General features: G+C 41.1%; 1 protein-coding gene across 3 annotated transcripts; it reads left to right on the forward strand.

Moving 5' to 3' along the window:
• The first annotated feature begins 2,487 nt into the window (after positions 1 to 2,487).
• LOC116838395 (meiosis-specific coiled-coil domain-containing protein MEIOC-like) lies at positions 2,488 to 45,275 on the forward strand. 3 transcript variants are annotated; one of them, XM_032803538.2, is made up of 8 exons: positions 2,488 to 2,886; positions 9,752 to 9,883; positions 21,297 to 21,463; positions 29,854 to 29,955; positions 34,182 to 35,997; positions 37,268 to 37,402; positions 37,532 to 37,712; positions 40,409 to 45,275. In XM_032803538.2, the coding sequence occupies exons 1-8, from the start codon at positions 2,851 to 2,853 to the stop codon at positions 40,663 to 40,665; spliced, it is 2,826 nt and encodes a 941-aa protein (XP_032659429.1). In that variant the 5' UTR covers positions 2,488 to 2,850; the 3' UTR covers positions 40,666 to 45,275. The 3 variants fall into 3 exon arrangements, with proteins under 3 accessions (XP_032659429.1, XP_074918267.1, XP_032659437.1); XM_032803546.2 differs by having other exon boundaries at positions 2,786 to 2,877; XM_075062166.1 differs by lacking the exons at positions 37,268 to 37,402; positions 37,532 to 37,712; positions 40,409 to 45,275 and having other exon boundaries at positions 2,780 to 2,886; positions 34,182 to 34,249; positions 34,614 to 34,696.
• The last annotated feature ends 8,827 nt before the right edge of the window (positions 45,276 to 54,102 follow it).

Genomic DNA, 54,102 nt, shown 5'->3' on the forward strand with positions numbered 1-54,102 from the left:
TGGTCACTCAATAACAGACCTCAAAGTGGCAACTCTTCAACAAAAAAAACTTCAAAAACAGACTCCAACATGAAGCTGCAGAACTGGAATTAATTTGCAAACTAGATATCATCAGATTAGGCCTGAATAAAGACTGGGAGTGGTTCGGTCATGTATTTATACCAGCTCCTGTATTTTTTAACTTCATGCGTCTGATGAAGTGGGTTCTAGCCCACGAAAGCTTATTCCCAATTAAATTTGTTCCTCTCTAAGGTGCCACAAGGAATCTTTGTTTTTTGGGGTTTTTTTTTTTTTTTTTGCTATTACTGTTAAGTTTATCAATTTGTTGGAAAATCTCTTCCATTCATGCAACAATTTGGGATAGTATTTGGAATAGCTGATTTGTCACTCAAAACCTAGCTCTGATTAAGATATCTCCCTCATGTCCTCTGCAGTGAAAACCAATGCAAATAATTAATTTAGTTTCTCTATGATGGTCTTGTCTTCCTCAAGTACTCTTCTAGCACCTTTGTCGTCTAGTGGCCCCGTTGCTTGTTTGTCAGGCTTCATGCTTCTGTACTTGAAAAAAAAATTACTGTTAGTTTTTTACGTCTTTAGCAAGTTGCTTCTCCAATGTTTTCATGGCCTGCCTTCTTATGCTTTTATGTTTTTACTTGCCAGAATGAGTGATCCTTCCTTCCTGTTTTCCTCATTAGGATTTGACTTCCAAATTTTAAAGGATGCCTTTTTGCTTCTAATGGCCTACATTATTCTGCTGTTTAGCCCTGATGGCATTCTTTGGGTCCTCATACTGTCTTTTTTTTTAATTTGGGGTATACATTTAATCTGAGCCTCTATTATGGTTTTTTAAAGTATTCTCCGTTCTGCTTGCAGGCATTTTACCCTTCTGACCACTTTTTAAAATTTCAGTCTAGCTATCATCCTCATTCTTTTGTAGTTCCCCTTTCTAAAGTTAAATGTTACCGTGATGGGGTGTCTTTTAGTGTTTTCTCACCTACAAGGCTGCTACCTTTAATTACATTATGGTTGCTATTAATGAGTGGTTCAGTTACAGTTAACCTCTTGGACCTGATCCTGTGCTCAACTGAGGATTAAATCAAGAATTGCCTCTCCCCTTGTGGGTTCAAGGACTAAGAGCTCCAAGAAGCACTCACTCATAGTGTCTAGAAGTTTTATCACTGCATCATGCCTGAGGTGACATTTACCTCATCAGTATGAGAATAGTTGAAATCACCCATTGTGTTTTCTGTTTTTTATAGCCTCTCTAACCTCCCTTAGCATTTCACAGTCACGTCAACATCCTGGTCAGGTGGTCAGTAGTATATTCCTACTGTTACACTCTTATTATTCAAGCATGGAATTTCTATCCATAGAGATTCTATGGTACAGTTTGATTCATTTAACATTTTTACATTATTTGACTCTATACTTTAACATAGTGCCACTGTCCCACCCAGTCATTCCTATATATTTTGTCCCCTGGTATTACCGTATCCCACTGATTATTCTCATTCCACTAAGTTTCTGCATTGCCTATTATATCAATGTCCTCATTTAATGCCAGGCATCTGTTCAAGTCTTACTCAATAGTGGGCTGGCTAGGGTGACACAAACCATGACTCTCCATGTCAGAAACAGAGAGACATGCGTGAGGCAATATCTTTGACTGGACTAACTTCTTTGTGGAGGAAATAGTCTTTTTATTCTTTGTCATACTCACTGTAACAAACATGACATTTTGGTCAGTGAATCGCTTCTTTGTGGAGAATTACTCCTCCTAAGCCAGTAATATATGGGACTTTTATGATCAGAACTATTGTACTCCATTAAAGTTAAAATGAAATCCTAATTAAATTCCACAGCTAATAATACTTTCCCAATGAGTGATGTGTTCTGACTAGGGTGACAGATGTCCTGATTTTATAGGGACAATCCTGATTTTTGGGGCTTTGTATAGGCATTTATCACCCCCACCCCCTATCCCAATTTTTCACACTTGCTATGTGGTCACCCTAGTTCTGAGAACAATTTAAATCACTATTGAAAGCATGTGATCACCTTAAAATTGCTTCATCCCAAGTGGGGAATGGAGGAAGAATTAAGTTTTGCAGCACTTCTCCCTTTTCCACCGTGCCCGTATCGGTTTAGATTTTAGTTTTTTTCCCTCAGGCAGCTCCAGAAATCCTCTGTAGTAAGGAGGCTGTTGCCAGGGCTCTCACATTTGCAGTACATTACCTTGAGCCCCGTACTTTGTAGCTATTGCACAATAGGGAGAAGACTACAATTCCCATAGTACTTCCACATACTGGTACTACAGTGACATCACACATGACAGGGCTGAGAATGGTTGTATAGCAAGAGGAACGAAAATGTAAGCTCGATGTTTCTTTTACTCCTGTAGTTGGTCCTTGGCAAGCTGAAATCCTTGGTCAGAAGAGGGCTTGCTGGTGCTGCAGCAGATGCATTTAAACGGGGGGAAAGTGAATTGGCTGTAGGGTGGGTGACATCAAAGGGCAGGCAGTGTTTCTCTCACTAGGTGCAGATCAGCGCTGACTTTGTCTAGGGCAAGCCGTGAGGAGTGAGTGCTTAGTGCTAATGCTGCTAGTTTATCTTCTGAATTCATACTAGGGGCCTTTTCGCAGCGCACAGACCAAGCCCCTGCCTGCCTCTCTCCCCTGTTTGTGTATTGTGCTGCTTCAGTGGGTGGAGAAGAGACGCTGGCCATAGCCTGGCAACAGTTTCTATATGCAAGGAGTACTGAGGTGTGTAGTGTGCGTGTGTCCCATGGCAGCGGTGTTTAGGGGAGGTGGATGAGGTTCAGCAAGGTACAAGACTACGCCACTAGACTTCATGGCACAGGCATCAGCGGGTGCTGTAGTGCGTCTGGTTGGTATGTTTTAAAACCTCTGCTGCTTTTGCTTCTCCAGTGGCTTGTATCGGTGGGAGGAATGCGCTCAGGGAACGGCTGGTGGTAACGTTTGTGCAGGTTTATTTTGGTGGAAGTTGATTCTCACACCTGGAATTCAGTGATATGTGCATTGTCTAGATCAGGGGCGATGTTTGGAGACTCTATGAATATTGCTGTTGTAGTGAATGGAAAATACAGTCTAACAAAGCAATTTTTGCAGAATAATATTTTCTAAAGCAGCTAGATTGGTGGCCTGCTTAGAAGAAGCTGTGATAACTTAGTTGCCTGGCTGTGCCCACCCTTTGTAAATCACCACTGAAATTGCTATTATAAACACTTATCACAAAAGCCCAAGGCTCCAAACTGCAGTTGTATGTTATTGGTCATTCAAAAGGAGCATTGTACTAGGGAAAAAGACAAATGTATTAGTAGGGAGGACAGGTAGGGATCACCATCTATCACCCCTTCACTCTATTCAAACTCTAACTCTGAACAGTTTAGTGACTTTCCAGCCAGATAATTTTTCCTCTCATTTCTGTATTTTATGGCTTGTATTACTTGTTAAATATCATGACACACTATTTACCTCAATCTTTGATTCTTTGAGACCTTCATCTGGGTTTCTCTGCTGTAGGAATTTCAAAAATTGCTGATGGAGGGAAGCAGTTTCTGAATCTTAATCACAGTAGACTAATATAAATAAGAAATAAATCCTTATATGAATGTAATAATGAGCTACCTAGTACATTTAAATCTTGGCACAGGTGAGGGGAGAGATCTCTTACTTGATGACAAACATTGGCTTGTTGCCGTTAGCTCCTTTTGAGACATTCAGTGCCAGTCAATTTCTTAATGTGTTAGGCATATTTTTATAAGTATGTTAGTCTATTTAAACATGAGACTATATTTTGAAGGACAAGAAATGGTATTTTAACAGGTATTAAATAGTGCCCAAATCATCTTTTTTATTTTAAATAAAACTTTTAGAACAATATTTGGTAACTTCACTTTTACCTTCATTTTTTTAAATGGCAGGTTTGTTGGTTTTGTACTGTGTCCCTTTTAAGAAATATTTTTGAAAGGGTTATCTTATGATCTGTAATATGTGATTTATAAAAATATTGAAACCCACTTAAACTGACTTGGTTTTGTTGACATTTTAGTGGGTCAGAGTTGAGATCTTTTGCCAAACTTGTGTTTAATTGTCCCTCTTGTTCCCTGCTGTACCAGAAGACAATGGATTGTGAGAGAGGTATGAATTAAAAGGTGAAGGGAAGTGTAGTTAGCTAGTATCAAGCTTCATTATCTCTCAGTAGAACCTGCAATGAGTGACTGTTATTAAATGCTTTAGCAGTGGTTTGACCACTTAGGAATGTTAGGAATTTTATAGTTTGCCTATTGATAGGGCCAATAAAAGTTGTCTTACCTTGTCCCTCCCTTAAATGAAATATTCTTGAATAGACACCCACCATATTTTGAGTCAGAGCCTTCTGGAAAAGATTCTTTTAACTTGAATTTTGCAGACTATTCTAATATGTGACAACTTTATATGAATGCTTCATGAAGAGTTTTTGAAAGTAAGGAATACTTGTTATGTTTTAATAATCATAGAGCAGAGCTATAAAGTCCCAAACTGTAGAAAAATAATCTTTGTCAGCAAGACTGTTCTGCACTTTGGGTCCCTTTAATACTATTATGAAATAATTTATACAAAGACTGGTTTCCAGAACTTGAAAGCAGGGGCAAGATCCTCTGGTTTCCAGAACTTGAAAGCAGGGGCAAGATCCTCCAAACTCGGAACAGCTATTTATATAAATGGTACTTCTGTGTACAAAAGTTTTGTGGCATCAGGCGACAGATGTAATTTGTAGATTGATTCTTTTTCTTGAAGGTATTTGGGAGCATGTCTGATTCCAAAAGATTGGAAAAAATTGGTGTAGAAACAAGGCACTTATCTGTAACCTATTTTCATTTTAATTTAGTTTAATTTTACTGTATTTTAAGTAATAAGGCTGTGAATTTGACAGATGGAAATAACAAAATTAAGGTTCTTATGACCACATTTATTTGCTCACATTGCACATACATTAATGTTGCCAAGAGAGCTTTAATATTTGGATTTCTTGCTGTCTGAGTTTTGAATCTGCAACCTTAATGTTTCTGCATTTAATTTTTTTATTTTTTAATCTTTATTAGGAAAAGTACTATAGTAGTGCATACTTCAGAGGTACTGGTGTGTTGTTAGCCAGTGTGTGGATTGGAGACCTCTGTTCCCCAGTCATTTTTGAAAATTTTTTATGCTCTGTGGCTTTGCAACCCAGAATGGGCCTCCAGAGTGAAAGAGAGAGTGAAGGAAGAGAGTTCCCCAGACTTCTCAGTTCCTTTTCCACATCATCTGAATTGTAGAATTTGGCCTTCACTCCTGGACTTCAGGTAGCATGGTAAGAGGATTGGCAACCTTTCTCATGTCACCACAAAGTATTTATTTCAAATTGCCTATTCTCTGGAGGCCTAGATATATTCTGATGTGCAGAGCCCCAGAACTAGTGAAATTTTTACAGTTCTCTATAGTGGCAGCCACATAGACACTGCATCTGACTAGAAAGGCATAGTAAAGCATATATCTGTGTGCATGCTAGAACCCCTTCAAATCTTAATATAGTGACTATTTGAAAATTACATGGTTAGACAAATTCCCATTCCTCAGTGAGGATTATTTACTGGCTAAATCTGAGGTTTCAGAATTTTGGTGGGTTCTTTAAAGCATGCAAGAAATAATGGGAAATTGGTTTTTCCCTGCCTTCCCCACGCATACATATCTCAGGTAACTCAAAAATAGCCCAATGAATTTCCAAAAAAACATTCACCTCTTGACTGAGCCAAAGTGTGGATTGCTTTCATCCCAAAGAGAGTCTTTTTGTGCCTCAGATAGGGAAAACTGGTATAATGAAAATCATTTAGCAACCTTAAAAGGATACTGTCAACTTGAAAATCATTCTTCTATCTGGCAAATTTTATATCCCTTATAGTTACGGATAATGCCTTCGGTGGGGATAGAGAGTACTTGTCTGGATCCCTGCATAGAAGTTGGGAGTGACTTAAAACCTGGGGTGGTACTGATGACTTCCCTCCCTATACCCATGTACTGACTGAGGAAGCAATTGGAGTCTTGGAGTTAGTGAATATTTTTTCTATACAGGGTTCAGATGGGGATGAACAAGTGTTGGTGGGGCATCCATCACTCTCAAACCCTGTTAAGGATCTGGAGATCACCTAGTACTAACTGAGGCATACACTCCCCCATTCTTCCGTTCAGATCAGAGAAGAGGCACCTAGCTGTAGGGGAGAAGGAGGCCCCATCCTCTCCATGCGACTGGAGAACAGATGTAATTGGGCAGAGGGCAAAAGAAGGAGGTTTGTCTCTCATGACTGTAAATCCAAGATTTTTTTTTAAGTTAAGAGACTTTGCCTCAATGTTGCTGCTACTGAAGAATCAGAACCAGTAGCAGAAGTGTGATGGGGATGGGAGAAATCCTTCTAAACAATAGCAGATGAAGAAGATAAACACTTAAATTTCTTTTTAAAATTTTTTAATTAAAATAATTCAGGGGATACTATTAAAGGTGCTTTGTGAGAAACATGAATTTTTAAAAATTAGTCAAACAAAATGCAAGCTGTCATTTTTCCTGTAACTAAAGCATTTGCTTCTGTCAAAGCTATAATGGAGGCACCTTCTATACTTAAGGTATCCCAAAATGCATTTCAAACAGTGAATTATTTACTACTAGTGCAATGACTGTACATGCATATTAGCCATTAAGTGCTCAGCAACAGCTTAGAGAAATCTGTGGTCACTGAAAATCTATTCTACTGAGAGAGGCAGTGTTGGCTAGGACACAAAGGTGGTTCCATAATCTTTTCAAACAGCTGTCATAGACTTTAACTTTTACTTGGACACCTACCTACATATGTGGCGTCACGGAGTACCCCAATGATTTGAAATGCTCCCCAGTTGCCTCCTGTTCTAGGACATAAACTCTTGCCATAGAATGCTTACTCCTCCCCACTTTATAATTGCATACTTGGTCAGATGCATTATTGTTTCTTTTGTATTCCTGTGAAATATCCAGTATAATACAATGTAATAGATGTAGTGATATATTAGATGAACTGTTGGGTCTTTTTCAATGTCTATTTCTACACACAGATGAATGTGCTAATAGCTGAGCCATATTGATCCTATACACGTTATTTAACAGATCAGTAAGGTCTTTGCTTGCCCTGTGGTAGACATGCAGTGAAGATATCACAGGTTATTTAACCAGTGGTAACCTAACCATGAGAGTGCACCCACACATATTATGCTGTCACTCCTTGTGTCCACACTTGTGCTGTATCTGGCCATGACAGACAATACATTTATCTGGGAGCATATCTCAAGACTGCTAGCACTGCAACTTGCTACATGGCTCTGTGTTCCCATTTACAGGGTGTTGTGGGACAACTTGTTTGCCCACACTGGGAACTGTGGGAGGCAGTTTAATGGAGAGAATGCTTCAATAAATTATTTGTTTTGAGTATATCTGAAATACTAATCAACAGAGGAATTGAAGTGAAATAAAATTAGTCAAAAGAAAATGATTATAAAATAACTATTGTTCTCTTAATGATCTGTATGTAAGAAAAGTGTGGAGAGAAGAAACGTCTTTTGAAACCTTTCACTCTGCTATCATTTCCTGTGTCTACACTAGCACTGTGTCTGTATAACTGGCAAAATTACACTGATAGAAGCACCAGTGTGGACAGTGCTATGTTGATGGGAGATGCTCTCTCCCGTTAGGGGTGGTTTAATTATGTTGATGGGAGAGCTGTCTCCCTTCGATATAGAGTGGCTATACGGAAAATATTACGGCGGTGCAGCTGTGTCAGTACAGCTGTGCCACTGTAAGATCTATAGTGTAGACATGGCCTTAATCTAATTTTAAAAGCTTGAATGAATCAGCCTTTAGAATAGGCTAACAAACTTTTAATGGCTCTTGTGAAAACTCATCTGTTCCTGATTAACTGCCCTGAATAACTCCATGTGTAGACACTCATTCTGTTTAGCTGAACAGCTGTTGCACTGTAAATTCACACCCTACCTTAATCTAAATTAACTTTCAAATGTAGACAAGACTTTAGTTTTAGCTTAAGAGACAGTAGGCAAGGTCAACCACCATCTGAGTTATAGTGCTGACATTGCCTAGTTACATTGGCATAAACACTACAAATGACTTGTGTTCACTTAGGATTTTTCAGTGCGATAACTATTGCACATTTGTTATCCTGCTTTAAACAAAAATCTGTCAGTGAAGATTAATCCTAAATTTCACTTTTCCAAGGGATTTTTAGTGGGCATTGTTCTGCTGTATCAAACCCAAGAGTCGGTTGAAGCTAGAGAAATGGCAAGCATGCAGACTTAAATTAGGGGGCTGCATAGAGGCAAATTAATAGTCACCTTCTGTGGTTGAGCCCGTTAGGACTTACTTACTTCTATAATAAATTGAGCTATGAATTGTACTGAAACTCATTGCTGATAATTGCAGAGTTTACACTCAATCTTTTATAAATGTGCATATGGCCAATGTTAATTTTTTCGACCCATTCTTCAAGAGCCAAACTGTCACTCTGGGAAATCTTGTTTGTTGGGAATCTTCATTTGAAAGTTCAAAACTGGCTGTGAAATGGTTCAAAACTGACTTATGAGGAGAGGCTGAGGGAACTGGGATTGTTTAGTCTGCAGAAGAGAAGAATGAGGGGGGGATTTGATAGCTGCTTTCAACTACCTGAAAGGGGGTTCCAAAGAGGGGATCTAGATTGTTCTCAGTGGTACCAGTACAAGGAGTAATGGTCTCAAGTTGCAGTGGGGGAGGTTTAGGTTGGATATTAGGAAAAACTTTTTCACTAGGAGGCTGATGAAGTACTGGAATGGGTTACCTAGAGAGGTGGTGGAATCTCTTCCCTGAGAGGTTTTTAAGGTCAGGTTTGACAAAGCCCTGGCTGGGATGATTTAGCTGAGGATTGGTCCTGCTTTGAGAAGGGGGTTGGATGGTCTCCTGAGGTCCCTTCCATCCCTGAGATTCTATGATTCTATGAGTAACATATGATACAGATTTAATTTTTTTCTTGGGATATTGTTAGTGCTAAACTATTTTTTGTGGCCCTTTAGGTCCCACAAATGTTGATGCTTTGTAAAAAACTTGACTAATGTGAAGCTTTTAAATATAGCCCAAGTTATTCTTCAGTAGACTGCTGTCTTTATCTAATTACAGCACATGGAAATCTAATATCAGTAAGTTCATCCTTTTCACATTAAACTTCAGTTTATTCACTTGCTGTGTGTTGGTGAATGACACTGAAATCACTGACACCATGTCGGTGAAAACTGGCAAACCTAGTCAATTTTCATTCTTTTGCATCCTGCAGAAGCTCTGAGAAGCCAGGGAGACACTGGGAATGTCTGCCTGAAAACTTAAACCAGTGTGGTGCTGCCTTACTAACTTCTGTTTGCATTTGGAATGTATCCTTTTCTTTTTAATGAAATTGTAAATTCTGCAGGAAGTTATAGCAATTGTCAGGGAAATTTTTCAGTTTGTGCTGGACTAGTGGATTTTTCAAGGCTTGGATTGGAATATAGTACTGTCTTTTTGCCTGAACCTTATTTACTCAACTAATAACAAGTTAATCATCTTTGATGTTGTTTCAGTTTTTGGCCTTCTGAATAATACATACTATTTTTTCTTAAAATGCTGATGTTTCCGGTTAAATTGCTAAACTTTGCTTTTCATGTTTAATTATCTTTAGGGTACACCTGTGCTTAAGATTCTGAATTTATGCTTATTTGGCAATGCAACAAACGTGGGAAAAGAGAATTTGTATTCTGACAGGGAGGACATGGTCAAACAAAGTGCCACTCTCAGTCATTACGAGCCACGGGTGAGTCCAAAGTAATTGCTTGCTTAGATGAATAGAAATGGAATTCTCTGGTGGTTTTTGGTTTTTTTCCCCCAGACTGAAATGTGTACATAAACTGTATATGGCGTGTCTTTAGGTTTCTTATATGCTAGAGGTGGAAATGAGCTCTACAATCTCTCCATTTGGATCACTATACAGAAGAGTAATCGTGGATTTCTACAGCAATCAGCAATTCTGTGTCTAGTCTGGCCTCAGGTGACTCTAGTGATGATAATCTACTGAGCTTCTTTGGCAAAATATACTGAAAAATAGTTGCAAGAAGTTGTTACCACTTGATAAATGTTCAGTGGCAATGTGAAATGAATTTATTTTCAGTCCACTTCCCAGCTAACTGTTATCCACATAAAAAAGATCATAAATACAATAGACACTGTGCATCCTTGATGGCAATCAGGTTATAAAGGCTAAGGAAAGATGAGCATCCCAGAATGGTGGGTGTCCTACAAAGGTGATGTTCCTGCATCTGGTTAGGTCTATATTTTTATTTTTCTTACCTTGCTCTGGCTAGTAGATGTTTGACAAATGTAATGTCTTCCCATAAACAAGAAGTCCACAATTCTCTGGCTGCTGCAAAGGAGCATTCTTTGCTTCCTTTCACCACCATCCCAGAACCTTCAAGCTGCTTCAAGGGTGGGTGTGGGGAAAGGAAGTCTCCACTACTCTACCACTTTACCATCCTCCTGGCTGCTGTCTGTGGTGGGCAGGATCTCTTCAACTCACATACCTTGTCCCCCAGTTTAAGTTTGGGGTCCTCCTGACCAGTAAATAGCTCTATTATTTACCTCTACTTCTGGTCAGTTTTTCAAGTGCCAGTAGAGTAAAAATGTTAACAGTTCTTGTGAATTTCACTGCTGTCCCTTAGGGTAATAGCAGTAAACACTGAGGCAACTCTAACCATTTTTAGTGTGCTCCAGGCTGGGAAAGTTAGCAGTGGCCACAGAGGTATTAGAACTATTTTTCTGCAGATTTAAAAAGGCAGCACACCTTTGTTTTACATTCAGATAACATTGAAATGGTTGCCTTAGTCGTTTGAGCTAGAAACTGGAAAGGAACATAATCGACTTAAAATCACACTCCTCTGAAAAGTTTGTACCCAGTATTGTTAAAAATAGCATCCAAGATACCTGTGAATAAAAAAATTCTCTGAATACTAATCCGTTACAAGTTGGAATACCTGCTTCTTAGGATAGGTGACTCTACAGGGTTTCTATACTGAATTTAGCCAACAAAAGGTGTTTTGGCACTTTTGTGTGCTATTACAGGGCAGGTTTAATGCTGTTCGAGCGACAGAAGCCACTACTTCAAATTGTTTGAGTGAAGTGAAGAAATTTAGTAGTAATCTCTATTTTCATTTGTTACTTATATAATGCTAAAAAAAACCCTTAATTTTTGAGATTTATATCTGTTAAAATAGCCAACATACTTTTCTGCACCTTTATGTGTGAGGACACCCAACCCCCATTAACTATTTCTTTTTACTCTTCTCTCCCTTTATATAGTCCTCTTAATGTCCTCTTAATCAGGAGAGAGTAGGCAGAGTCTGGATACTCTGCATAACTGCTAACAATCCCTTTTGCCACAATATTAATGGGATTCAGAAAGAGCAGGGTTCTCTTACCCTCCCACTGTGGTTGAGAGGCCGTCTCTGTTGTGCTAGCAGCTGCTATTGTCTCAAAACCAGAAGGCTGCTGTTAGGGTACGTCCATGCTACCCCCTGGATTGGTGGGTAGTGATCAATCTATCGGGAATCGATTTATCACGTCTCTTCTAGATGCGATAAATCGATCCCTGAACACACTCCCCGTCAACTCCGGAACTCCACCAGGGTGAGAGGCAGAAGCGGAGTTGATGGGGGAGCCGTGGCTGTCGATCCTGCGCCGTGAGGATGGGAGGTAAGTCAAAATAAGATACGTCGACTTCAGCTGAAGTTGCATATCTTACATCAGCCGCCCCCCACCCCCAGTGTAGACCAGGCCTCAGTCTTTAACTGTGATTGCACATCTGAGAGTAGGATGCGGCTCTTAATGGTTAAGCAAATTGGCTCCTCAAACATGCATGGCCTGATTGTGATGCCAAGGACAGAATTCTTATTATGTCCCGGTATTTACAGCTTGTTAAAAATGAGCTGAATGTTTGTTGTGGTGTGCATTGAGAGAGAATGTATTCCACCAGAGTGCATTGTTATTAGATTTCCTTTTTCAGTTGGATAGGATAAGAGAGCTTGTTTTTTGGGGGAAGGAGAGGTTTGTTCCCCCTGCTAGCTAATAAGAGAGATTGGGTGACATCATGGCCCCACTGAAGTCAGTGGGGTTAGGGATTGCATCCATTTTCCCCTTAGTGGTATCCATAGCGCTGGCTCTAGCGCCCTCTGGAGCCCTGTGCACATACACCGGTATAAGGGGCGCTGCCGGCTCCATACTCTCTCAGTTCCTTCTTATGAACTGTGCCAATTGTCTGGAATGCCTTCTTGCTTTGCAAGGCTTTCCTAACAGTGCTTTGGACTCAGATCTAGTATATATAATTTTTGTAGTTAGTAAATTTAGTTACCAGTCTTAGTATAGATGGTGTAGTCCAGATAGTTATTCCAGTCTTAGAGGGACATTGTCCCAGGGACTGGGCATGTCCCGGTCGCCGGGCTTCAAGCCATGCTCATCCTGCACCAAGCCTATGTTAGTGAGCAACCACATATGGCCTATCTGAAGTGCCTCGGAGAAGCTCACGTTAAGGAGAAGTGTGGAATCTGCAGGGGCTTCAGACTAAGGACTTTGAAAGACAGAGACATTTGCCTGAAGGCTCTGCTAATGGAAGCAGCCCTCAGACCGGCTGAAGGCTCTGCTAATGGAAGCAGCCCTCAGACCGGCCGAATTGGTGCCATGTACTTCAGCCTGTGTGCAAAGTGCACCTCCAGCACTGGGGTCTTTTTGGCACCATTCTCCATCCCTGGTGCCAAGGAGGAAGCACAAGAAACACCATATTGAAAGAGGGTGCTCCCTGGCACCGAAGAGAAACGAGAGGGGAGCGGTGGATGTAGTGAGACCTGTGCCAGGCCACTTATCCTCCCCAGAGCTGTGTCGAACCCAGTTTGGGACCCTCCTCCCACTCCTGGGAGTGGTTGTGGTACCTTGTGCTGGCGAGCCTCCTCAACTCCAGAGGCCTTCCAGGCTGCCAAAGACTTATTGTCCCTCCTGATACTGCCCACCCCCCAAGGTCCCATACCTGTCAGGGCTATTAGGGACAGAAGGATGCAAGGGGTGGAGAGCTCCTTCTCAGCACTGACAGTAGCGGCACATTCCAGGGGGAAGCCCTGCATGCCCCCCCCACCACAACAGTCCCCAATCCGACATTGATCACTGCTTCCCTGGCATCACCTGGAGGTGGAACCGGGCATGGCCCCCCCCATGATCTTCGGAAAAAGAGTCCTCGTTGGAGTCCAAGGTGGAATCCTTCGCCCTGCCAAAAAGAAGTACCGGTACCTGTTGTACGCACCAGACTTCAGTACTGGCCTCATAGCAGCCACCTGGCCATCAGGACACTTAACCGATGCAGTGGTAGTATTGGAACCTGTGGGGGTTTCCCCTGGTACCGGGACCCCATTCCCAATGATCGTACTCAGTCGTGTAGGCAAGCCACTACTTTATCCTCTGGCACCTACCCTAGCTCTGAGGTCATGGAAGTGACCAACTGGAGGTGGTAGTAGGGTTATTTAGCCTGCTCCCGCCAGATGATTTTAGGACACATCAGGTGCTCCTGACGAGGGTCGCCACAAACTTGGAGATAGAGGAGCTGAAGGAGTCCACTCACCATGTGATAGATATCTTGGCTGCAGCGGCTATCTCCAGAGTGGCCCTTCTGGTCAGTGAGGGGGTTGTGGTACCAGTCAGGGGCAGGGCTCTATGGCAGACCCCTTCCTCTCTGCCTCTTACCTCAAAATGGGTAGAAAAGAAGTACTACATATTGGCCACCAGGTTTGAGTACTTGTATTCGCATCCCCCCACGGCCTCCCAGACATGATTCCTATAAGAAGAAAGAGAAGGGCTACAGGCGTCGTCAGGTCCTACCTTCCACCTCAGTGTCCCAGTCAGGCTCAATTAGATACCCTGATGAGTCCAGGCAAGCCTTTTGAGGGTATGCCTGAGGACAGCATACCAGACTTGAGTCAGGATCCATCCCCCACTTTTGTTTTTGGACCGCCTGTTTCCCTTCTGCACTGCAAGGTCTCACGTAACATGCTACAGTACATAACAGTAGAGGAAGTTCCTCGAGAATTGAGAGGGAAGGGGTTCTACTCCTGGTATTTTGTAATCCCAAAGGCCAAGGGGGGCCTGCGTCCCATCCTGGACCTGTGTTGCCTCAACAAATATCTCAAGAAATTGAGGTTCCGCATGGTCTTCCTGGCCTCTGTCATTCCCTCTGAATCCGGGAGAGTGGTATGCCGCCCTTGATCTCAAGGACGCTTATTTCCACATTTCCATCTTTCATGGACACAGAAGATTTCTTCAGTTTGTGGTGGGCCAATGCCACTACCAGTTCACTGCATTCCCCTTCAGCCTGTCAGCTTCCCCACAGATCTTTACAGAGTATATGGTGATGGTTGCAGCTTATGTGGGACGTCGAGGTGTACGAATCTAGCCATACTTCAATAATTGGCAGATCAAAGGCCATTTGCGAGCTCAGGTTCAGCACAGCGTTGCCATAGTATGGGCCACTGTCAGGTGTTGGACCTGTTGGTAAGCAAACAGAAATTAACACGAGTCCCAGAGCAAAGAATAGAGCTTATAGGGGCAGTGCTCGACTCTGCTCAGGCCAGGGCCTTCATAGCAGAAGCCCGGTTCCGAACTATGTCAGATCTAATCACCCGCGTCACAGTTCACTCGCTTACGAGTGCCCGGTATGCCTCAGACTGTTAGGTCACATAGCAGTGTGTACTTACATGGTGCAATATGCGAGGTTACACCTCAGACCCCTACAGATGTGGCTGGCATCGATCTACTCCCCGGGCAGACACCACTTGGACTCAGTTCTCATGATCTCATCAACTGTCTTAGCATCTCTGACTTAGTGGGTAGATCCATGTTCGGTGATGAAATGGGTGCCCTTTGCTGCCCTGTATCCATCAGAGACCTTGGTTATGGATGCATCAGAACTGGGGAGGAAGCCCGCCATGGCAAAATCTCAGAATCAAAGGGCTCTGGTCCCAGGAAGAGCTAAACTTGGAGCAATACATTTGGCCTGCCAGGTGTGTTTTCCCCAGCTGTCAGGCAGGGTAGTGCAGGTCTCAATGGACAACACAGCCTTGATTATTTTATGTCAACAGACAAGGGGGAGCTTGCTCCTCAGGCCTGTGTCAGGAGGTCCTCTGTCTGTGGGACTTCTGTGTGAACCATACCATCCGTCTCGAGGCAGCACACCTTCCCGAAGAATAGAATGCATTGACAGATCAACTCATCGGGTCCTTTTCCATTCATCCTGAGTGGTCCTTTCACCCAAAGGTAGTCAATGCTATCTTCCAGAAGTGTGGGCTCTCCAGGTGTACCTGTTTGCCACCAGACAGAACAGGAAATGCCGCAGGTTCTGCTCGGTGCATGAGCTCAGCCAGGCTCTCTGTCCGATGCCTTCCTGCTCTCATGGATGGGCAGGCTGCTGTTTGCCTTTCTGCCAATTCCCTTGGTTCACAAGGTCCTTCTAAAGATCAAGAGGGACAAGGCAAAGGTTATCTTGATAGCTCCGGCATGGCCACGCATTGGTTTGGCACACTTCTGGACCTCTCGGTAGCAACTCTGTTAGAGTTCCCATGACATGTGGACTTGATTTCGCAGGACCAAGGCCAGTTGCTTCACCCGACCTCGTCTCCCTACACCTGATGGTGTGGGTTCTGTGTGGCTAAACTCCGAGGAGTGGGCGTGCTCAGGAACAGGTCCAGCAATCTTGCTAGCTAGCGGGAAACACTCCATCAGGGCTACCTACTTGGCTGAGGGGAAGCGTTTCACTTATGGGCCTCTGAGTGGAATCTTTCTCCATCTCAGCCCTCACTGCAGTCCTTCTTGGACTGTTTGCTCCACCTGAAGCACCAGGGTCTGACTGTCTTCAGTCAAGGTTCACTTGGCAGCCATCTCAGCCTTCCATCCTCTGGTCCAGGGCAAATCAGTATTCTCCCATGAGATGATGATCAGAGTCCTCAAGGGTTTAGAAAGGTCTACCCACAAGTTTGTGCCCCGATTCCCCCATGGGACTTAAACCTGGTCCTGTCAAGGTTCACATGTCTCTCCTTTGAGCTGTTAGCTTCTTGTTCTCTCCTACTCCTCTTGTAGAAGGTTGCCTTCCTAGTGGTGATTACCTCGGCCAGAAGGGTCTCCAAAATCAAAACCTTGACATCAGAACCCCCATATACTTTACACAATGTTCTTCAAAGACAGAGTCCAACTGCGCCCCCATTTCGCCTTCCTTCCAAAGGTGGTATTGCAGTTCATAACAACCAGGACATTCTTCTGCCTGTTTTATTTCCGAAGCCTCACAGCATTGCTTTGGAACGTCAGCTACATACTTTAAATGTTACATAGGCCTTGGCCTTCTATATTGAAAGAACTAAGCCCTTCTGCAAGTCTACACAGCTTTTCGTGGCTGTGCTGAACAGGATGAAAGGTCTACCAGTGTCATCCCAAAGAATATTGTCCTGGATAACTGCCTGCATCTGGGCTTGCTATGAGCTGGCGAATGTCCCACCACCAGCTATCGTGATGGCTCATTTTACAAGATCCCAGTCTTCATCAGCAGCATTCCTCACGCAGATACCAATCCAGGATAGCTACAGGGCTGGACGTGGTCATCTGTTCAGACCTTTGCATCCCACTATGCCATCACCTAACAGGCCTGTAACAATGCTAGTTTCGGTAGAGCAGTGTTGCAATCAGAACATATGTGAACTTGGAGCCCACCTCGGGATACTGCTTGGGAGTCATCTAGCATGGAACTGACATAAGCAAGCACTTGAAGAGGAAAAAGTAGTTCTTAATTTTTCATAACAGCTGTTCTTTCAGATGTGTTGTTCATGTCCATTCCCTGACCCACTCTGCTACCCTCTTGTTGATGTTACCCGCAAGAAGGAACTGAGAGAGTGTGGAGCCAGCAGTGTCCCTTATACCGGTGCATGTTCACAGGGCTCCAGAGGGTGCTTGGGCTGGCCCTACGGATACCACTAAGGGAAAAATATCCAGTAACTGTGCATGTAGAGTGCACATACCTAGTCTGGAATGGACGTGAGCAACACTTCGTAACTGTTGCTCTTTGAGATAAGTTAGTAACCATTTTTTTTTAATTAAAGTGCCTTATAACATCAAAATGTCCAGTCCACTCAGGTTAAGTGCCTTTTCTGCCAAGCCACTTCTATCTCATTGGGTCACAGTGAGGAAGAAAGGCCTACTGAGAAAAAGGTATGGTGGTTACCACCAAATCAAACTCATGCCTAGGTGTTGCAACAAGGAGGGCTTTAGTGATCTGGATTCTTGAGTATCTAACACACACACACACACATATATACACACACACACACACACATTCAAAGCAGCTGAACAGATAGCAACACCTATGGGTTGAGGAGTGTTCTAGCAATACCTCAGAGACAGTGGAATGAAAAGATGCCTATCCAGGGCTTTAGGCACTCTGACACACAGGAACAATACAGCTGAAATCTCAGCATCATTAAAATGATTAACTGAGCAGGAGGTTAGCCAGTCAACGACAGTAATTTATTTTAGCTCCTTTCTCATATAGGAAGTATACCCCGAGCCTTCTCCAAGAACCCTATCAAAAAGTTCTTAAAACATTTATGGATCTCACTATAGGTGTGTGTACCCCATGTGTGCAAGCCCAGAATCTTTTATCCAGCTGTATTCATTGGGGCTGCTCATGCATCCTGTGCTCCTTCATGCCCCTCCCAAGGATATAAAGAGTGGAGCAGCCCCAGCTGCCATTCAGTTTCTTCTTGCTGCTCATGGCAGCAAGACAGAACTACATGGTGTCCTTCTACTTCCTTGTAATTTCATAGATTGTTTAGAATAGTTACTTAATGAGTTGACAACTGTTCTTTGTAGCCTATATATTTTATTTAGTGCCCAGTGGCCCCCTGAAAAAAGGCAAAATTTATTTTTTGTTTAAGTCTCTTCTGGTATTGAGGTGCAAATCTGATGGCTGACACTGTCTTTAGGCTTTAAAATCTGCACTGCCTGTGAATCACCTGTGCCTGCAAATAATGGACATACTAAGTGTCTTTTTGTTTTTGTTTAGGGAAACTGCATATTATGGACAAATGTTCAGTTTGCAAATCCTTTTCTACATGCATGAAGGGAGCTAGTGATACTGTAGCAGGGTGGATCCCTGCTCCAGCCCTGAAGGGGTTAAAAACAGCCCAGGTAAGGGGCCAGGGCTGGAGAAAGCAGCCTTTTAGGCTGGACTGATTGGGGGAAGTGGCAGCAGCTGGGGCCACGCCCCAAACTGAGCCACAGGCCCTTATAAAAGGAGAGAGAAGCCAGGAGCCAAGGGAGTCTTCCTCTGCCTGTAGAGGGAGAAGGGCCTGGCTGCCAAGAACCAGAGCAGGTACCTAGGGTAAAGCAGTGCTGGGGAAAGGCAGAGGAGCCGGGGAGCTCCTGCCTGGAAAGCCCCAGGCTGCGGCCTAGAATTAGGCCAGGAGGTACTGGGGTTGTAGAGTGCAACCCAGGGGTAGGCCAAGACAGCAGGTCCAAACTCCTTTGCTGATGATGAGTGGCTGACACTGTAGTCTGCCCCAGGGCGTGGGGCTAGACAATGACTGGCAGTAGCCTACACTGAAGCAAAGTGGGGATAGAGGGTGGGGGGTTCCCAGGGAGGGGAAACCCCTAAGGAAGAGGGGTTACTGCCAGGGGGGGCAGAACCCCATGTAAAAGGGGCACTGGGGTCCAGGGAGGGACACGGGGCCCGTAGCAGAAGCCGGAAGGCGGATCACTGGCTTGCAGAGGGTGCTCCGAGCTGGAGTTTGAGCTAATTCCCAGGAGTGACCAGCAGGAGGCGCCGCGGGGGTGAGTGCCGCCCGGTTACAGATACCCATTGAAAAATGTTTCTGGTGGAAAGATCAGTGAGGAGTTTTCCCAAATTTGAAGTCCCTCATCAGAAGCAATCTGCTGTTATAAAGCTGGTTGCTGCTAGTGCTTCAGCTACCAGAGATGCTACTCATGGTGGCTATCATGCCTACTACTGTAAGAGACCTCATGCTTTTCAAAAACATGCTGAGCCTTTTCTTCAGTCCTCTTCGGGTCAGTCAGTCTGAATCCTGTCCAAGGTAGGAAGGAGCAGAGATCTTCAGATGTTGTTTGGCACCAATCACTGTCCCTGGCACCAGCTAAGAAGAGGTCTAAGACTCATTGCTCTGATGTCTCCAAACTCATTCCATACAAATCTGATCAACACCGTGAATCTTCAGGGACTAGGGAAGCCCTTCTTTCACTTGGTACTCTGTTAACAGTTCTCAGTGACCGATACCACTTATTCAGTACTAATGCCATTGGTGCCGTCTGCCACAGATTCTTCAGTACCACACCTTAATAAGAAGACTCCATCTACTGAGACATCCACATTGGTACCACGGAGCTCATCCACTTTGGTCCTGATTCCTATCTCAGTGCAGGCTGCCCTTATAACCTCGGGGAACATAGTGATCGCTCCAATACTGGAATCTCCTGTCTTTGATATTTTCCAATATTTACTGGATTCAGTTTCCTTCTGGTATGGGAACCAAAGGTATCGATTATGAAAGAATCTCCCGGAGACAGTTATCTGTGGTACCAAAATCTATTTTTCAGTAACTAGTGTCTAGATCTCCACAGTCTGTTATAACCCCTCAGATTTATGTACCATCCTGGATGGAGTTCTGCTAGTCTGTATCTTATGACTGTAGAAGTGCTTCTTGTAGATTTTGCTCCTCATTCTCCTAGACTGGTTCCTGAAAGAGACCTAAGAAGAAGTCCTCCTTGTCATAGATCCCATACTTCTGACAGGTTTCAGGCACCTTTACCTCCTGTGGCATTATCTGCCTTTCCTGTATGGAATGTAGGTCAGAAGGGAATCCTCAACATTTTCCTGCTCCTTATTCATCTAGATTCAGGTCTGAGAATAGATCAGCTCTTCCTAAAGAACTATCTAAGATAGCACAACTCTCTAACCGGAGTTCGTCCAGGAAGTTGAACAGGAACCTCATGGAGGACAATGAGAGGCCAACCCATTCCTTTGGCTAGTTTATTTTCATCACCAGATAAGGCTATAGCACCATCTGCTCCTTCCACGACCTAATGTCAAGGCCTGTCAGGACCTACTTAAAAGGATGGCGGAGACCTTAGATATACTCCTCAAAGTCATTCAGGAAAGTTCTCTCAAATTATTTGATATTCTGCATCCAGTTTCCCAAGTCTGTTTGGCCATACCAATCACTGAGAGTATCCTGGAGCCAGCTGAAGGGTTGTGGCATGCCCTGTGCTTATTTTTACTTGTGATTTGTGTCAAGCTGCATTAGAATGGAAACTGGAATTGAAATACAATGCCCAAAACAGCATTTTAAAATTGTTTTGGTTAAATAAAGCTACTTTAAATGTGCTGCATACTTTTTAAAATGTAAGTTTATCAAAACATTGTGCATTTAAACCTGATTTGATATGCAAAGGAAGTATTATCTGTAATTAGTTAATTGAACTGATTGTTTCTGGTTTCCATTTCCATTAGATTTTAGAAACAGTAGCTCTCATCCTTTCTCACCTAGTTTTTATGTGTAGACCGGAAAAGGAAAGTAAGTTTTCCTGCCTTTTTAAAAAAAAAAAAAATGTGAATCCATTTCTCAACTTTCAATGTAGTCATTTAACAAACTAGCTGAATAAACTGAAATAACGAAAATATTCTCTCTGCAGCTGTGTAAGAGGCTACTGTTATCAAAATCTGGTTAACACTTCAATGAATGCACTTCCAGGTGCTTAGCACAGTGAATTCCACCAGTTAAGTGGTTTGACTTTCTTTAAAATTTCAGCATAAACGTGTACTGTTTGAATTAATTTAATAACTGTTTAGTTAATTTATTTTGATAGATTTTACTAAGTTTAGGCCTTAACATAAGTTGTCACAATTTCAGATTTATTTTTAATAGGTTTATTTTTAAAAAGAAAACTCTAATTTAAATAACATATATCTGATTTTTTTTTAAAAAAAATCATGTGTATGGATTTGCAGAAACAAAGTTTTCAGAAAGAAAAAATATTACCTCTTTTAAAAAACAAACGTCCTTTTTTTCAAAAGAGGTGCCCTTTATTGTTCACTTACATAAACTCCTCACATTGTAAAACTGTTCACTCTCTTTTCAATTCAGGTAAACAGCAAGAAACAAAAAATGGACACTCGGTTATTCTCCCCGTTGTTAGGAGGGATCACAAGTACACCACCACCTCTGGAATCATCCCGGTTATATACTAATTGGTCTGTGTGTGGAGATGATACCAGCACAGCAACTTCTTTACAAGACTGCACAAAAAAACGGTATTAAATAAGTATAATCTTATGCTGTTTTCTGGAAGGCTGAAAGTTTAATTGGGCAGTAGTGTGAGGGTTTGGTTTCTAAGTATTGTAAGGAAAAAGTTATGGGATAACTACAGAAACTCGTGGGCAATAAATCACCTGAATTGACTGTGGAAGTCATGGCTATACTTTTAAAATATGTGACATAAAAGTTCCTTATTACGGAACATAATGGGAAAGTCAAGTATCAGATAAATCTTGATTTTTATATAATGACAAAAAATTACCTTTTGAAAAGGCCTCCTTGTTACATCACGTCATTGTGACCCTTTTTGGTGACAGAGGGAGGTGTTTTTTGTAACAGAAGGGGCACAGTGAATGCTAGTTTCTTCCTCTTGTTACTGAACAGTACAAACGAATGGAGGTTAGGGGACGTGTGTGTGGATTTTCACCACCACCGGTAACATAAGCATGCATTCACCAGCTTTCTGGGACTTATACAGAAGTCTTCCAGCAGGTACAGCAACTCATCTAGATATTTGCGTAGTTTTACAACAGGCTACATAAAAAGTCCATACAAACTAATATTTCATACAGAAAAAATTAGAAAGTAAGCAATTTTTCAGTAATAGTGTGCTGTGACACTTTTTTGTATTTTTATGTCTGATTTTGTAAGCAAGTAGTTTTAAGTGAGGTGAAACTAGGGATAAACAAGACGAATCAGACTCCTGAAAGGGGTACAGTAGTCTGGAAAGGTTGAAAACCACTGGTCTAGTCTGTCTAGAACAGTGGTTTTCAAACTTTTTTCTTGCAACCCAGTTAAAGAAAATTGTTCATGCCCGTGACCCAGCGGAGCTGGGGATGAGGGGTTTGGGGTGTGGGAGGAGCTCAGGGTTGGGGGTGCGGGGGTGAGGGCTGTGGGGTGGGGCCGAGAATGAGGGGTTCAGGGTGTGGGCTGGGGCAGGGGGTTAGGGTGTGGGAGAGGGTCAGAGCTCTGGGCTGGGGTGCAGGCTCTGGCGTGGGGCCAGGGATGAGGGGTTTGGGGTGCAGGAGGGAGCTCCAGGTTTGGGGGGGGTGCTCAGGGCAGGGGGTTGGGGCACAGGATTACTGCGGGCGGCTCCTGGTCAGCGGCGCAGCAGGGATGCAGAGGTAGGCTTCTTGCCTGTCCTGGAACCATGGACCGCACTGCACCCCGGAAGTGGCCAGCAGCAGGTCCGGTTCCTAGGCAGAGGTGCACAAGTGGCTCCTAGACTCTCGCCCACAGGCACCACCCCCCCACCTCCCATTGGCCAATTCCGAAATAAGAGGTGTTCAAGTAAACCACGTGGAGATTGGATTCACTTTCTCTCCCATCAAGGTGGGCAGCCTGAATTAAGTATCCAGAGACAGGAATCATATTAGCTATTAAATTAAAGTTTTAATGGACACACCAATCTGCACTCTGAGCTCTCACTCCTAGGCCTGGGCTACTTCTCCCATCTAATCTTTCAGTAAGCTTATGAAACAGTTGTTGCAGCTGCCTGCTGTTAGGCTAGCCTGGCCCTGTGTTACCCCTTCTTTTGTCTACTCCCATTTTCTTTCACATTCCTATTACCTGGTTCTATTTCCTTTCCCCTTAAATATTGGACATTTAAATGAGCACTCTCATGCTATCTCACATTTATCTTAGTCATCTCAAGATAAGATAAATATGTGCATCTGTTGAAATATCTAGTGTATCTTTATGGTAGCTTTAGAAATATATAGGCAGCTGTTAACAATTAGAGAAGTTATATAACTGCCGACCTCTCTCTCTCCCCCCCCCCATGTTCTTTCCATTTCTATCCCAGATGCTGGCTATGGCATGCATTCTTACTTTGGGGTTGTTTAAGGCTGACTACAACAGTAATTTATTGGCCCTTGATATCCATGATGACATTTGCATTTTCAATATAAATGTCTCACTTTAGTATTTATAACTCACTACATCAGAAATAGGAAGCCTAAGAAAGAATAGGTGCTGTGATTGGTTCCCTCCAGGTGCCACCTGGAACTGGGGTACCCACTGAGTACCCAGCAGCCTGGACTCCCTCTCACACTGTGCTGCTGTGGCAAGCTGCAGACCCGCTCCCGATCCTACACTTCCACCAGTATTTCACACAGGTAGGGACACACCCAGCTGCAGTTACACATAAGCTGTCTAACCACCAGCTTCCCAGCCTGGGACACCAGAACAGTGCTGTCCTACCCTGGTCAAATCTGGCCAGTATATGGGTTTAACACCTGGTCTGCCTCTCCTTCAATGTGAAGAGAACAATACACACTTGTAACTAAGCAGAGATTTTCCCCAAGCACTCCAGTCAAAGCTCACCAGTTTAGATTAAAACAAAAACAAGTTTGTTAACTGCAAAAGATAGATTTTAAGTGCTTATAAGTGATTGCAAACAGATTAAAGCAGATTACCTAGCAAATAAATAAAAAACGCAAACTAACCTTAATAGTCTGTATATACTCATTCATAAGCTGAATTTTTTAGTAAAAAAGAGAAGCACCAGAGTAGGGGGTCAGCTTATGAATGAATATAGAGAGGGAGAGGTGGGACACGGTCCCTCCCCCCAACAGAGGGAGCAAGGAGAGGCAGCACTGCCAGAAGAGAAGAGGCGGGGCCAGAGTCTCTCCGCTTCTGGCCACACTGCTCTTCCCCCAGCCTCCGAAGCAGCTGCAGCCCTGGGGCTCACAGGCTGCAGCTGTGCTGCTCAGCCCCGCCCCCCAGAGCAGGCTGTGGCCACGCCACCTGCCCACTGGAACATGTTGCAGCTGCGCCAGCCAGTCTGGCCCACCGGAGCAGGCTGCGGCTGCATTGTCCAGCCTGCCAGAGCAGCTCCAACCAGTTCAGAGACATCCTCCCCTAGCCCTCCCCAGATAAGGTGGGAAGGGATGGGATGGGGAGAGTGTGGGAGTCCTGGGCTAGGGGTGGGGTCATGTGGGGGGTGATCACAGGGATTACTCCCCTGACCCCAGCTTCTCGCCCCCAAAACATTTCTCCACCTGTTGCTGTTCCGGCCCGTCAGGGTAAGCAGCTGGCGCGGTAGGACACTTTGTTTACTTAGCTTTACCTCTGTGCCTGCCTGTTTGAGGTAAACAAACTATCTCAGCCCGCCAGTGGCTTATCCTGATGGCCTGGAAGCCAAAGTTTGCTGACCCCTGAATTATAGGGTCGGCTTATGAACGAGTTATAAAAATTTTCCATTTTTACTTATCCATCTTGCGGAGGGGTCGGCTTATAAACGAACTGGCTTATGGTTGAGTATATACAGTACTAGATAGATTGGCTATGAATTAGCAGATTCTCACCTGACGAAATGATACAAGCAGGCTGCAGATTTTTAAGGGGCAAGCTGCACTTGCTTTACAGCTCTTTTCCCAGGTCTTTTATTCACAGGCTAGAAATCCCATTAGCCTGGGTCCAACACTTCCCTGGTTCAGTCTTTGTTCCTCAGGTATTTCCAAGCGGCAGCGCTTTGAAGTGCGAGTGTGGTCGCAGCACCAGCACTGAGAGAGAGCTCTCCCAGCGCTGCACATACTCCATATCCTGATGGGGTTTAGCTTGCAGCTCTGGGAGCCACGCTCCCAGCACTGCGGCACTGTTTACACTGGCGCTTTACAGCGCTGTATCTTGCAGCGCTCAGGGGGGTGTTTTTTTCACACCGCTGAGCGAGAAAGTTGCAGCACTGTAAAGCGCCAGTGTAGCGAAGGCGTAAGGAAGATAAAGGCATTGCTGAGAAGTTAAATTTTTTTTTTTTAATCACTCTTCACTGGTGAGACCATTGGGAAGAATCACAGAAGTGTAGGACTGAAAGGGACCTCAATAGGTCATCTAGTCCAGTCCCTGTCCCTGACATGTGTTTGTCTAACCCAGGGGTGGGCTAGGGGAGAGGGTTGTGGCCTGGGCCTCACCCCCCATCCACCCAACTCCCCTGGACTCCTGCCCCATCCACCACCACCCCCGTTTCCTGTCTCCTGACCGCCCCTGGGCCCTCTATCCCTGACTGCCCCCCACCATCCCATCCAACCCCTCCTCTCATTCCTGACGGCCCCCATGGGACCCTTGCCCCTGACTGCCCCCTGCCAGCCCATCCAACCCCTCCCCCTCTTTCCTGACTGCCCCCCTGCCGACCCCTGCCTCATCCCTTCTTCCTGTCCCCTGCCTGCCTCTGGAACCCCTGCCCCTGCCTCCACTCTGCCGTCCCATCCAACCCCTTCTCTCATCCCTGACTGTCCCCCCGGGACTGCTACCCCCATTCAACCCCCTGTTCCCCACCCTTTGAGCGCCCCAACCTCTGTCCACTCCCCCGAACTCACCTGCCCTCTATCCAAAGCCCCGCTCCCTGCCACCTTACTGCGCTGCCTGGAGCACCGATGGCTAGCGGCGCTATAGCCATGCCACCTTGCAGGAACAAGCCACGCCGTTGGCACTGTGTAGCATGAAGCACTGGGTCAGGCCGTGCTATGTAGCTGCACTGCCCCAGAAGCTCACAGTCCCACTGCCCAGAGCATTGTGCCAGCAGCGGAGCGAGCTGAGGCTACGGGGCTGGGGGCTAGCCTCCCTGGCCAGGAGCTCAGGGGCCGGGCAGGAGGGTCCCGTGGGCCAGATTTGGCCTGTGGGCCATAGTTTGCCCACCTCTGGTCTAACCTGTTCTTAAAAACCTCCAGTGATGGAGAGTCCACAACCTCTCTAGCTAATTTGTTCCAAGGTTAACCACCCTGACAGGAAGTTTTTCCTAATGTCCAACCTAAACCTCCCTTCTTGCAGTTTAAGCCCATTGTTTCTTCTCCTATCCTCAGAGGTTCACGAGAACAATTTTTCACCCCCCTTGCAACAACTTTTTTTTGAAAACTATGATGTCCCCCATCAGTCTCCTCTTCTCCAAACTAAGCCCATTTTTTTTCAATCTTCCCTCATACACATTCGCTAGACCTTTGCTCTTCCCTGGACTTCCTCCAATTTGTCCATGTCTTTCCTGAAATGTGACGCCCAGAACTGGACGCTGTATTCCAGTTGAGGCCATTATTAGCCAGGAGTAGAGTAAAGAATTACTTCTCGTGTCTTGCTTACAACACATGGAGAACAGTTGATCACTGCTCTCTTTATAACAGCCCTCAATGTATCTGAAGACTGTTATTAGACCTTCCTGTCAGTTTACTTTTCTTGAGACTAAACATGCCAAGTTTTTTTAACCTTTCCTCATAGATCAGGTTTTCTAAGCTTCTTATCATTTTTGTTGCTCTCCTCTGGACTCTCTCTCCAATTTGTCCACATCTTTCTTAAAGTGTGGTGCCTCAAACTGGACACAGTACTCCACCTGAGGCCTCACCAATGCTGAGTAAAGTGGAACAATTATCTACCATGTCTTTTATACTACCCAAGCATATTGGCCTTTTTATCAACTGCATCATGTTATTGTCTCATATTCAATTTGTGGTCCTTTGTAACCCTCTGATCCTTTTCAGCTGTAGTACTGCATAGCCAGTGATTTCCTGTTTTGTAGGTGGTATTGCTCTTTTTCTTGTCAAGTATAATAGTTTGCACTTGTCTTTATTGGATTTCATCTTACTGATTCCAGACCAATTCTTCAATTTGTCAGTGTTGTTTTGAATTCTAATCCTGCTCTCCAAAGTGTTAGCAATCCCTCCCAGCTTTGTGTCATCTTCAGATTTTATAAGAATACTCTTCACCCTACTATCCAACTCATTAATGAAAATATTGAGTAGCAGCAGACTCAGGATAGACCTCTGCAGGCACTAGATACATCCCTTAGTTTGACACAGAACCATTGATAACTACTCTTTGAGTATGGTCTTTCAACCAGTGTTTTACCCACTTTATAGTAATTTAATCATTTCCCTAGTTTGCTTATGAGAATGTCCTGTGGGACTGTGTCAAAAACCTTAACAAAAAAAACTTCAAGAACAGACTTCAATGAGAAACTGCGGAGCTGGAATTAATTTGCAAACTGGACACCATCAAATTAGGCCTGAATAAAGACTGGGAGTGGATAGGTCACTACAAAAAGTAATTTTCCCTCTGCTAATACTCGCATCTTCTTGTCAACCGTTGGATATGGGCGACGTCCACCTTGATTGCATTGGCCTCATTAGCACTGACCTTCACTTGGTAAAGCAACTCCCATCTTTTCATGTGCTGTAATATATATACACTGCTTACTGTATTTTTCACTCCATGCATCTGATGAAGTGGGTTTTAGCCCACGAAAGCTTATGCCCAAATAAATTTGTTCGTCTCTAAGGTGCCACAGGGACTCCTTGTTAAAATTCTTTGAACATGTCAGTGAGATAATGGATAAAGGAGAACCAGTTGATGTTTATCTGGACTAGCAAAAAGGCCTTTGACCAGGTCCCTCAATAAAGAAACTAAGTTGTCATGGACTGAGAGGCAAAGTATTGTTATGGATCAAAATCTGACTAGGAGCTAGGAAGCAAAGGGCTATGTCTACATTGCAAGTATTACAGCTGCACCTGCAGTGCTGTGGTGTAGATACTTGCTACAGCAATGGAAAGAGTTTATTTTTAAATCCACTCCCTTGAGAGGTGGTAGCTAGGTTGACAGAAGAATTCTTCCTTTGACCTAGTTGGTGTCTATACTAGGGCTTAAGTCAGCTTAATTATGTTTTTCAGGAGTGTGACTTTTTCAGACCTCTAAGCAACATAATTAGTTTAACCTAAATTTTAGGTGTAGGCCAGGTTTAGGATTACGTGGCCAATTTTCATCATGTCAAAATACAAACAGTATGATGCCTCAAGGTTCCATACTTGGTTCCTTTTTGTTTAATATATTCATGATCTGTAAAGGGGGTTGAGCAGCGAAGTAGCAAAATTTGCAGATGGCACAATTACTTAGGTTAGTCCGGACCAGAGAGGACTGTGAGGAACTTTTAGAGAGACCAAAAACAAGCCAGGTGAATGGGCAACATGATGACAAATGAAATTCAGTGTTAATAAATGCAAATGAGAGGTAAAATTTTAACTAATGATATGTGTTACAATGTTCTGAGTTAATGGTATCGAATCCAGAAAGGGATGTGGGCATCAGAGTAAAGGATTCCATGAAGACCTCTGCTCAGTGTGCAGCTGTGATCAAAAACACAAACTATATTAGATTGCGTAAGAAACGAATAGTGAATAATACAGAGGATATTATAATGTCTTTATATAAATCAATGGTCTGGCTTCGTGTGGAATACTGTGTGCAGCACTGGTCACCTCTTCTCCAAAAAGATATTGCAGACCTAGAGGGGGGTCAGAGAAGAGTGACAAGAATGATCAAGGACATTGCAAAAATCTCATATAAAGAGCTTTAGAAGATTGGGATTGTTTACCTTAGAAAGAAGATATATAAAAGGGGTCATGATAAAAGTATATAAAATAATACATTCAGTAGTGAAGGTAGGTAGGAAACTTGTGTTCTTCTAGTTTTCTAACAGAAAAACAAGGTCTTCAATTAAATTGAAAGGTAGGAAATTCAGAACAGATAAAAAGAAATATTTCCCACAATATGTAATTAAGCTGTGGAAGTGGCTACCACAGAAAGTTGTTGAAGCAACAATTTAACAAGATTAAAAAAGGGATTGGATACTTAACGCAGATATCAAGAATATCCAGAGTTATAATTAGGTTAAAAATTGGTGGAACAGACATTAAACCAATCTTGGACTATTATAAATCACGATCAGACCTAAAGTTGGGAATGCAGGGGCGCAGATTACAGTAGGGTTATTACATCTTGTTGTATATGGTCCTGGCCACTGTCAGAGACAAGATTCTGGATTAGATTGACTTTAGGTTAATCCAGTATCACAATTCCTATGTATCCTTTTGTAGTAATTTTCATGGAGCTGGTTGTAAGATGTTGGGTATTGTTCCTCCCACTCTTCACAGGAGTGTTGCAACCCAGTTCATGTCTGCTCAGTCCCCACCCACTCTTATCTCCATAGAGGGCTGTTCTGGGGAAGAGGGAGGAACAGGTGACAAGGGGGCAGATGACATCCCATCCATCCATCTTTTCTCCTTCCCACTCCCCCGTAAACATTCTAGAAACCAAAAACAATGCTTCGTGCATCAAGGCTGAGATCTGCACACGAGGGTCAGGATCCTGGTGCTTTGACACATGCTAGTTATTCAAATATGTGTTTACTGTCAAAGATATGATAGAAGATAATACTTAGCTTCTCATCTGCAAGGAACATTATTGCATTAATTCTTGGCGGGTGAGGAAGCTTCCTTTTCTCCCCCTCCTATATTTATAATATCTTACTACTAAAGAAATCAGAAGGTAAACGTTTGTGTGCTTTCTCTCTATTGGTTGTTTTTTCTCCTAAAAATAGGATCATATCTGTCTGGGTTTTATTTTTCAGAGCACAGATAAATCTGTCTTACTCTGGCAATGGCCCAGATATGTTTGGGTTAGTGTCGAGCATCCTAGAGGAGCCAAACAAGCCAGAACCAGTTACAGATTGGTAAGTTTATACTGAAAACTTGCATGCTGTTGTATGTCTTACATTTTAAAGTTTTATTTATTTTATGTAACAGTAGACATTTGACAAGACAACTTGTGTGTTGTCTGACGTACTGAGTTTTAAGATATCATTTAAGTAAGCTATCATCAAATTAAATTGGAAACATCTGTTACTAGTACTTCCTTGGAATAAACTAACATAGAAAGGCAGTCTTCTGTTCATCCGTCTACCAGCAGATGGCAACTGGAAAGAGAAATCGATGTCTTAGGTACTTTAGTTTTCTTAAGAGGATTAATGGAGGTCTGACTATGGATATAGCTGAAGGTAGAAGTAGCTCATAATTCAGAACATTCTGAAATATATTTGTATTTCTAGATAACTATAAAAATCTTAGGATTTTGAATTGATCATTGCAGCTAAATCATTTTGAGTAACTGGCCTCCAAATGAAGAATTTTGCAGTAGCATAGGCAGCCTTTTTCACTCAACTAAGACAAATGTGGAAGGTTTTATAGGAGTTTTAACTATTGTAGAAGTGGAAAAAAGGATAAAAGGAATTTGGACGCAGACATCTTAGTTTTTAACTAAACAGAGCAAGAGTCGAGTCAAGCTAACTCTAATTCTAATAACATGGGACTTTAAGGCAGAGCCTGGGAAGCGAGTGGGGAAAACTGTATGAGATGCTGTTTGACCTTGTGTTAGATAAGAATAGAATGCAGACTGTAGCAGGAACTATTGAGAAAAGTAAGATATCAGGAAGGAATGTGTATAAACAAGATGCAGCTGTTGATCATTATTGTATGCAACAAAATATATAAATGCTTGCCCTAATTGTTTATCTGGCGGAGACCTCCTGTCCGTGCGCGCTCTCCACCTTGCAATTGCTTGAGAATAAACTGTCTCTGACATGTTGCAAACAACCCAAGAGTGAAGACTGTGTTTTCTTCCACACTCTATATACACAAGGCTATTGAAAAAAAACCCATTATAATACTTTCCACATTTGTTTTAGTTGAGTGAAAAAGGCATCGTACCAAATGCTATCGCAGAATTCTTCAGTTGGAGGCCAGTTACTCAAAACGATTTAGCTGCAATGATCAATCAGTATAAAATCCTAAGATTTTTATAATATCTAAACATACAAATACTTTTCAGAATGTTTTGAGTTGTTTATATATTTCTAGGATTTATGAGTGATAATATCTAAGAAAACAAAAAAAAAAATCCAAATAGTAGACAGTCGTGCAAATCAGTATTTTTTTCTTTAATAAACTTAAAAGGATAACGTCAGAAGCAAAACATTAGTCTTGTATCTCTTCCCACATCACCCATCTGTCTTGTCTTTTTAGACTGTAAACTATTTGGGAATGGGGACCAGATTTCTGTTCTGCAAGGTGCCTAGCATACTTTTGGGTCCTGACTAAATAATACTTTGATGAAGTTTTGCTAGTGGGATCAATACAAATCATACTGTAGGAACATAAAAGTTAAATTTCTACCATTTTTGTTTTCCAAATGCAAAAAATATTTATTTGTATGTAACAGAAGAAAATAACATGGCACTTTAAGTGCTATACTCATGAGATGCTTATTCAAAAGACAATGTCCATAAAGCTGTGGGAATATGCCAGCAAAGGAGGTATTGCCTTTTATTAATGTCGTGAATTTTGGAGTGTCTTCCTTTATAAAGAGAAGCAATGATATATTGATAATGCATAGTGATAAGAGCCATCATTTTTATTGTCATCAAGAAAAACCCATGTTTTGAGTACTGAAAAAGAGAGTTTGTGATGCTTTAGGGTGCAACTCAGACCAGTAAGGAGTTGTGTTACCACCTGCCCTGTAACACTGGGTGCCTTAAATGCTATGCTGCTGTGGCTCACAAGTGTGACACCAACAGCCAGCGTACAAGCATGTAGGTCACATCCTGGTTTCTGTTGCCACGTTACGTTTTTGCAGGGTGACCCCAACACTCTCCCTGCCCCCACAGTCCCAAATTTCCTGGAACACTTCCAGAAGTTAAGTTCACTGCTTCTTAAAAGACATAGAAAACAGCTCATTAATTTAACTGGGGTTTCACAAACCCTCTGTTTTAATCAAAACACTGAACTGGTTTGTTGTGAAAACAAGTTTATTAAACAAAAGGCCATAATTTTAAGTGATACCAAGTATAAGCAATAAAGAAAGGGTTACAAACAAACAAGTACAAATACAATTTTAAGATTAAAACTTAAGTTCTGCAAGTTACAATAGTTTCCTCAGCGAGTTTATCACCTATACTTAATACCCAAGGACTTCAACTGCTTTGGCTGAAGGATCCAACATTCTGTGATCTCTGACCCCTTTAGCTCCTCAAGTGATGGTGCCAAAATGGCTTTTTCTCTGTCCCTATATCTTCCCAAATTCATTGACTCTGCTCAAGAGACAGGAAGACTTCATGGAGATGCAGTTTCCATCCTCCATGGAGATTGGTCACCAGGACAGCAAGTGGGGAAAGATGACTTTGTTGATCTTGCATGTAAATGTGCTTTCACTATCTCTGCCTGACAACCAGGCTGGTCAGACATGCAAATACGCATTCCTTTGTCTAAGGCAGACTAGGCTTATGCCTTGCTTGCCAAACTCATTTTAAGAACATAATTCTAGCACATATGAACTCTTTGTACACAAACTGTGCATACATTATGCAAGAATATTAATGATTAATGAGTTTTAAGTTTTCTGATGATTTATTACATGCCATCTTTTGGGTAATTATCACAACAGAGTATTAGGTGTACTGAGCGTGTCAGGAGTTGCTGATGCAAAGAAGTGAACCATCAATGGGCCTCTATCTCAGAGTTTATGCAGAAAATTTGAAAGGCTTTTCTATGTCTTTTGATACCAAATAGCTTAAGTTAAATTTATACTTTTAAGGCATGTACTTCCTATTTTTACCATGCCTGATCATTTCTAACAAATATATGCTGGGAGGGGAAATTCTGCCCCCGCCCTCTTCATGCCAGACATCTCTCCATGTGGTGGGTAAAGTGGGTGCCCCAAGAGTAGGATAACTACATTGTTGCAGCTTTTCTCCATTACTCAACTTCCTTCTGGTACCCAAAAGAGCTTCTCACAGAAATGTAATAGTATAGTGCTATATTTCACTTCCTCAGATCTCTGCTGCCCTGGGGGTCTTAGGGAACAACGTAGATCAGACCTGACGGCATAGCTCCATTGGAACTGTGTGGCAGTTGGCTTGGGAAAGAATTAGAGACCCGGAACCAGTGCAAACATAGAGAGCTTGTGAATCTCTTGGAATTGGTAGGATTTGTTGGCAGGCCCTATAGCCTCCTGTTTGGGTTGCACTCTTTCTTGCACCCAAACATTCCACATGGTGGGGAAATTCCACAAGGAGGATCTGAGTTCCCCCTCCTCCCTGCAAAAATTAGAATGGTGGAGACTATATAGATAACTGTGACTTTACTGACTTCTCTTAGATAGATAGTATTTGGGGGAAAAAAGCAAGATAGCGATTTGTTAATACATTATTTCTCTTGAATTCTTACTTTCCCTATCTTAAAACATAATTAGTTGTCACAGAAGCATGCTAAGAGGGGAGACCATCAGACATTTTCAACTATTACAGGATGTATCTAGTGGCTTACGAATATTGTTAAACATTGAGCAGGATGATATGTGTATTTAAAACAACAATTAGAAAACCTTATAGCAAGTGATTTAAATAAATGTTTTCTTGCTGGGGGCAAAAACATACTTTTATTGAACAAGGAAAATGTAATTAAAGAAATAAGAATTACTGCAGAACATGGAATAAAGGTGTTGTGAGGCTTAATTTTGTTTTAGAATACTATGGAATCTTTCTATGAAAAGTGCTATATAAATACAAATGTCAATACAGAGTCTCTTAAAGAGTAAATAATTAAGTCTCTGAAGATTATGAAGGGCAAATAGTAGTGATTGAAGCACCATAATGTGACACATTAAAAGTAGACTAGAAAAAACAATAAAAATAGACTTTAGGAAATAATTATAAGCTGTCAACAGTCTAGTACACTAGTAGTTTTTATTGCTAATTTCTGTGACAAAACTGCTTGAAATTTATATTTTTAGCAAAGGTCTTAGTAGTAGCTTTGCATTTTGAAAAAACACTAAACTCTGAACAAAGCTATAATATAACATAAATGTGTTTGGTCATTCCTAAAAGTGCAATTCTATTTGTTACAGGAATTCTCTGTCGAGATTGTTTCCCCCTGTGTGGGCATCTGATATTGGAAACAATGGTGACTTCTCAGGTCTGTCTTCTAAGCACCCTTTACAAAGTAAAGATTTTCCAAACCTGATTGGTACACAGAGCTGTTACCAAGGACACTTGCAAAAGTCACCTGATGTGGAGACTTTACACAGAGGATTTGAAGACCTTCATGTTATAGAGTCTTGGCTTTCTCCTTCTGACCCTTATACTCAGCCATCTGAAGATATCTTGAACATTTATCCTGAAAATTCTGCTTTTGAAAATAATGCCATAATTCAGCAAGAAGGATTAGCATTTCAGAATGTACAATTTAAGCAGCATGTGTGCAATTATGATAAGATGAAATTAAATGGAGACTGTGAAAAGAACTGCTCTGATTTTAGTAATTTTTCTTCTCAATGCAGAATTAAAGATGGCACTGGTATTCAGAAAGAGTATTGGGAAACTGACAGAGCAAGAGGCAAGCTTATGAAAAATGACAAACAAGAACAAGCAAAGTATTCCAATGATCTATCTAGTCCACCTGCTAATGGCACGTGGAGCAAAGTGTTCCAGGACAACCATTTATTTTCTAAAAGATATGAAGATTTTACAACTTCTTATAAATCACAGCCATCTGTTCACCCATCACTATATTTTTTCCATCAACCATTTACTAAAGAAAATAATTTTCCTGGAGGAACAAATAGAAACCCACAGGAAACTCACATGCAAAATGGCCATAAAAGCTTCAATTTGGGGGAAACCTGTAATAACACTGAATGTAAGAGCCATGTTAATGCTAAAGAATGTTCTCGTAAACCTTCTGAATATCATTTATCTGTAAAAACTGCTTTACAAAATGGAAATTTTCATTCACCTTACCATGGACATACGTGGCTGGATGGTAAAATTGTAAGTTCCACATCTACATCAGATATTGCACATAGGAAGCAAAACCAAGTAGTAAGAAGCCCACAGTCCTCTTCAGGGGTTTCAACTATGTCCAGTGGATCTCCCACACATCAGTCTGTAACCCAGCCCTCTTATTACTCGCAGTTGTCACCAGTACCCTATTCAAGGAAAGATGGAAGGTTACAAATCTCAAATAGTGTTTCTAGTAACTTAGGGGTTTCAAATTTCTTTGTAGAAAATCAGAAACAAATTAAACCTGTTGGACATTCCCAGCATGATTCATTGACTAATAAAGGTCAGTATCGTAAAATACCCATTAATTTGTCACACAACTGGTTAACGCAGCAGAATTCTGCAAGTGATGAGTCTGAAAAGTATCATAGGTTTCGCAAAAAGCAAAACCAAGATAACTGTAATAAAGATGAAAGAAGAGGTAGAAGGAATTGGATACCCCATCCTGGGTATGCAGGACAAAATCAGCAACAGTTCAGCGTGTTCCGAAAGAAGCAAGAACAGAATGGTGGCAACATGTCAGATTTCATCAATCCTTCTTTTCTCCCTTCTTTCCCATTAATGCCTGATTTTAAGCAAAATCCCAATTTTGCTCCATTTAATCTCCATCCATTTCCATCAGCAAATAATTTTGCTTTTTCTCCATCACCAATTCCATTCTCAGAACTTGTTGATCTTTTTCACTATGACGATTTTAACCATTTGAATCCCTTCATTAATGACCTATTTTGTGAGGAATTAAGTGCGCCATACTTTGCCTTTCCAACTCCTTTTAACAAGTATAGGCCACCAAGAAATCGCAGTGGACCTGCTAATGAGCTTCATATTCGATTAGAGGAGTGTTACGAACAGTGGAGAGCTCTGGAGAAGGAGAGGAAAAAGGTAATAATATATATCATAACAGACTTGTATGTAGGATGGTGATTATGAAGGAACAGCTAGGTAGAGTAGAAATTCCTGCATCTTACTGGAGAAAAGGAGCCAGTCTTGCTACCTTTTTTAAATATTGTGACTTTCATTCTACTCTAAATATTTTGAACCCCATCTGAACACTCTATTTTGAGTATTCATAATTATAAGAAGATACCAAGCCGTGTGAATGTCGTACAGTTGTGCATGAGACTGAGGTTCACCTTTCATTTTCCAGCCATACAGGAGAGGACCACTTGTTCAGCAGTAATTTTCTTGAATTAAATTACACCCAATAGCAATGGTTGCTTAACCAAGTACCATCAAGCCCTCTTTGGCCAAAGGTCTTATGTTATCTGGTGGCATGGATCCTATTCTTTGGTTCATGTTGTTCAGTGCAAGTTTGGTAGCCAGTAGTTACCACCATCCATGGATTGTGGAAGAGGCCACTGATGTGACTTGATGGCGAAAGCCTGGATGGTTGATAAAGCCAGGGCCTTTATTAGTCCAGCTATTTTTGGATAGTACTCAGTTCAGCATGCACTGAGGGATGGCCAAGAGGGTGGTTGTTTATATCTGACTTCAAATGTAAGAGACTTGTCACTCTAAAACATACATTCTTTTGCCTTTGTCCCATCTTTATCTGCCCTGTACTGGGGTTTGCCCAGGCCCGTTATCATAGGTGAGTTTGATGTCCATGTGGATGACTTTTCAGGGCTGGTATCTTCTCAAAGCCAATATGTTAAACCTGGGATTATCCTTGGGGTTATCAAACACAACCACTGCAGCAATTGAGGACATATCATGCACTTGCTAGTAGTTCCTGAATTTGACTATCTGAGAGCCCTTAACAAGGTGTTATCAGGAGTCAGTTGGGAATTCACATCACTAATTTGGTGTGACAAAGCTAGAGTTTAACCTTCCAAGGACTGTGCAAGTTCCTTCTATTTACTTGGGTCTCTTCCCAAGATTGGTTAACGTTTTAAAGGTAATTTTATTTGTTGGTTACAGTTGTTGATTCTAGATTTATGCTTTAAAGTAGAACTTGGAATTTTTGGAAATACCCTTATTTTTACAGCCAGTTTAAAATTTAATAATGACTTCTTATTGTTTTAAATGCCCCCAGAGACTTAAACAGCAGACACATCTCATGCCTCCATGTAGTAGTGAAAAAATAGAAGAGCTTAGGCTATAGAATGAAATGCCATTCTAAATATTTTAAAGATGTGTGTTTTCTCTTCAGACTGAAGCTGATCTTGCAAGAAACTTTCCAGGAAAGCGAGTATCTAGCTCAAATAACACTCCTGTTTCCCAACTTCCTGCCAACCCTTCACGAGTGGATCGTTTGATTGTGGACCAGTTACGAGAACAGGCTAGAGTAAGCATACTTACAGTGTGGAATGTTCTGCGGGGATTAGTAACATCAGGTTATATGTTTGTGGGTTTATTATATTTTGTGGAGGATTTTAAAAAAATAATCGTTTGGTGTTTACAATATATTCGTTAGGTGTTCACCTTGGTAGGAAAAATGGAAAGGCTTCGCTGTACTCCTGTCCATAAGAATATATCCAAAACTCTGGAACATCATTTAGAAGCCATTCATGTTACACAAGCGAGACGGAAAGATGAGATTGTTAATGCTGCCGATCCACAGAGACAAGGAGCACCTCGCTATAATAATGAAAAAGGTAAATACTTTTGATTGCTTTGTAGTTCTAAAAATGGGTTTTTTTCAATTTGTCTTCAATTCAATTTGTAACACATTTTAAATGTTGTAATGGCAACCAGTAGACTTACTCTCTTAAACAAAAACGTTATATGTGTGCCTTTGACTTTAAAAGAAAAAAATCCCTCACTTGTATCAGGTAATTTCTGCATAGACTTTACTCTGTTTTGTGTTGTTGATTTTTAGACCCCTTCTTGTCACAAGATATTTTCTAGGGGAAAAAAAAGTCCTCTTTATTATGTTAAATAATCAGATTTTATTAAAGACTCTGAATGAATTCCTACTTATTTCAGTGCATGCTGTTACTTAACAGGTAGGGGATATGAGGGTTATCACTGTAAAAAGGTAGCCTATGACTGGGAATTGATACCAAACAAATATATCTGTCAAGTAAGCAATCCAGCATCCTTAATCAGGTTGTACTCATTTTAACAAATGGAGCTTCTTCATTAATAGTGATTGAGAGTGGGCTTTCATTCTTTCTTTTTAGCTTACACAGTGAAAAATTGCTTGGTCTTACACTGCTCATTAATTGATGTTTTGTCTGTCACAACACCACTGCAGATTTGGCACAATTGGCAGATTCTGCGGAGGAATAGCAAGCAAGAATGTTTGATGACAGGATTCAAGTTCACTGGTGAATCAAAACCAGACCTCTTTAATTGGGATTCCATCTATCCAATTTGGAGTCCCCTCCCCACCCCGCCCAAAAAATAAAGAAAAAAAAAGGAAAGTTGGGGTTCTTAGTTTTTGCTTTGTTAAAAACAAAATAAAAGAGGGAGGAGGATAACGCTTAATGTGAGATAGGAGCCAAGGATCCTAAGGTTAAGCATATTGTGGGCTAGTACTTTCCCACTAGCAATGAAAAGAACAGGCTTTACCCCCAAATCTTGGTATTGCAGAGTTGGAGTTCACCGCCAAGAACAGAAGTTGTATTAGGCAGTTAATTGAAAGTAAATAAATTCCACATTGAAAAGTCTGTATGTCCAGACTCAAAAGTGGAATCCACAGTCACAGTTGAAAAATAAGACCATCCTAATCCTGTGGACTTTTTCCTCTTAAAGATGTCAGACAGACTGGAAAAGCTATCATAAAAAACCCCCACATTTGAGCGAGTAGACAGATTCTTATAGATTTTCACTGCAATTGCCTGTTTGGAGGAACTTATTCCAAACAAGGACAAAAGAATTGGCTTTTTAATGACAAATATCTCTGGCAGTTTTATTCATGCTAGCCCCAATCACATTTCCAGCCAGACCCTTCGTGGGTAGTGCACTATTTAAAAGGCAGCTTTGGCTTCATCTGTGGGTTATATTTTCAAGCAAGAAGTTGCTGCTTTCTTAGTCATGATTGTGATCTTTGTAACCTAGACAAGAATGGCGGAGAATTTCAAGTAGAACAAAGTCTTTGTCTACCTCCACACATGTTCTCCAGAAAGACCAAACATACTATAAATCTTTCATCTTCTTTCAACCAGTCCAGATGCAACAAGAAAGAACGCTTATCCTATACAGGCAAACTGAATATTAGATCTTACAAGGAGACAAGACAAGAGTTAGTCTTTCAAGTTGTTTTCTCCTTCATGATTTCTTGATTTGTTATGATTATCCATCAAGAATAAGTATCTTACATCAGTGGTTCTCAAACTAGGGCTGCTGCTTGTTCAGGGAAAGCCCCTGGCTGGCCAGGCCAGTTTGTTTACCTGCTGCGTCCACAGGTTCGGCTGATCGCGGCTCCCACTGGCTGCGGTTCGCCGCTCCAGGTCAATGGGGGCTGCAGGAAGTGGCGTGGTCTGAGGGAGGTGCTGGTTTGAGAACCACTGTTTTACACAGAGCAGTATATTGTGATTGACCATGTTAAATGTTGCAGAAAGAGCCAGGATAAAGTGGAAGGCTGCCCTCCATCCATCTACATCAAGAGAACATCTATCTGTGCCAATAATACAATTTTTGCTCCATGGTCTTGGCTGAATCCAGATTGCGTAGGGCCCAATATCTTGGTTTCAGATCAGTGAGACTGAAAGTAGTTTATTGCTATCTTGCTGGGAACCCTAAAGATTTCATAGTGGATACTAGCCAAGTCCAGTGCATCCAGGGTGTATTTCTTAAGTGTTAGTCTGTTTTATGATTGAAGGACGAAGGGTGGACTTACTCACTGAGTGAGGCATTGGCTATCTCTGTCAGGTGAAGCTCCAATTTACTTTTTTAAAACCAAGCAGGAAGAGTAGGTATAGGACTTGCAGGTTTGGGATTAAATCTCCTTTACAGTGTGCAATAATTCCTTTGTTGTGAATGGGCTGAACTCAAAGAGTGACAACATGTAAGTTATCACACTATCTTGAAGGAAAGGAAATTGTTAGGACTAAGTTCTCTTTTTCTCCTGCTTTGTACCTCAGCACCATTTGTTACCAACAGCCCATGTTCTGGAGTCTGAATTTATCTCATAACTTCAGTACATTGGAAAGCCTAGAATGTAACTAAGGAAATATTGGCAATAAGGTTCTCTAATAACAGGGTGCAATCTTTCTGGAGGTTTCTTGGAATTACATTTCTATAATACAAAGTGTTGGCTGAATTCAAGAGATTTTTGTCTAATCAACAGATGTCATGGTTGTATATTAGTTCTGTGTGATGTGGTTGCATATTCTTGTCTTTGTAGATGTTCTTGCTCTGGCAGCTGCCACTAAAGAGTTAGCTGCTTCCACGCGCAAGGCTCGTACTGCTTTATGGTGTGCACTGCAGATGACTCTACCAAAAACCTCCTTAAGCACTCCAGTGAAACAGGAGGAGGTCGAAAGGGCATTGCAAGAGCTTTGTCCAGGAAACACAAGCACACAAGAAAAAAATAGTGCAGATCCTGAAGACAAGGGAAGCAAAAAAGAAAAACACGAGGAACCCATACAGATTTCTGAATAACTGTGCAGGGGGGGGAAAAGGAAGAAAGTGAATTGCATTGTGCAAAGGAGAACTTTTTTGCTAGGTTATCAGAAAAAATAAGGATGACTCTACGGATCAGTGCTGCAATTTTATTACTGTGATTCTGGTGTTGACAAATATTTCTTGTAATAGTGTTATTGCAGTTTTAATATTGCTGGTATTTCAGTGTCTTCCAAGTAAGATAAAGTTTTTATTAATAAGGGGAACTGGGCAATAGCTGACCATTTTCTTGACCACTTAGCCAAAGCTATGTATCAGCTGTGATTCAAGCCATGATCTGAGAAACCAGTGAGTGGCTAAGCTAATTTTGATTCTTTTCTTCATTTGTTCATTATAAAATTTAGCATACTTTAGAAATGTTGTTTTTAAAGGATATTTCATAATTATTGGGTTTTTTGCACAATTATGTATTCTTTTAAGTGCCAGAATGATTGCTAAATAATGTAATTGTTTGTACTGTCACTCAACACTGAATAGTCCACGCTTCTGCTTTGCTATTGTGATAGGGTGTCAAATCTTTCAGCTAATTACCAAGAGTCTGAGTGGAAAAATCAGAGTTTAATGTTAGTTACATGAGGTGCTTGTTCAGCCAATTAAAAGTTACCAGCTGGACTAATCTAAACCAAAAGTTTCCATAGTATAATCCTTGTGACAAAATTTTTACATAATAAATAAATGAATAACTAATTTAAGGAATTTTTAGAGTTGCAGTACATTGCATTAAAATACATATTGGCAGTTAACATAAAATTGTCACTCGGATTTTGAAATTAGATTTACTGATGCCTCATGGTTAAAAACAGCAAAGTATGCACTTAATGAAAAATTACATGGTTATTAATGTTTATGGTACTTTAATTTTCAGAAACATTCCATATTTATTTTAATATTTTGATTAAATGTTGATTTAAAATTCTATTTTAATAATATACAGTTGGGTCTTTTGCCAAACCTTCCTAATAATCAGATTTAATGATTTACTCAGGAACTATGTATATTATATATAAATATACACACAGTACAGTATATAGGGGTTTTTTGAGGGGTAGGGATGTTTGCAAGATATTTACACAAAGCTCACTATACTAGGTTACCAAAGCTGTTTAACTGATTTGTTTTAGCATGAGAAGATTTCATATGTTTAGCTGCTATTACTAGTCTTCATCCGGTGGCTTAGACAATCAGAAGTGTTACGTATCAATGTGAATGTACAGAGTGAGAATTAGAAAACAATGAATAATTCATATTTTCATCTTATCACACTACTTATCAGAATTTTAATGCTTTATCAATCGTGTCTTAATGTTAGATTGTCTTTCAAAATGTACTAATTACCAACTATGTTCTTAGGTGTTAGTATATTGATGAATGGCTTTGGAGAGCAGTTCTTGTTTTTAAAAAAGAATTATGTTGAGGGCAAGAGAAAAAGTTCATAGACTTAAAATGTGGATTTATCTGTGTTTCATTAAGTTATGATGTTGAATGCGACACTTTGTTGATAAATATATAATTCTGTTTGCATATACATGGACTTGCTAAATATTCCAAACAGTCTGTAATTTTGGACCTGTGAATGTTTCTAGAACATCTGTAGTCTTATAGTTCTTTTAGTACCAATATAGTACCAGTGGTAGTACCATTGTTAATGGTAATGAGGTGATGAGTGCGTCATTTTGTAGAATAGGAACTCAACTGAAGCCTCATTTTTATCCACTGATTAAACAAAGGAATCATTAGAAGGCAGAATCTTATTAAAAGTATGCTCCACTTTTTCTAAAGAAAATTTAATCAGTTTCAATGGATATTTTTAAGCCTTAGTCTAAAACTAAAAATTGGTAGCAAAGAGAATTATTTTAGTGCTGTGTGAGTGTATTTTGTGTGTGTGTGTGTGTGCACAATCTGTTTGCACTAATATCTGAAGGTCAGATGTGTTTTTGTGAAACTATAGTTAGTGGTTTGAAAAATTTTCAGAGTTTACATTATTTGAGTTGTGGATGGAAATTAAGTTTTTGGGTTATGATTACTATGTTAACAGGAAATAGAATTTGAAATACACTGATTTCAGAACTTGATTTGCATTTCTGTTTACAGAATAATTGTAGTCTTGCAGGATTGTTTTGTAGTATTGAATGTATTGGGCATATTAGGTCCTTATTGTATTGTTTGTATGTAAGTTACTGTGAAGGAATGTGATCTTAATCAGTTCATAATATAGTTAATGTGCCTTTAAAAGTCTTATTTTTCAAAAACGGTAAGTAACTGTGTATGCTCACTTCAGCTTTCTGTTGCAATTTAATAGTACATTTAAAGGGGTTAAATGTAGCTACATTTGACTGTAGCTAACCTAGCATATGGTATTAGTTCTTTTCTTGAATAATATTTGATTGTCCAGTTATGGACACTCTAACGTATAAGGCACCATAACTGTTGAGAGTTGCCACAAGTCAAATGTATTAATAACAGAGTTTAGTTATGTTGCCTGCAAATGCAACATGTGCACATTTAATTCTTTTTGACTTGATCTGCCTGTATTCTTCTTAAAATACGAACTATATGATGGTCATCTTAGTATGAAAATTTTTCTGCCCATTTCTTGAAATACTTCAACAATTAACATCATTGACATACAAAAATCCTTTCAAATATGTCTTTAAATGTAAATGCATTTGAAATTAAGGCTATACAGACATTGTTCATGGTCCTGCTTCCATTGAAGTCAATAATTTTGTGAGATACTGACTTCAGTTGGGTTTACTGTTCTAAAGTCTTATACTGTTTAACGTTTTGTATATACAGGCTTTGCAGTTCATGTTGAACATTAGGTACCAAGAAACTCCAGAAACATATGTTTTCCCTATCTTATTGTAAGGTTTTAGAACATAGTAACACTTGGAGTTAGGAGGAATAGTCTGTTTTCATTTAAAGCTGGGGAATGTACCTTCTGTAAGATTCTTTGGCTGAGTTAAATCAATAGGCTTCTGAGAAATTTGCACCTTGTTTTATCCTGATTTGCCTGGATAGAAATACAGCCTTAACCATGTTAAGATCTTGATTTGTTTCTTGTGCAGTTTTATCTGTCTCAATCACCAGCACTTTTCTGTTTTGTGGAAACTTATAAATAATTACAAAAGGAAAAACTGTATATCTGTGAAGTTACTTTTTTATTATAAATTGTTTTACAATTTGCTTTTAAAAAGCACTTTTCTTTTTCTTTCATTTTTTACTTTTTAATAGTGCAACCAAATCTGTCAATTTTATAGAGTGGTGAGTCATTTTTCTTTATTAGCAATACTACAATTAAAGGTGCAAAAAAAAGGTGCATTATAATATACTTATTTAGCCTTCGTTGTTAGAAGTTGAAAATGTATGGAATAAAGTAGTTTTGAGCAACTTTTTTAGAATTGGGAAACTGAAACTATAATTCCCCTGCTTCTTATTTGCCAGATAAGCTTTAAAAAGGAAATTGTTTGCAGATAATATATGAACGCTAACTAATGAGAGTGAGGATAGACCAGTGTCAACTTAAAAAAATCAATTCCAGATAAGGTTGCTTTCCTTTTTTTACTGTACAAAATAAAACTGCTCTAAAACTTGTTTATGCACAGTAATAATTTAATGAACATAGTTTTTTTCTCACAAAATTAGGCTATTTCTGATATATATGGGAAAATAAGTTTACTTTTATTTTTATGACAGATATACAAAGATTAATAATGTCTATATTTTAATATACTGTTTGGTGTCTGAAGTATATCTTTTACATGTATGTTGATCAATCTCATTTAATTAAAAACAAATTTTACAATGTTAGTGAAATATTATTGAAGAAGAGTATTGTGAGTTAATCCACTTAGTAGACCCAACAGAAATGAGTGAAAGTATACATTTAACTAAAAGAAGCAAGATGTCCGTTAATACTTAATGATTAGTCAGTTTAGGCTTATTTCAGTGATTCTGTAAAATAACTGGATATTTAATGAACGTTGCAAAAATATCACTTCTACCTCTTATGTAACACTTAACTTTAAAAAAGGTTATTTATACTACACAGATTTCTGTTGGGACATACTTTGCTATTTTAGAAAGTTGATGCACCTTAACTAGTGAATGTGGTGAGCATTTTTTGTTTTCTGTTAGACAGCTCCCTTATGAGGAACACCAGGGAGCCTTGCGGCTAGATTGTGTTCACTTGTGTAAAGTAACCTACCATGCTGTGTACACTTACATACAGTTTATATTAAGAAAAAGGTACAGTAGAAAGAGATGCTAAGGTTTGTATTACATGTATGAAAGTCACAGATTTATGAGAATCCTGTAAGAAATCATGGCCAGTGTAATTTTCTAGCATTTTTAATGTATGTGATTGTTTCCTTATTTAAATAATCAGTTGTGTTGTATGTACGTGGCTAATAAATAGTTACAGCTGTTGTTTTGTTCAGTTCAACTCATGTTACTTATCAGCTGCTCTTCTATATGTGCGGTGTTTCTTGTTTGTTTGGGTTTTTTTTTGTAATTCACTGAAAAGACCTGTTGTATGTTCTGGATAACACTTACAGTTATACAAATAATTAAAGTATTTCATATTTTAAGTCACTGATTGTATTATTCCAGTAAATTTATGTGGGGTGGTGGGAACATTAGATGTCTATGGGTAATACTTATTTTACATGGGTCAGTGTTAATAAGGAATATCCATTATTCTAGTTTCCAGATGTGAGGTCACACATATGAGGTGCAGAATCTTTCTGAACATCAAAACTTAAATGAATTAATAAACTACTAACTGATAATACATGAAAGGAGAAAGTGTTAATAAATAACCTAAGTAACTTTCACCTCTTTTTTTCAGCTCTTTTCCCCCTGTGCAAGTAAGATTTCTGCAAGGGAATTCAATCTTGTTGGATAAGTTGATGTACAACTTAGCTGTCATTATTTCACAAAACATCACACTTCAATTTCTGTTGTGCTAGCATTTAGAAGCCCCAATCCTGATCAGACCATTGGGCTAAGTGCTTTGCAAGCACAGGAAGACATAGGCCCTTCACTGAGGAGCTGACAACCTAAGACCCTGATCCTGCAGTAGGGTGACCAGGTGTTAAGGGGAAAATATCGGGACCGCTGCAAGGGGGACTTTTCTTTTTTTTTCACACTCACCTGTCCAGGAGTTCAGTGTCAATTCGGCAGAGAGCACTTCAGTCGCAGATGGTCTTCAGCAGTATTTTGGCAGCGGGTAATAAACCTGGCCGCCAAAGACAGAAGCGCCGGCTGCTGAAATACCACCGAAGACTGTCCGCGACTGAAGGACTCTCTGCCGAATTGCCACCAAAGACCAGGAAACAAAATATCCGGGCAAATGGTGTCCTAACCGTACTCTGGTCGGGATGCGGGACTATCTCCTCAAAATTGGGACAATCACTATTTTATTGGGAGGTCTGGTCACCCTATCCTGCAGTGAGATATGTGCAGGCAGACCCCTGGGCCCACACAGAGCCCCACAAAGTTGGTGGAGCTCTGCACAGACCCAGGTATGTGTCTGTGTGCATTTTTTAGGTTCAGGCCTAAGATGACAATTGTATTCAAAGGGTAGAGAAGAGGATATAGGCAAAATATTTAGAATGTTCTAGATCTATTAAATTACATGTTTCTGTTTCATTTAATTCACTGTATGATCTTTTCTACTTTCATTTTATATACAATATATAAAAGCTTATTTTGTATAGCTTGTGTGACACACATTTTCAGAGTATATTATCAGTTGCAAATCCAAACAATGTAAAATCAATCGAAGAATTCAGACTTTTTTTTTTCCTCCTGGAATGTGGTGCCAAATTACCTCAATCCTCACCCGAAAAAGATTTTAGGATCAGGAATTAAAACTTCCACATTATCTCCTTTCTGGTAACTAAAATAAAATCTTTAATTCAGTCTAATCCCTTTCTGTCCCCTGAAGTGGAAGGTTTTGTCAACTCCCCTTATGTATGAAAAATTAAAAATGTGTTCTGTGACCAGGTGGTTCCCCAGTCTGTTCCAAACAGTTCATGCAGGTTGTAGGATGTCGAAATCTATCCCTTCCTATGGTGTGGTTTTATTTCCCAGGCAATTCAAAATGATATTCAAAGTCAAGCATAAGCCTTCTCCCGAAGCATGACTACTTACATGTTCCTCTTCAAGGACTGTTAAGCCTACCTCCCAGGTCCTCCTCCCCCAGAGAGACACTCTCACTTCCCTTATATCCATAGGCATCTTCAAGACACCTGCAACAGTGCATCTGCAAAATGTTGTTTTGTATCAGGATCACTGCCTGACTGTTAAAGTGACTTAAAAATTAAAGAATCCACGGTCTTCCAGCATGACTAATTATATAATAGATCACAAATACAATGTCAGTGGCTAAATTCTGTCCCCTGTTGCTCTCCCCTTCCTGCTTCATGCTCTTCCTTGCAGCTCCGTAAGGTACCTGAACTGGCTTGGTAGTATGCGTGGGAGCCTGTGCACCCTCTATATTCTGTGGAGCATTTCCCCGTGAGACTACATCCAAGGCTGCATGGACAGATGTGTTGGAGCCTGGGGTGATTACATGCAGCTCCATAAGCAGAAATTCCCTCCCTTAGAGGTGAAACACAGGAGGTACAGAGCCTGATGTGATCCTGAGGCATTATTAGCTGCTGTGTCATGCAAGTGCTTTATATAATAATACTTACCAAGCTGCTTTATGCTTTCAGAGCATTGTACAAATATTAATCCCCAGAATTCACCTCTCCCCATTTTTCTGATTAGAATCATAGACTATCAGGGTTGGAAGGGACCTCAGGAGGTCATCTAGTCCAACCCCCTTCTCAAAGCAGGACCAATCCCCAACTAAATCATCCCAGCCCAGGGCTTCATGAAGCCTGACCTTGAAAACCTCTAAGGAAGGAGATTCCACCACCAGGTAACCCATTCCAGTGCTTCACTACCCTCCTAGTGAAAAAGTTTTTCCTAATATCCAACCTAAACATTGCAACTTGAGACCATTACGTTACCAAGAACAGTCTAGATCCATCCTCTCTGGACCCTGCTTTCAGGTAGTCCCCCCTCATTCTTCTCTTCTGCAGACTAAACAATCCCAGTTCCCTCAGCCTCTCCTCATAAGTCATGTGCTCCAGCCCCCTAATCATTTTTGTTGCCCTCTGCTGGACCCTTTCTTTCCAATTTTTCCACATCCCTCTTGTAGTGTGGAGCCCAAAACTGGACACAGTACTCCAGATGAGGCCTCACATGTCCGAATAGAGGGAAATGATCACATCCCTCAATAACTAGTGGCAATGCCTCTACTGATAAAGCCCAAAATGCCATTAGCCTTCCGTTGGCAACAAAGACGCAACATTATAGCCTGTTGACTCAGTGTATCCAGCTTCTCTCTCATCCAACTGTAACCAGCCCTAGGACCTTTCACTCTGCAGAACTGCTGCTTAGCCCATTCGGTCCTAGTCTGTACTAGGTCAGTGTAGGCCATGGGATTGCTTCTGTCCTAAGGTGCAGGACTCTGCACTTGTCCTTGTTGAACCTCATCAGATTTCTTTTGGCCCGATCATTTAATTTGTCTAGGTCCTTACTGTATCCTTTATCTCTATCCTCTAGCATATCTACCACTCCTCCAGTTTAGTGTCAACTGCAAACTTGCTGAGGGTACAATCCACCGTCATCACTCCAGATTTTACTTAGATATTGAACAAACAACCAGCCCCAGTGACACGGAGCTCTTGGACAGTGCAGCCGCGTTGCTGATATTCTGGCCTGCCAACTAGACATGTGGAGAAACTTCTTTATTTTTTCCTCTACCACGTGACCCTGCTTCTCAGCACATTGTTAAAGAAGTATGGGCTGGATGAATGGACTATAAGGTGGATAGAAAAATGGCTAGATTGTCATGCTCAACGGGTAGTGATCAATGGCTCCATGTTCTAGTTGGCACTCGCGTATCAAGTGCAGAGTGCCCAAGGGTCGTCCTGGGCAGTTTTGTTCAATATCTTCATTAATGATCTGGAGGATGGCGTGGACTGCACTCTCAGCAAGTTTGCAGATGACACTAAACTGGGAGGAATGGTAGATACGCTGGAGGGTAGGGATAGGATTACAGAGGGACCTAGACAAATTAGAGGATTGGGCCAAAAGAAATCTGATGAGGTTCAACAAGGACAAGTGCAGAATCCTGCACTTAGGACGGAAGAATCCCATTCACTGTTACAGACTAGGGACCTGAATGGCTAGGGCTAAAGCAGTTCTGCAGAAAAGGACCTAGGGTTACAGTGGACGAGAAGCTGGATATGAGTCAACAGTGTGCCCTTGTTGCCAAGAAGGCTAAGGGCATTTTGGACTGTATAAGTAGGAGCATTGCCAGCAGATCGAGGGATGTGATCATTCCCCTCTATTGACATTGATGAGGCCTCATCTGGAGTACTGTGTCAGTTTTGGGCCCCACACTACAAGAAGGATGTGGAAAAATTGGAAAAGTCCAGTGGAGGGCAACAAAAATGATTAGGGGGCTGGAGCACATGACTTATGAGGAGAGGCTGAGGGAATTGGGATTGTTTAGTCTGCAGAAGAGAAGAATGAGGGGGGATTTGATAGCTGCTTTCAACTACCTGAAAGGGGGTTCCGAAGAGGATAGATCTAGACTGTTCTCAGTGGTACCAGATGACACGAACAAGGAGTAGTAAATGGTCTCAAGTTGCAGTGTGGGAGATTTAGGTTGGATATTAGGAAAAACTTTTTCATTCGGAGGGTCGTGAAGCACTGGAATGGGTTACCTAGGGAGGTGGTTGAATCTCCTTCCTTAGAGGTGTTTAAGGTCAGGCTTGCCAAAGCCCTGGCTGGGATGATTTAGTTGGAGATTGGTCCTACTTTGAGCAGGGAGTTGGACTAAATGACCTCCTGAGGTCCCTTCCAACCCTGATAGTCTATGATTCTATGACCCTCTTAGAAACCAGATAAATTCCTAGATTCCAAGGCCAGAAGGGTCTGTTGTGATAGTTTAGTCTGACTTCCTGTATAATGCAAGCCACAGAACTTCCCCAAAGTAATTCCTAGAGCAGATAGTTTAGAAAAACATGTAATCCTGATTTAAAATGGTCAATGATGGAGAATTCACCATGACTTTTGGTAAAGTGTTCTAATGGTTAATTAGTCTCTCAGAAAAAAAAAAAAATTACCTCTTCCAGTCTGAACTTGTCTAGCTTCAATTTCCAGTCCTGGATCATGTTATAACTTTCTAGATTGAAGAGCCCAAATATTTGTCCCCCATGTAGGTACTCAGATTGTAATCAAGTCACCTCTTAATCTTCTCTTTGAGCTCTTTGAGTCTGTTGCTATAAGGCATATTTTCTAGTCTTTTAATCATTCTTGTGACTCTTCTCTGTATCCTCTCCAGTTTATCACAGTTGAATTGTGGGCACCAGAACTGGACAAAGTATTCCAGGAGCAGTCACATGAGTGCCAAATACAGAGGTAAAATAACCACTCTATTCCTACTCGAGATTTCCCTGTTTCTGCATCTCCGGATCACATTAGCCCTTTTGGTCACAGCATCACACTGATTGCTCATGTTCAGCTGATTATCCTCCGTGACCCCCAGATCTTCTTAAGAATTACTGCTTCCCAGAATTGTCGCCCATTTTGTAAGTATGGCCTCCATTCTTTGTTCTTAGATGTATACATTTACAATTAGCTATATTAAAATGTGTATTATTTGCTTACATCCAGTTTACCAAGCAATCCGGATCGCTCTGAATCGGTGACCTGTCTTTTTCATTATTTGCCACTCCCCCAATTTTTGTGTCATCTGTGAACTTCATCATTGATGATATTTTTGTTTTTTCTTCAAATCATTGATAAAAATATTACATAGCATAGGGCCAAGAACTGATCCCTGTGGGACCCCACGGGAAATACACCCACTCGATGATGATTCTGTGTTTACAATTACATTTTTAGACCCATCAGCTAGTTTTTAATCCATTTAATGTGTACCATGTTAATTTTATATCGTTCTGTTTTGTTCATCAAAATGTCATGAAGTACCAAGTCAAACACCTTACAGGAGTCTATTACATCAACACTATAATCTTGATCAACCAAATTTCTAATCTCATCAAAACATGATATCAAGTTAATTTGATGGGATGTACTTTCTATAAATCCATATTGATTTGCGTTAATTCAATTACTGTCCTTTAATTTTTAATTAGAGTCCAATATAAACCACTCCATTATTTTGCCGGGGATCAAAATCAGGATGATAGGCCTATAATTACCTGTGTCATCCTATTTACACTTTTTTAAAATTGTCACAACAGGTTTCTTCTAATCACCCAGAACTTCCCCAGTGCTCCAAGAATTATTGAAAATCAATGTTAATGTCCAGCGAACTCCGCAGACAGTGTTTTTTAAAAAAAAAACTTTTGGATGCAAGTTATCTTGATCTGATGATTTAAAAGTGTCTAACTTAGAAGCTTTTGTTTAACATCCTCTAGTGGAATGGAAAGTGTTTTATCACTCCCTGCAAAATACAGAACAGAAATGTTTATTGAACCCTTTTCTACATTACCATTGATAATTCTGCCATTTTCACGTAGTAATGGATCCATTATACCATTGTCAGGATTCTTTTAGTTCCTAAATCTCATTCTTAACTCCTTAACTCTGCTAGCCAGAGGTCCTGGAAGTCCTAGACTTCAATCTCTTACCTAACAGCCTAAATTTGGCCTCCGGGAGCTCTCTCCTATCTTTCCCTATGCCTTTGGTATGGACTACAGTTAGTAGTTCTGCAATTTCACATCTCAGTTCCCTCAGAACTTTTGGGTGAATACCATTGGGTCCTGCTGCCTTATTGCTGTTTAATTTACCAAGTTGTTCCAAAACCACCTCTAATGATACCTCAATCTGGGACAGTTCCTCAGATCTGTCACCTAAAAAGAATGGCTCAGGTTTGGGAATCTCCCTCACATACTCAGCCATGAAGACCAATGCAAAGAATTCATTTAGTTTCTCTGCGATGGCCTTATCGTCCTGGAGTGCTCCTTTAGCATCTCGATAGTCCAGTGGCCCCACTGGTTGTTTAGCAGGCTTCCTGCTTCCGACGTACTTAAAAAAAAAAAAAGAAATTGCTATTACCTTTTGAGTCTTTAGCTAACTGTTCCTCAGATTCTTTTTTAGCCTTCCTAATCGTATTTTTACACTTCATTTGCCAGTGTTTATGCTCCTTTCTATTTTCCTCGCTAGGATTTAACTTCAACTTTTTAAAGGATGCCTTTTTGCCTCTCACTGCTTTTTTTTACTTCACTGTTTAACCATAGTGGCTCTTTTTTGATTCTCTTACTATGTTTTTTAATTTAGCGTATACATTTAAGCTTAGCATCTATTATGGTGTCTTTTAAAAGTTTCTACGCAGCTTGCAGAGATTTCACTTTTGGCACTGTACCCTTTAATTTATGTTTAACTAACCTCTTCATTTTTGAAATTAAATGCTACAGTGTTGGGCCACTGTGGTGTTTTTCCTGCCACAGGGATATTAAATTTAATTATATTATGGTCACTATTACCAAGCGGTCCAGCTATATTCACCTCTTGACCAGATCCTGTGCTTCACTTAGGACTAAGTGAAGAATTGCCTCTCGTCTGGAGGACCAGCTGCTCCACCGCCCACCTTCAGCTTTCCTCGACCCCTTAGTTAAAAAATTGCTTATGGCCTTTTAATGTTGAGTGCCAGAATTGGTTTCCAGTTTGTTTAGGTGAGCCCACCTTCTGTATAGGGACTCCCCCTTTCCCCAAAATTTCCCCAGATCCTAAAAAATCACAACACCTCCTCCCTACACCATCAACCTCATCCACGCATTGGTCTTGCATTCTGCCTCTAACTGACCTGTGCGTGGAACTGGGTAGCATCCCAGAGAATGGAAGCCTGGAACCTAGTCTTAACCCCATACAAACTGATAAATTAAACAGCAATAGTCACCCAGGACTAAGAGTATTCACCGCAAGATTCTGAATGGAACTCAAGGTGGTAAATGTCGAACATAATTGGTATCATGTAAACCTATCATTTAAATCAACTTCTGTACCAGATGCACTGGAGGACAGCTAATGTGACACCAATTTTAAAGCAAAGGACTCAGAAGTCATCCCAGCTAATTACAGGCCTGTACCTGATGTTTCAGTTACAGGCCAACTCGATGAAACTATACATAAAGGCAATGTGTCCAGAGATATAGATGAACATAATTTGTGAAAGAGAATCAACATGGTTTAGTAAAGGGAATCACGCCTCACTAATCTACTAGAATCTTGAGGGAGTCAACACAGCAGCGGACCCACAGGGGATCAGTGGATAAGTGACTTAGATTTCAGAAAGCTTTGAATAAGGTCCACCAAACTCTACACAATATAAGCTGCCAAGGATAAGAGGAAGGTCTCTCAGGTTAGTAAACTTGGTAAAAGTAAGGAAAACAAAGGAGTAAAATAGGGAGTTTCAGAAGGAAGAGAGAGTCGTCAAATGTTCATCCAGTGGTGCTCGCTCTGTCAGTGTGATAACATCAGCTCGGCATGTATTCCCTTTGCCTGGGCCCCAGCCTCCCAGATCGCTGACACAAGCAGATCCCGTAGAGAACCCCCAATGACCAGCAGACTCTGATAAGCGTAAACAAAGCAACCCGGCCACTTTATTTGCCAAACGAAACAGTCCTCAGCTCTCTGGAACAAGATGTCTAACAGTTATGCCTAGTACTAATGTGCGTCGCCTACAATGACTGCTCAAGTCCAGTGTGGGACTTGACACAGCCCCCCTAAAGCCAACAAGACAACTCTCACGGGAGCCACTTGACACAGGTACAAACAGATACATACATCACAACCGATGTACGAGGTACAACCCACGTTTTAAGGGTGCCGCCTCTCCACCTTGTACAGTGGGTTCAAAAAACAACTCAATCCACATATTCTCCTTTTGACCCTGTCTTTATGATGGTCAGCCCGGTCCGTGTATAGTGTGGTAGTGCTGGGAACCGAATGTTTCTGTACCATCCTGGCACGTGTTTATATACGAGTTGCTAGTACTTTGAGGTATGTGATATTTGCAACATCAGCCTCTTCTGCCAGCATTCTGTGAGTCGAACTCACAAGCTTAACTTCCTTTATGTCACAAAGTCTTACATTACTTAGTTCAGGCCTTAAGTTGCATATCAGGCCTCTGAACAAACTTATTTCAGACTCATCTTACACTAAGAGGTGAAAGTGGTGTCTCCCAGGGTCTTTTCTAGACCAGCCTAGTCAAACATATTCATAAATGATCTGAAAGAGGTAAGAACGTGAGTGGGCAACATTGCAATGAATACAATAACAAAAGATAGTTAAGATCAGCAGAACAGCGAAGAGCTTACAAAA

Source organism: Chelonoidis abingdonii, chromosome 2 (genome assembly GCF_003597395.2).
Source record: "Chelonoidis abingdonii isolate Lonesome George chromosome 2, CheloAbing_2.0, whole genome shotgun sequence".
In the NCBI taxonomy this organism is placed as follows: Eukaryota; Metazoa; Chordata; order Testudines; family Testudinidae; genus Chelonoidis; species Chelonoidis abingdonii.

Bases quoted from the DNA above. Each gene is read 5' to 3' on its own strand.
- LOC116838395 (XM_032803538.2), top strand. From the start codon at position 2,851: ATGGCACAGGCATCAGCGGGTGCTGTAGTGCGTCTG. The intron at 21,464-29,853 runs GTATTAAATAAG...TTTATTTTTCAG, and splicing joins CAAGACTGCACAAAAAAACG to AGCACAGATAAATCTGTCTT. The intron at 37,713-40,408 runs GTAAATACTTTT...TTGTCTTTGTAG, and splicing joins TCGCTATAATAATGAAAAAG to ATGTTCTTGCTCTGGCAGCT.